Below are 62106 nucleotides of genomic sequence, written 5' to 3'. Positions count from 1 at the left end.
CTAATTATTATTATTATTATTTGAGACGGAGTTTAGCTCTTGTTTCCCAGGCTGGGGTGCAATGGCGCGATCTCGGTTCACTGCAACCTACACCTCCCGGGCTCAAGCAATTCCCCTGCCTCAGCCTCCTGAGTAGCTGAGATTACAGGCGTGCGCCACCACGCCCGGTGATTTTATATTTTTAGTAGAGATAGGGTTTCACCATGTTGGCAAGGCTGGTCTGGAACTCCCGACCTCAGATGATCTGCCTGCCTCAGCCTTCCAAAGTGCTGGGATTACAGGCGAGATGCCGCACCCGGCCTGTTTCTGAATTATTTTATTGTCTCTCTTCCCAAACCAGAACGTGAGCTCTGTGTGGGCAGGAAGGCGTATTCGCGACTGCTCTACCCAGCGTCTAGAATAGCACTTAGCACACATAGGTGCCCAATATCGCTTAAACAGAAGGGAGGCACGGAGGGAAGCAGGGAGGGAGGGAGGGGAGAGGGAAGTAGGGAGGGAGGGAGGGGGGAGGGAAGTAGGGAGGGATGGAGGGAAGGAGGGAGGAAGGCAGGGAGGGAGGAGGGAGGAAAGTAGGGAGGGACGGAGAGAAGGAGGGAGGAAGGAGGGAGGGAGGGAAGTAGGGAGGGAGGTGGGCAGAAAGGAGGGAGGAAGGCAGGGAGGGAGGGAAGGAGGGAGGGAGGGAAAGGGAGGAAGGCAGGGAGGGAGGGAAGGAGGGAGGGAGGGAAAGGGAGGAAGGCAGGGAGGGAGGGAGGGAAGTAGGGAGGGAGGAGGGAGGAAAGTAGGGAGGGAAGTAGGGAGGGAGGAGGGCAGGAAGGAGGGAGGAAGGCAGGGAGGGAGGGAAGGAGGGAGGGAGGGAAAGAGGGAGGAAGGCAGGGAGGGAGGGAGGGAGGAAGCTGACACGGTGCACACATAGACCTCAGTGTACATTTGCTGTTATTTTCAGTGTTGATGTTGTTGTAGACCTCATCCTCCCATCTGCCACCTTGGAGGGGTGGGGGATGGGGGGTGCACCTTTGAGTGCAAACTTTAAGAGGAAACCAAAACCAGTAAACAAAATAGTATTTTGAGGCAATTAAAAAAATCTAAATTAATGCAAAAAAGCCAGGATAAACCCAGACAGCTTCCAGAGCAGTGCCTTGGGGCTGATGCAAAAGGAGAACCAGGACTTCCGATGCTGTGTTTCTAATAAAAGTTTGATCTTTTTTTCATTCTGGATTTTTTTTCATGAATTTTGATTTGTAAGAACACTGCATGTACACAGTATGTATTCTGGTGATGGGGGTGCTTTGGCGCCGCTAAAATTTTGTGCCTGAGGTGATGCCTCACCCTCCTCACCCTCGTCGTGGACCGGGTGGCCACAGCCCTGCCCTGGAGTCATGTACAGCCTGGAAACCGCAGCCCAGGGCCCCGGAGCATCTGCTGGCAGGGCTGGGGCTGGGTCCTGGTGAAAAACACTTCTGATGAGGTGAGAGTAGCAGGAACCTACAGAGGGGAGGGGGGGAGGGAGGGAGGGAGGGGGGAGGGAGGGAGGGGGGAGGGAGGGAGGGAGGGAGGGGGAGAGAGAGAGAAAATGAGAATGTTGTGCATGTGTGCACATGTGCTCATGTGTGCATGTGTGTGTGTACCTGTGTGCCAGTGCTGGCACTAAGGGAGGGCCTGATGGCTGGGGGTAAGGGTTTAGGGGGCAGAATGAGAAGCTGGGGTGAAAAAGCTTAGGGAAGAGGTTAGACACAGTTAGGGCCACGTGCACAGAGGGCCAGGAGGGCTGGGGAGAGAGCCAGGACTGAGCTGGGTCTCTCCTTCCCCTCTTCTGCTTCCCTGGGTGACCTGTGCCCAGGACCCTGTGATCGGAGAGCCCAGAGTTTGGTTTAATGCTCTGCTGCCACTGCCTTAAAATTCTTAATTTTGAACACGAATGTCCTGAATTTCCATTTAGTACTAGGCCCCAAAATCTCATGATGCGTCCAGCCTGGGGCTGTACCCTGCATGAGGCTCGGTAGGTGGGAGCTGTCTGTGGGTTCAGCCCTGGCGGGCTGGGTAGGCTTTGACAAGGCATAGTCCCCTCAGCCTCAGTTTTAACCAAGGGAAATTGGCCCTGGTATTCCTTTCCTCCTGGGGCCCTCAGCAGCAGTGTCGCACAGGGTGGTGGGGGGGTGGCGGGGGGAGCAGGAAGCCCCTTGCTCTGAGCCTTGGCTCTTGTCCAGTGTCTAGCCCCACCACAGGTGTGCTGTGTGACCAGGGGTGGGAAGCTTCCCTCTCTGGGCTTCTGTTCCAGCTGTAGCCTTGTGATGAACAATCTCTCACACTCTGAATGTGCAGCTCCAACACACCAGGACCTAGACAGGGGTTTTGAACATGAGGGCAGGGAGCGGGGCCGCTGCGGCGGACGTACCTCTTGTCTGCACTGCATATTTCCCCGGCAGGAGCCTCTCGGTCTCCACTTCCCCATCCCACGGTGCCCAGTCTGCAGCTTCCAAGAGATTTTGGGTGTGTAAACTGAGGCAGAGAGAGACATGCACCCAGGATCAGAGACCCCCCCCCACCCTGGAGTGCACAACTCCTTAAGGCTGGGGCTTGAGAAGGCCTGAGGCTGTGGGTCTGGAGGGGAGACCCGGGAAGGAGGTGGGCTTCCCCGGACCCCGTCTCGTCTCCTGGGCTTGGCCTGGCCCTTCCTCCAAACCTGTCCTGCCCCTGCTGACCCTGACCTTGTTCTAGAATTTGAAAATTTGCTGATATGGAGAACTGTGGGGCGGGACGTGGACTTTCCTCCCTGCCGTCTTGTTTACCTGTTAGGTGATTATTGGAAACAGAATTGCTGAGTTGCTCCTGGAAAGTTTGACTAAGACAAAGACAGACACTGTTAAAGGCAGGCAAAAGGGCGATGGTTAGAAGGGCCACGGGGAGGGGAGGAGCCAAATGGGTCTTTGCAGGCTGACTTGAGGGGGCTGTCTTGGGGGCCAGTGGGTGCCCTGGTTCCCCTGGACCGGCCTTGTGCTTTGAGGCCATGAGTTCAAGTGGCTACTGAGAGCTTGCCACGTGATCCTCCAAATTCAGGTGTGCCCACAGGACGGTTTCCAGAGACAGCAAAAGAAAATAGAGGTTCCAGGGAAATTTGAAATTCAGATAAATAAGAAACAAACTTTTAGTATAGCTTCAATATTGCACGTGACATACTTATACTAAAAGTTTATTTCTTATTTACCTGAAAATTCAAATTTCCCTGGCAGCCTGTGTTTTATTTGTCAATTCTAGTTGTAAATGTAAAATACATACCAGAATTCAAAGAATTAGTACCAAAAAGGTAAAATATCTCATTCATAATTTTAATATGGATTACATGTTGCAATGAAAATAAGGAAAATATTTGACATACTGGGCTAGATAGAATATATTATTAAAATTAGGCAGGGTGCGGTAGCTCACTCCTGTAATCCCAGCACTTTGGAAGGCTGAGGCGGCTGATCACCTGAGGTCAGGAGTTCGAGACCAGTCTGGCCAATATGATGAAACCCCGTCTCTACTAAAAATACAAAAATTAGCCAGGCGTGGTGGCAGTCACCTGTAATCCCAGCTACTCGGGAAAGCTGAGGCAGGAGAATTGCTTGAACCCAGGAAGCAGAGGTTGCAGTGAGCTAAGATTGAGCCACTGTACTTCAGCCTGGGCGACAGAGCGAGATTCCATCTTAAAAAAAAAAGAGGCCGAGTGCGGTGGCTCACGCCTATAATCCCAGCACTTTGGGAGGCCGAGGTGGGCGGATCACAAGGTCAAGAGATCGAGACCATCCTGGTTAACACGGTGAAACCCCGTCTGTACTAAAAATACAAAAAAAATTAGCCAGGTGTGGTGGCGGGCACCTGTAGTCCCAGCTACTTGGGAGGCTGAGCCAGGAGAATGGCGGGAACCCAGGAGGCGGAGCTTGCAGCGAGCCGAGATCATGCCAGTACACTCCAGCCTGGGTGACAGAGTGAGACTCCGTCTCAAAAAAAAAAAAAAAAAAAAGAATATATTATTAAAATGAATTTCACTCATCTCTTTATTTTAACCTGGCTACTGGGATGTTGGAGGACACACATGGCTCTCGTTGGGTCTTTGTTGGACACTACTGGTGTGGACCTCGGCACTGTTGCTAACAAGAGCTGGGACATTCCAGGGTTCCTCACTGAAAGCCCCACTCTGTCCCAGGAACCCCCAGGCCTGGGTAAACCAGGACAGTTGGTCACCCTGCAGTGCCGCAAGTGCCCAGGTGGACAGTGTGGCCAGTAGAGGCGCTGTCCTTCTGAGCCTCAGTTTGCCCATCTGTGCACTGCTCCTGCCGACGTGGAGTGTTGGGGTGGTGGCGGCGGATCCGTGCAGGCTGAAGGAAGGGGCCTGGCACTGGGGAGCCCCTGGTGCTGGATGGCAGGCCCCTCCCCAGGCCTCCCCGGCCCCCATGCAGGCTGCCCAAGAGCTGAGCAGCCAGGGGAGGAGCGGGTAGGGGTGGCCTCAGGGTGCATCCCTGGTGGTCCTGGTATCGAAATGGATCCCCTGTGCCCCTATTGGAAAACCACCATTCCTCTCTGCCTAAGAAATCCCAGAGCCATTCAAAGGGGCCTCTCTTGACTCCTCCTCATCCCTTCCCACCTCTGTTTTTTGCCTCCCTCTTCCTCAACCAGTGGCTCCCGCAGCTCTACCACTGCTGGGCACCTGCAGGCATTGGGCACTGTGAACAGAGGGTTCTTCAGGCACAGCCGAGGCTCAGAGAGGCCGATCTCAAGCCTGAGGCCACACAACGTGAGTGGCAGAGCTGAGGCTCGAACCCAGCTGCAGAGTTGGGCACCTCCAGGAAAAGACAGAGCAAAGGAATGAAGGAGGCCTCCTTCTTGCCTCAGGTGCAAAGGCACGGGTCCAGAAACTCGGCCACGTTCACCACGCCACAGCCCACAGGCCCTGCCCATGTCCACGGCCGTCCACACTGTAGGTGCATTTCTTGGACCCATGCTTTAGACCTGCACACCGGTCCAGCGAGGAGGGCACAGTGCTATGATTCTCCCCACACTACAGGTGAGGAAACGGAGGCCCTGAGTGTAAGGTGTGGCCCAAGTCATGGTCAGTGGCAGAGCTGGGGCTGTCACCCCGTCCTGCCCAGAGCGGTGGCATGAAGAGATCAGGCCATTCCAGCTCATGAAACAGCTAATATTTGTTTGGTGCCACAAGGTGTACAGAGCCTTTTCACCCACACTGTGTCATCGATTCTCCCAGAGCACACAGATGGGCAGATATTTACAATACGGATTTCAGTTTACAGAGGAAGAAAGCCGGAGGAGCCTTCCCAAGGCCACAGGAAATGGAGTGGGGTAAAGGGATTGAGACTTCAGGCTGTCTGGAGGCCAAGCCACGGAGGGCACGGGTGTGAGCTGCCAGTGCCCTGCTCAGGGGAGGCAGCCTCAGCCAGCTCCTGGGGGGTGGGGGCGCGGGGCCACTGTTACCCCCGGGGGAAGAGGGCACCACAGCTGAGGACTCAGGGCCCAGGGAATGGGGTAGAGGGAGGTCAGGAGCCATAGGAGGAGGGCGGGGAAGGGTGGCCGCACAGGGGTGAGGCTGGGGAGGCTCCCGTGTCTTCAGGCAGCCACATCCTGTCTTCCCCGATTCCTCCCTCTTTTTCCTAAAACCCAAGAGCGAGTCTCGGCAGGAGAGTGAATGTGTCTGCCCCAGAGTTCAAGCGGTCAGGCGGTCCAGCCCAGCTGTGTAAAAGCCCTCCACTTTGGCGTCAGACAAGCTAGGACTGGGCTCCGTCGCTGTTGGCTGTGTGACTCCGGGCCTGTGGCTGAACCTCTCAGCGTTTCCATTTCTGTGTGTGAGATGGGGAGAGCGGCACCTGCGTTCTGGCGGAACCTCCGTCTCCGCTGCACACTGCGGATTGGCTGGGGAGATTTTAAAATACACTGATGCCCAGGTCCCGGCCAAGAGAGGTCTGACATCCCTGGGCTGGAGTGTGGCTGGACATGGGGAGTTTTGTCCCCGGCGATGGCCTGGGCTGAGAGCCTCTGTCCCTGTGGCCATTGGAGGATGAGCTGAGATGCAGCCTAGAAATTGCCTGGCCTGTGGAGGTGCTGCATACATCACTCCCCCCTCCACCCGGCAGCCCATCTGTTGTGTAAAATACATTCACTGCCCCGTTGAAGGAACAGCCACAGGTTCTAAAGGAAACGTTCATCTTCAGAAGAGCCAGGCCAGCAGGATGGCAGGGGCCCGCTGGTGACCCTGGTATGGGGGTGGCTCATGGGAAGCACAAAGGGCTACTGAATCGGCCACCTGGAAGAGAGAACCCCATCGGCACCTTGCTCATTCACCGTGTGCAGGATAAGCCCTTCCCTGACTCAGTTCCCATAGCACCGACTTTGAACTCAATGGACTTTGAACTCAATAGACTTTGAACTTGGTGTTTCCCCTTGGGTGTTTCATGTCACTCATCCTAAGCATGGCCATACTCTGAGCCCCAAATTACAATCTTCTTTTTGTATTATTATTTTTTTTTTTAGTAGAGATGGAGTTTCACCATGTTGGCCAGGCTGGTCTGGAACTCCTGACCTCAAGTGCCACCACAGCCTCCCAAAGTTTTGGGATTACAGGTGTGAGCCACCACACCGGGCCCAAATTATAATCTTAAAGTAAAAAGTCCCAAGGGAAAAACGCCCAAGCGAGAAATGGTTATAACAGACAAGGAGACATTAATTGCAGCATTAACATTAATATTAATAGTGAAAAACTGGGAACAACTTCGGTGTCCGACTATGAGAACCATTCAGCAAACGCTGGCAAATGCCCAGAGAGGAATATGATACAGCCTTAAGAAACAGAGTTAGAGAACCAGGCGGCAGAGCAGCAACAAGATAAGCAGATGATGAGACCGGGCTGATGCCGCGTCCGATGTGTAGGCCACTGGGCAGGAGCTGGAAAGGGATCAGGAAGAAAGAAAGAAGCTAGACTGATGGCTGGGGCCAAGGAATTTTGTGAGTTTTTAAAATGCTAATTTCCATTATATTTGTATAATGAACAATAATCATAAGGAAAGGCAATTCGGTGGGACAAGGACCCTCTGTGTTTTGCTGAGTTTACTCGGTATATCACAGATGGCTAGCACAGGGCCCAGGGCATAATAGTAGCTCCATAAATATTAATTGAATGAATGAATGAATCCTGTTGCTTTCAGACTTTGCTGATAGACTTTCTTTTTTCGAGATGGAGTCTCGCTCTGTCACCCAGGCTGGAGTGCAGTGGTATGATCTCTGCTCACTGCAACCTCTGCCTCCCAGGTTCAAGCAATTCTCCTGCCTCAGCCTCCCAAGTAGCTGGGATTACAGGCATGCCCCACCATGCCTGGCTAATTTTTGTAGTTTTAGTAGACACAGGGTTTCACCATGTTGGCCAGCTGGTCTCGAACTCCTGACCCCAGGTGATCTGCCCGCCTGGGCCTCCCAAAGTGCTGGGATTACAGGCATGAGCCACCACACCAAGCCAACTCTTAAAACATTTTTCAGCAGGCGTGGCTCCTCTTGGCTTTATACTGTACACATATGGATTGACACGCCTTTCATATACTTACTTTTTATTTTTTTGAGACAATCTTGCTCTGTCACCCAGGCTGGAGTGCAGCGGCGCGATCTCGGCTCACTGAAACCCCTGCCTCCTGGGTTCAAGCTATTCTTGTGCCTCAGCCTCTTGAGTAGCTGGGATTACAGGCATGTGCCACCATGCCTGGCTCAGTTTTGTATTTTTAGTAGAGATGGGGTTTCACCATGTTGCTCACGCTGGTGATCTCAAACTCCTGGACTCAAGTGATTCGCTTGCCTCAGCCTCCCAAAGTGCTGGGATTACAGGAGTGAGCCTGTCGATATGTTTACATTTTTGATGATAATTTTGAATTGGCCAAAGGTGAAGACAGAGCCCTGTGGCTCACCCTTAGAGATGCTTTCTCCAGTGGACACAGCTCTGTTACTGGAAGAGGGCTGAATGGAAAGGGTCCTGTCCATGCAGTCAGGAACTCTGGGTTGCATCTCAGCTCTGGAACTTCCCAGGGTGTTCTTGGGCAAGTTGCTTCTCTTCTCTGAGCCTCAATCTCCTCATCTATACAATAGGAATAGTAATGCCTGTTCTCCAAGGTGACTTGTTGCCTGACACCTCCTAGCTCCTCAGTAAATGGGGGGTACCCCCCACCTCTGTCCACCAAACCCTGTGGGTGTTAATCGTCCAGCTCTCTGCAGCCACTGGCTTTCCTGTCATGCAGCCTGCATTTCCCAACAACTGTCCTCCAGGGCAGTCATTCTCCAAGTGTGGGTCCCTGGCCAGCAGCGTCAGCAGCACCAGCAGCACCTGGAAATGCATCAGAAATGCAGATTCTCAGGCTCACCCGAGACCCAGTAGATCAGAAGTTCTGGGTGTGGGCCTGGCAGTCTGCGCTTTCACACGCCTTCTGGGTGGTCCTGATGCTTGCTTGAGTTTGAGAGCTGCTACTGCAGGACAGGATGAGAAACTCCACCAGGAGCCTCTCTGCCTACACCCTCCTTGGGAGCAGTCCATAGGCACAGCGAGAATGACAGGCATGTGGCATGGCCCTCTCGGGAAATCCAGGGTAGAGCCTCTGGGTGACAGCTTCTCCATTCCTACAGGCTCCTAACCCACAAGCCTGTGCTAGAATTCTGCCTGGAAGGGCTGTCAGTCCCCACGGCGGGGGTTCTTGCACATGCCTCCCTCGTTCCGCAGGAAACTGGAGCCCCACCTGCATGTCCCTGCCCTTAAGGGCCCTGACGGTTTCCTGTGACCCAGAAGTGACAGTGGCTCTAAGGGCGAGTGCCCGGGTCCCCTGCACACCAGGAGGTCACTTTGCAGCATGAGGAGGTCTGCAGACTCCAGTCCCTTGCCCAGACTTCCATTCCTTCCTAACGAGTGTGTGACCGTTCCAGCACGAGTCCCTGGCCCTCGACTGAGAGGTCACTGCCCCTCTGGAAGGGGAAGGACCATCACTTTCGTTTTCCCCACAGCGGCTTTAAACCAAACCAAACCAAACAAACCCTGTGTGCTGCTCTTATCAGACTCCACAAACACTCCAGGCCTTGACTTCTGGCACAGGTAGGGTCAGTGACATAACTGAGAGTCATGTGAGCCATGCCCCTCCCCAGACACAGGGCCAGCCCAGCCTGTGAGCACTCTGCCCCTTTCTTTCTTGTTGTTGTTGTGATGGAGTCTTGCTCTGTCGCCCAGGCTGCAGTACAATGGCACAATCTTGGCTCACTGCAACCTCCGCATCCCAGGTTCAAGTGATTCTCCTGCCTCAGCCTCCCAAGTAACTGGGATTACAGGTGTACGCCACCATGCCCAGCAAATGTTTTTATTTTTAGTAGAGACATGGTTTCACCATGTTGGCCAGGCTGTTCTTGAACTCCTGACCTTGTGATCCGCCCACCTCGGCCTCCCAAAGTGCTGGGATTATAGGCATGAGCTGCCATGCCCAGTCAACTCTGCATCTTTCTCTGCAGAGGAGCCATAGCGCCGGACCTCCTGGCATTCCGGGGAGTTTCCTGGCCTTGGGGCTCCTGTCACTAGGCAAAGCAGGATTCCAGAGTCCTGTCCTTTTCTACCAAGGTCCTGCACACCCCCGGAATCTGACATACTACAAATGAGACCCTGCCCTGCAGGGGTTCCTGCTGTCCCCAGGCCCACCCCAGACTGACGGCCCAGCACTGACAGGCCCCTGCAGGGACTGACCTGGGAGGACCTCCCCACCTGGTTTCTCTGCTCTGTCCTTCCAGGGCGTGGGCTGGCCCGTGGCCTGCCGCCCCCCACCTGCACTGCTCTGCTCTGCTTGGAGGCCCTTCTTTGCTTTACCCTGGTCTGGGCAACACTCTCTAGATTTGTCTCTAGTTTTCCACTGTCCAGAGAAGCGGCGGGAATGCAGCTTGCATCTCCGCGGCCCTGCTGTGGGCGGTGCTTGTACCAGGAACTTTGTAAGTGCACTCCTGGCTAGGAGGTTCTGAGGCTCCTGCTCTGAAAACCAGACCAGATGAGCCAAAAAGTGATTCCAGGCCAGGCATGGTGGGTCACACCTGTAGTCCCAGCACTTTGCGAGGCTAAGGCAGATGGATCACTTGAGGTCAGGAGTTGGGAGACCAGCCTGGCCAACATGGTGAAATCTCATCTCTACTAAAAATAGAAAAAATTAGCCGGGTGTAGTGATGTGTGCGTGTGATCCCAGTTGCTTGGGAGGCTAAGGCGGGAGAATACTTTGAACTCAGGAGGTGGAGATCACACCACTGCACTCCAGGCTGGGTGAGACCCAGTATTGCGTGCGTGCGGGGCAGGGGGGCGGCAAAAAAAAAGGCATTCCAGCCGGGTGCGGTGGCTCATGCCTCATGCCTGTAATCCCAGCACTTTGGGAGGCTGAGGCGGGTGGATCATGAGGTCAGGAGTTCAAGATCAGCCTGACCAATATGGTGAAACCCTGTCTCTACTAAAAATATAAAATTAGCTGGGCGTGGTGGCGCGTGCCTGTAATCCCAGCTACTCAGGAGGCTGAGGCAGGAGAATCACTTGATCCCGGGAGGTAGAGGCTGCAGTGAGCCGACATCGTGCCATTGCACTCCAGCCCGGGCGACACAGTGAGACTCCCTTTCACAAAAAAAAAAAAAAAAAAAAAAAAAAAAGGCACTCCTGCCCGTGTGTCCATGTCATATGGCCCAGGCTGGTCTCAAACTCCTGGGCTCAGGTGATCCTCCCGCTTTGGCCTCCCGTGCTGGGATTACAAGCGTGAGCCACCGGGCCCGGCTCAGCAGTCAACCCCTTTTCTGACTTCTGTCCCATACGTCAGTTTTGCCCGCTCTCAATGTTGGCATAGATGGAACCGCACAGGACGTTCTCTCTTGTGCCTGGCTTCTGTGGCTCAACATTGCGTCTCTGCTGGTCACCACACTGACGTGCAGACCAGCGGTTCCCCCTTCCCACTGCTGAACGGGTCCCCTGCTGAAGAGCCTGCAGCTCTGTTTCTCGGGGATGGAGGCTCACTGTTACCAGCTTGCTCTGGGGCCATTCCCGTGGGAGTCTTTGTGCGCCATCTGTTTGCATTCGGGCATTTGAGTGAAGACTGAGAAGCGGCACTGCTGGGCCACAGGGAAGGTGAGGGTGATGTGTATTAGAAACTGCACCCACTTTTCCAGAGGGCTGCCCCCACTGCACCAGGGTTTCCATGGCAGCCTTTCAGCATCCTACCCCCTGCTCCCTCCTATCAAGCGAGTTTTCTACCTGCAAAGCAGGCCACACCCCTCCCTTGCTTACAGCGCTTTGATGACTGCCCTGCCTTCAGAGGAAAAGTTTAGATTCTGCTGAGCCACAGACCTCCTACCCCCCAGCCCTGCGGGTCTCCCCACCCTGGACCTCATGTTCCGGCCGTATTAAAAGCCCACTCTCCTCTGAGCACACACCATTTCTGTCCTTTCTGCCTGGTGCACAGGTCCCTCCCTCGCCCTCCTGGGGAGAGCCTCCTTGTCTTCTAAGACGTCTAAAACATCTTCTCAACCTGCTAACTCCTCCGAGGCCCTGACTAGCATCCTCTGGCCGCCTCCACCTGCCTCCTCGAAGCCACCTTGGTTCGGGCTGTCTGAGCACACTGGGTTTGCGTTGTACAAACTGTCTGAGCGCACTGAGGATGCTGTACAGTCAGGGCAGGGTGGTGACTTTCTCCTCCCTAGCTGTGTCAACAGAGCCCAGCAGGACAAGGAGGCCTCAGTAAATCTGCACTCAAGCTGTGAAACCGAGTGTGGGTGGGCGCAGGCTGAGGGATGAGTTCCACACTGAAGGGGGCGGCAGGGTGAATCTCTGTAGATGCCTGTTCCTGTGACCATCACCCAGGACAAGACGGGGAGTATGCCCAGCCTCCTGGAAGGCTTCCTTGGGGCCCCTCAGTTTTTTTTTTTTTTTTTTTTTTTGAGATGGAGTCTCGCTCTGTCGCCCAGGCTGGAGTGCAGTGGCGCGATCTTGGCTCACTGCAAGCTCCGCCTCCCGGGTTCACGCCATTCTCCTTCCTCAGCCTCCCGAGTAGCTGGGACTACAGGTGCCTGCCACCACAGCCCGGTAATTTTTTGTATTTTTAGTAGACAGTGATAGACAGGATGGTCTCAATCTCTTTACCTTGTGATCCACCCGCCTCAGCCTCCCAAAGTGCTGGGATTACAGGCGTGAGCCACTGCACCCGGCCTGGGACCCCTCGGTTTTTTGACCCCTTTCTGCTTTTTGTCCCCATAGATTAGTTATGCCTGTTCTGGAACTTGACATAAATGGAATCGCACAGAATGCCCTCTCTTGCGTCTGGCTTCTTTTGATGTCGTGTCTCTGAGATTCAGCCACACTCCTGCTTTGAGAGGCAAATTCCTCTGCCTTGACATGTGGCATCTTCCTTAGCCTGGACGTGACTGTTTCTCTCCCTAGACTTCTCTTCCGATTTCCTGTCTCCTTCCTCTGCTGGGGTGGGGCTTGGTCTGTAAGTTCCTGGTTTCTGAGTAGACAAGGCCTCTTCTTCTTGTTCTTGGCAAATTATCCTTGAAATTCAGGACATTTGAATTTGAATATCCTTGAAATACATGGGCCATGGTACTACCTCGGCACCTCACAGAGGATTCCCAGGCAGGTTGCCCAGGGCTCCCCACGTCTGGTGCCCTCTTTGCAAACACCTGGCCTTTCATTCAAGGCAAACTCTGGTCCACGCATGCCACCTAGATCCACGAGGAGGAGGCTGGGCCCCTCCTCCATGCCTGCTGGTGTGGTAACACAGCCAGCCACTTTGTATTTTTCAGAGGAGGGGAGTATTACGGTTTAGTCTACACACAGCAGTGAATTCTGAAAGTGGGGTGCCAGGCCAGCAGCACCTAGGGATTTTGAAATCCAAGTTCGTGGGCACCCTTCATCCTTCTGACTCACAGAATCAGAAACACTGGTCTGACTCCGGGGATAAGCAATCATGTTTTTTTTTTCTTCGAGATGGAATTTTGCTCTTGTTGTCCAGGCTGGAGTGCAATGGCATGATCTCGGCTCACCGCAACCTCTGCCTCCTGGGTTCAAGTGATTCTCCTGCCTCAGCCTCCTGAGTAGCTGGGATTACAGGCATGCACCACCACACCCAGCTAATTTTGTACTTTTAGTAGAGATACAGTTTCTCCCTGTTGGTCAAGCTGGTCTTGAACTCCCGACCTCAGGTGATCCGCCTACGTCGGCCTCCCAAAGTGCTGGGATTGCAGGCCTGAGCCACTGTGCCTGGTTGCAACCATGTTCTTAACCTCCCCCCCGAACCCAGGGGTTCTGATGTATACTCAAGTGTGAGAGCTCCTGACTCCTGGCCCAGGAATGTGTTGGAGATAAATCAATCAAAATGGAGCATCGCTTTCGTTAAGTAGAAGTATGTTATCACTATTCCAAAAAATTAAAAAGAGGTTCTAGTACATGGGGCTGACATGGTCTATTACATAAGCAGGGCACCAGAGCCTCCTAGGTGGTCACCCAGCTCCCAGGTGGTCACCTGGCTCAGTGCTGGCATGCAGGTCTGCCTCACACGGAGGAACATGGTGACCCAGGTGCGTGTCTCCCTGAGAGCAGGTGTGGGCAGGATGATCATTTTCCATTGGCTTCCCCCATCCATTCTCTACCTCCTCTGTCCTGCTCTGAGCTCCAGGAGGCTGAGCCTCAGGCTCTGCACCCTTAGGCGCTCTGGCCCGCTGGCTTCTGGTTGGGTTTGATCAATGGGAGGCTGTGGCAGAGTCCAGAGCGGGAGAGGAGTGGGTGATCAGGGCAGTGTTGTGTTGTCAAATGTTTAACAACCAGTCTTGGGGCTGGCTCACACCTGTAATCCCAGCACTTTGGGAAGCTGAGGTGGGCAGATCACGAGGTCAGGAGTTCGAGACCAGCCTGGTCAACACGGTGAAACCCTGTCTCTGCTAAAAATACAAAAATTAGCCAGGTTAGGTGGCGGGCGCCTGTAATCCCAGCTACTCAGGAAGCTGAGGCAGGAGAATCACTTGAACACAGGAGGTGGAGTTCGCAGTGAGCCGAGATCGTGCCATTGCACTCCAGCCTGGGTGACAGAGTGAGACTCCATGTCAAGAAAAAAACAAACAAACAAAAAAAACCAAAAAAACCCCACCAGCCTTGTGGGGCACTGTGGAAAGCACTGTTTGGCAGTGTGCCAATATCTGTGGTGTGAACACCCCCACCATGATCAATTTCACGTTACCAGTGTAATATTTCTGAACAGTGGAGTTGGAAGGAGATGCACAGCTTTGCACTCTGTAGCACTAGTGCTCCCTGAAACACACTTTGGGAACCATGGTTAGCAGCTGGCATAAATACCGACCATCACCCTTAAAGGCCTGGGGACCAGGGACTTAAGGAGTTAGGGATGGTGGTTGGAGCTCAGAGGACTAGGAGGCCATGGGACACCAGCACCTCCATCTTTCGGCTCTGGCTACCCACTGTAATCACCTGAGACCATCTCCAGAGATGATAATACTGGATTTTTTAAATTCTCAAATGATTGCATTGTATAGGCTGGGGAGAACCACTGCCTTATAGCTAGGATCAGTGGGAGAGGCAAGAGGATGACGATCTTTCTATATTGCAATCTTGGGTCACATTAATAAGGGCACAGTCTACAGAATGTGGGAGGTGATGGTCCTGCTTGATTTGTCATTGATCGATGATACCAGGTTCTGAGCCCCACAGCTTAATGGAAACACCAAGTTGGAAAATGTTCAGAACAGAGAAACCAGTACAGTGAGGAGACTCAAAACTTGGTCTTGAGGGGCTCAAACTAGGCCTGTCCTCTACAGAACTCCACAGATAGCGGCCATTCTGGGAAGCACGGGAACCAGTTCAGGGCTTGCCATCTGCCACACCGGCCCTAAGCTCTGTCAGTTGAGGGCTCACCTTTGAAGCCACTCTGGTGTTTCTGCCTTCCCACCGAGGAACAGGAGGGATTTCCTGAGGGTGGAAATGGCAGATGCAGGGTGGGGAGAGCCCAAGATGAGGGGGACCTAGGGTAGGGCAACAAGGATTCACTTGGGTGATGAGGCAATCAATGATTCTCCAGGGTCATGCGGGAAGACCAGCTAATCTCAGGCACGATTCGATGAGCTCATGAATATTTAAGAAACAGGATGGAAAGGAGAAGGGTCAGATGACAGTGCGGGCCATGCTGGTAGTTCTGCCCAAGAACGCACACCCTGTGCCGGAGGTCAGGTCTGCCAAAGCTGGGACCGTGCTGTCCTCATTCTCTGTTGCATCCCTGGCCCAGACGGCACTCACAGCATGCTCAGTACAGCTGCATTCAATGAATGAATGAGCAGGAAAGCGAGACGGGGTCCCGATGCGGAGGGAAGATGGGCCACCAGGGCTGGCCTTTGTGAAGAGGGGGCTTTTCCACTGAGGCCTGAGGAGTGGGTGGGGAGCCAGCCACGGGAAGAGCACTCCAGGAGGAAAGAAGAGCACAGGCGGAGGCCCGGGGACTGGCAGGGCCCTGTGGGTCTGAGGTCAGCAGTAGGGCCTGGGGGCGTGGAGCTCTGGCGGTGAAGACGGTGATAGCGGAGACGGGGACAGAGGGTTGACCCCACAGGGCCGAGAGACAGTGGAGTCAGGAACTAGCCTCAGGGGCTGCTTCCCGGCTGTGTGGCCCGGGCCAGCGACTTAACCACTCTGGGTCTCAGTTTCCTCAGGGCAAAATCGAGAGGAAGACAGCAGCCATCTCTTGGGATTGAGAATGACGGGTGGCACTGGGAATGGTGCCTGGCACACAGTAACCTCTGCAGCAATGGTCGCTGCCATTGTTATTGTGATTAGCAGCGAAGGAGCTGGGGAGACAGAGCTGGGCCTGGACGCTGGGTCAGCCGGCCTGGGTTTGGGGTCTTTTCCCCGACTAGGAAGAGTCTGCAGCTGGCAGAGGTCCAGGGTTTCTGGGTGCTGCCCAGGCCCCTAACTGCGAGCTGTGTCTCTGACACTTCCACGTCCTGGAAGGAGGGCTTAGTGGGCCTGCCCATCCCTACAGGCTGGGTGCCCTGGCAGGCATGCTGCCTCTTGCTCTGGGTGGCAAGGAGCAGGGAAGTGGGCGGAGCGACGACAGGGTTGGGAGTCTTGCTGGGCTGTGACGGCAGTGGGGCTGTGTCCCAGGTGCTTAGGGACACGGTGTCCCTCTGTGTGAGCCACTCAGCTGTGGGTGGGCCGGGGGGGCTGGGTCCCACCTGGGTGGGTGGGTGAGGCCCTGCCTGCAGGCTCAGCAGAAGGGGCCTCTGGGTAAAGGGTGAACCCGGGGCAGGACATGCCCAGCCACCTCCTCTCTCTGGGAACTCGCACTTCTCCCCGCCTGGGCGCCAAAGCTGGCACTGCCCACGCCTCCTTCCTTCCCTCCCTAGCCCCGCTCTCTTGCTTCAGTGGCTCAGGCTGAACCCTGAGTCAACCTTGCCCCCTCTTTCGTTCACAGCCCAATCCTTTAGCAAACCCACCACCTCCACCTGCAAATAGATTCGGATTCTGACCCCTGGGCCCCTCCCTGTGACCCTGGGTTGCTGCAGAGCCTCCCAGTTGAACGGTGCCCCCACCGCACCCTCCACACAGCGGCCGGGACACCCACACCTGAACAGCGCCTTCTGCTGACCACCCCAGATATCGACAAGTCACTGCTGAGCTGCGTCCCGTGTCCCCGTCTCCATCTCCCTGGGCTCCTCCCTGCTCCTGATTCACTCTTACCCCAGGGCCTTTGGACTTGCTGTTCCCTGTGCCTGGAACACTGCTCCCTCAGACGTCCACATGACACTGCCTCAGTGAGTTCAGGTCTGTGCTCCAGCGTCTCCTCAGCCAGGCCAGCGCTCCCTGCATGAAACTGGAACTCCCTCCCCCTCACGCACCTGCATTTTTCTACACAGCTTCATTGGCACTTTAGGTGCTATACACTTCCTTGATCATTTGTCTGAATCCCCACCTTGGGATGCAGGTTCCCAGAGGGCAGGGTGTCCTCTGCTCTCTTCCCTGGTGTATCTCAACTGCCTGGCACATAGTAGGTGCTCCCTACGTACCCTTGCTTGAATTGGGCCGACATGCATTCCTTAAGCAAGAGACGAACAGGGTCACGGTCTCCTCCCTCTGGGCCTGGCCTTTCTGTCCCTGGAGACACAACACCAGAAGGCTCAGCCCTTGCAGGACACCTTTAAGCTCCTGGATCCCCAGGAGTGGCTGCTGGCTTTCCCTTTGCAGAGGCCACAACGAGCCCTGAACTGATGGCCAGCAGGCCAGAGGTAGCTTCTTGCTGGCCAGGGAATTGGGGCAGGACACATGTTATTTGTTCATCCGGCACGGGGCTAACTCTGGGGGGGCAAATGCCGGGGTCCGTCAGACAGAGGCGCTCACAGGCGGAGGAGGCGAGCAAGCGGGAGGCGAATGCCACACCCATGGCGCATGCTGCTGGGCGGGCTGAGAAGATTCCCCCCAACCCAGTCTAGGAGGCTTAAGAGACTTTCTGCAGGAGTAAGATTAAGGACCAAAGACCTTAGCCAGGAAAGCTGGGCCCAGTGATGTCCCCCAGCAGGGAAAGAAGCCGAGGCCAACACAGGAGGGGACGGGGCTCTGTGGGGTTCAGTGCCAAGGCTGAGCTTTGGGGTATGCGGGGCAGAGATGGAGGCTGCTGTCGCCTGAGGGGGCTGGGGCTGGGAGGAAGAGCAGGGCAGGAGCAGGCTCTCATGGGGGTTGCAGAAAGGCCACCATTGGCTGCTGGGAGAAGGACCTGTTGCTGCAAAAGTCGGGCCAGAGGCGAGGGTGGTGACGAGGGTGCAGACAATCAGATGGATTTGCGAGCTTGGTTCAAAAGCCACAATCTGGGCTTCAGGATTCTCATCCATAAATAAGGGGGCTGGTCTGGGTTCTCTCCAAGGGACTTTACGTCTTGAAGATCTGGGTGTTTATTCTTCCAACCCCCTCCGCTCCCAAAGGAACATGAAGTGGCGTGGGAGTGGGGAGTGTGTCATCCACTGTCGGTAAGAGCAGGAAGCTTACCCAAGTGAACAACCACAACAGAAACCCTGCATGGCTCCAAGTCGCTGCTGTGACGCCATCGCATCTGAGGGCAGAGGAGACGGGATGTTGAGAACCAAATGGTGGCTTCCCAGTGACGTGTCCAGAATCTGTAAATGCGACCTTGATTGGAAAAGGGGTCTCTGCAGAAGTCATTCAGTTAGGAATCTTCGAATGACATTATCTTGGATTTAGGGTGGGCCCCATATCCAATGACAAGCGTCCATGTATGAAAGGGGGAGATCTTTTTTTTTTTTTTTTTTTTTAATTTATTTATTATTATTATACTTTAAGTTGTAGGGTACATGTGCATAACGTGCAGGTTTGTTACATATGTATACTTCTGCCATGTTGCTGTGCTGCACCCATCAACTCGTCATTTACATCAGGTATAACTCCCAATGCAATCCCTCCCCCCTCCCCCCTCCCCATGATAGGCCCCGGTGTGTGATGTTCCCCTTCCTGAGTCCGAGTGATCTCATTGTTCAGTTCCCACCTATGAGTGAGAACATGCGGTGTTTGGTTTTCTGTTCTTGTGATAGTTTGCTAAGAATGATGGATTCCAGCTGCATCCAAGTCCCTACAAAGGACTCAAACTCATCCTTTTTTATGGCTGCATAGTATTCCATGGTGTATATGTGCCACATTTTCTTAATCCAATCTGTCACTGATGGACATTTGGGTTGATTCCAAGTCTTGAAAGGGGGAGATCTGAGGACCCAGGGAAGAAGGCCATGAGACCACAGAGGCAGCGGTTAGAACCAAGGGACGCCTGGAGCCCCCTGAAGCTGGAAGAGCCAATGAAGATCCTTCCCGGAAGCTCCAGAGGGCGGGTTTCCTGCTGATGCCTTGAAGTTTGACTTCTGGCCTCCGGAACGATGAGAGGGTACGTTTCTGTTGCTTTAAGCCACTTAGTTTGTGGTCACTGGTGATGTCAGGTACAGGAAACTCATTCAGGAGGAATTGCAGGGGGATTAGACGCCGACAGAAGGATTGTTGAGGAGTCTGTGGAGGATCATCTCTCCCTCAAGTTTCAGGTCTGGGCTCCAGCACAGCTGGGGGCCCTGCAGGGGTGGCGGAGGCGCATCGGAGACAAGGGGCAGGCACAGGACAGGGGCAGGCACAGGGCAGGGGCTGGGGGGGTCGCTCGGCGCCTCTTCCCTCCCCAAGCTGGGCACCTGCGGCTGCCCTGGCGGAACATTCTGGGCCTCGCGTTTGCCAGAAGCGAAGTTTCACAAAATGAAGGGAAGAAGGGGGGCGGTGTGGCTGTACTTGACCTCATCTGCCCTTGGCTGTAACCTTGGAGATGTTTAAAATGGGAAAGAGACGGCACGGGAGGAGAGTGACACTGCTCACACAGGGCGAGCGTGCGCCGAGGCCATGCTGCTCCTACAGAAGGCGCAGGAAACGGTGGCCCAAGTGCAGAGGGTCTGGCATACGGTGGAGCGTGGGGACCATTTCTGGAGCACTCATCGCCCCCACCCCACCAGCAGAGCTCAGCATCTTTCCTGTGTTACACCACGGGGCGTCTCAGCCTCCCCATGAGGAAGCTGCTGTTCCGGGCATTTTACAGATGAGGAAACTGAGGCAAAACAGCCTTCCCAAGGTCATCCTGCCAGGAAGTGGTAGGGCTGGGGTCAGAGCAGCTGAGCCTCCTGAGGTGAGGTCAGAACGGCTGAGGCCCTAGGTGCCTCCAACTAACAGGCTCTGTGGCCTTTGTGTATGCAAGGGACCAGGTGTCCCTCCAGGGAGGGGCCTGTCCAACTTCAAACCTGGCTGGACCTACCGTGCCAATAAGGTCTCAGCATGGGTTCCCACACTCAGAGCTGAGGGTTCCCCAGTGCCTGCCGCCGCAGGAAGGACCAGCACAGGTTTGGGGGTTCCTCCTGGGCAAAGACTCCAAAACCAAGTGTGAGTCTGGAGCACCGGGAGCCAGGGCTGAGGGGCTGGGAAGCAGGGCTGGAGCACCCTGATGGGGATGGCAGCGCACTGAGGCCCTGGACCCCCAGTCTGTGGCCTCTGCTGGTGGAGCCGGGATCACAGGCCTGGGTGGGTCCCCTGACCAGGGACTCCACTTGTGGTCTGGGGTTGGGAACTGGGTGTCCCAGTCCCAGTGTTGTCCAAAGCTTCCCAGGTGGTTCTCATGGGCAGCCATGGGTTGTAGCGGAACAGTCTGGAGAGGTCTAGGTTCAAACTGCAGCCCTGCCCTTCCCTGTGGGATCCGGATCTGGGAGGCCGTTCTCGCTCAGCCCTGAATGGAGCTCGCTGGACAGAGAAGGGGATGGTCTTGAACATTTGGGAACCGAAAGCCCAGTGAGGCCGCAGCATCTGCCATTCTGTAGTGGGAGAGACTGGGGGTGGCCATGGGCGTCCTTGGAGGGCCTGTAGTTTATTCTCTGAGTCACACCCTGTGGGGCACACAGAGTCCCCTGGGCAAGCTCGTTCACAGATGAGACTCAAGGTCAGAAAACCGAATGCTAGGCCTCTGCCAGGGACCCAAGCCTTCCCCCAGTTGAGTGCCACCCACAGCCAGGCGAGAATGACAGGATGTAGACGCAAAGAGGTACACGGGGCAGACCTGCTCTGGCCGTCCGCTCTCCCCCATCCACCAGGATGAAGGGGCCAGGCCCCAGCATGGCAGTAGGTGGGGAATCAACGAGCGGCTGGTGACCAGAGGACAGCGCCCAAGCCTGGCTGAGACAGGCATGAGTGGCGGTAGGTTCCGGGGCCTGATGACAAGGCTGATGTCTATCGAGCACGTTCTGCACACGGGGCAAGTGCCAGGGTCTCCCTCGGAGGGGCTCACTTCACCTCCCAGGATCCCTGTGAGGAAGGCACCCGAGTAGCCCATTTTACTGCCAGAGAGATTGCAGCTCACAAGTAATGACACTGCCCCTAGATCACATGACAGGTAAGCAACGGCACCGGGTTCCCACCCAGGCCACCTGCGCCCGAGTCTACAAGCTGGGCCTCCTTACTCCAGGGCCACCTCCTGGGAGCCCCTCCTCCTGTCTGGCCCGACCAGGCCCCCCCAGTACACACCACCCACTCCTGGAGCAGCCCGTGCCCCTCCTGCTCCAGGCCCTCCTTACCTGACGATGAAGGGGCCGGGTGCGACAGAGGTGACCAGTTGGCCGGGGAGGAGTGGACACAGTGGGGCTGGCCCTCCCCCAGGGGACCCCCCCCAACGTGGTAACAGGGGAGCTGGGGGAAAAGAGGCCAGGCTGAGCCATTTGTCGCATCACAAAGTCCTGCCCTGGGCTTGCTGGGGTGCCCGGTCAGTGGTGGGCAGCCTCAGGGTGGCTCTGTCAGAGGGCCCAGCCGGCCCCGCTCCCATCCTCTGCCACAGCTCCTCTGGAGCACCTGCAGCCTCGGTGGTGGCACCTGGAAAAGGGCCACATTTTGCCAAGGTGTGCCTAAGGGGCAGGTTGGGTTGCTGTGATGACGGGTACACAGGGCCCTGCACACAGTAGGTATACAGTAAACACCTGCTGAAGGATGTGTCTTTCCCACAGTCACACGCACGCAGGTGCTGACGCAGGGCTCAAACCCAGACCCACTTCGGGGCCCACCTGGTGCCCTCCTCCCAGGCGGCCCTGCCGGCTATGAGGGCGTGGGAGCCCTGGGGATGGAGGTTTGTACCAACCTCGGTGCCCACCCGGTGCCTCCTCCCGGGCGTCCCTGCTGGCTGTGAGGGTGTGGGAGCCCTGGGGACGGAGGTTTGTACCAACCTCGGTGCCCACCCGGTGCCTCCTCCCGGGCGTCCCTGCTGGCTGTGAGGGTGTGGGGGCCCTGGGGACGGAGGTCTCCACTTGTCCAGCCTCCATCCCACTCCCCGGGAGGAAATTCTCCGCGGAACTCCCTGCTGGGCTGACACTCCTCCACCGCTCGACACACCTAGAATCGGGCCAGGGCTTGGTCAGCTCGGAGCCTTCCTCCACGGGAATGAGGCTCAGGAGGCTGCTGGCCTTGGGGGGACTCTGGGCGGGACCCCCCTTGAGGACTGAGACCCCCTCACCACCACATTTCTGCCCACAATTCATTGTCTGCCCGTGGTTATTCTCCTAAGAGCTACCCTTGCAGGGGCAGCTGCTGCGAGGGGGGGGAAGCCCCTCTGTCTGTCCACCGCTTGCCCTTGGCAGCCATCTCCACCCGGCGCCGCTTCTGCACCCCCAGGGATGCCGCCTATCCTCCTCAGGTGGGCACCAGCACTTTGCCCCAGATCCCAGTGAACAGCACAGCCGCTTAAGGACAGCACAGATCCTAGGAAGACAAGGTGGATGACATCAGAAATGTTCAGAAGGTGGTCCGTGCCAGCTGTGGGAACGGCCCCAGGTCCCAGGCCTGTGGGCACCCGGGCCTCTCTGGGAGGCAGCCTTTGCAGATCAGAAGGAGCAAGTGTCCTTCTGGGTTGATGTGGGCTTTCTGGTCAGAGCTGCAAAAGGAGACACAAATCACAGCTCATTCCAAGAGCTGCCTGGAGCCAGTGGCACCGTCACCACTGCAGGCAGCCACCGAGAGCCGACCTGAGAATGCACATGAGGGCCAGGGAGGCGGCGGCTCGGCCTGCAGCGTCAGCAGTGCAGTTCGGCAGGGCCTGCTAATCGTCGTGCTCAAGTTTCAAACTGTTTACCAAACGACCACAGAAGCATTTTAATAACAAACATCTCACTTGAAGGCCAGTATGAAAAATTTTACATAAAAAGTTAATTTTACTGGTTTACATTGTTTTTATACATTAAAATGGATACATTTACTTATTTTTTTGAGACAGGGTCTCACGCTGTCACCCAGGTTGGAGTGCAGTGGTGTGAACATAGCTCACTGCAGCCTTGACCACCGGGACCCAAGCAATCCTCCCACTTCAGCCTCCCAAGCAGCTGGGACTACAGGTGCTCACTGCCACATCTGGCTAATATTATTTTTATTTTTTGTAGAGATGGGGGTCTCATTATGTTGCCCAGGCTCTCCAGCTCCTGGGCTCAAGGAATCCTCCTGCTTTGGCTTCTCAAAGTGCTGGGATTAAGGCATGAACGGCCATGCCCAGCCAAAATGAATACATTTACTTATTGTAAATTTAGTAATGGCCACACGGCTCATAAGTGACAATGCCAGCTCAGGGCCCATCTCTGGGTTCTAATAAAATATTTTCTAGCCTCTGTCCTGTGTAACAATACAGTTGAAAAAAACTGGGTACAGCTGTGTTTTTATGTGCCTAAAGGTCAGCAAGATGTCAGAGATGACTGTGCGTCATATGGATGCGCTGGCACCATCTGGATGGGTAACTGAATGCAGTCAACTGTGATTCATAAATTACACCTGCTCCATGGGAAGCTGGACTTTGTCAGGCAAGAGGCTCCTGGACTCCTGCTATCAGAGAGCAAGGACCAGACAACTCAATGACTGCACCTCTTCTCTCACCTCAGCTCTCCCACCCCTCAGACCCTGCCTCGGCTACAGTACAATGTCTGTCTCTGTTGGTGATGCACAACCTACCTGCCTTCACGCATTTAGACACAGTGGCCTTTGTTTCAATGTTGTCAAGCGGGAGACGCAGACAACGTTTCTTCGAGGCTTGGGCAGTGGTTGTGCGAGAGTGGACGCTAAGTCCAGGCCAGCACTGAGTGCTGTATTTCAGGGACACAGGAACCCGTCCTGTGTGTGGGTCTGTGACATGTAAGGGCCTCTCAAGTGGGGTCCGTGGCAGGTGCCCTCCTGCCTGGGTCTAAGGCCAGTGCCGATTACTGTTGTGAAAGCCTCACATTCGTTTCAGAAGAGGTTTGGCAATCTACTGCTTTACCATTGGGTGGTGCCTTCATGATCCTGAGGTCGTGGGTAAAAATCTCCACTTTCAACCACAAAGCTGCTTTGAGGATTGCAACACTTGGGCAGCAGAGGTTTGTGTCTGCTGCTGGTTTCTAAGCCAGCGTGTGTCTGTGCTTGCACCGGAATGAGCGGGAACTCTGATTCACACAGATAAAAAGCTGCAAATTACAAGAGTTTCAGACTGTTCTCTGTGTGTGTGCTCCAACTCACAGATTTTGGGAGAAGCCTGGGTATGCTGAGGGCTTACAGAGTCGAGATGACCTCATACCACACGGTGACAGGTTGGTGGTTCCAACGTGCTAATATCTGATGCATCACATTTGTGAATCGACCACTTCCAGTGCAGTTACAAATGAGATTTTAAGTGAAAGCTTAATAAGTAAAGTATTTCGGAGCTCTGGAAGGCCTGCAGGATTTGGCTGGTCCCCAACGCCCCTGTGCCAAGCAGAGGCCAAGTTCTGCTGGGGTACCCCAACTCCTGGTCACGTAGGGAAGCTCCTCCTCCCAGGACGCCAAGCTCTGGCTTCCACCTGCACGTAGCTTCTCCCTCTGGTCCCAGTGCTTACCACTGGTTGCCCAGGGTGTGAGATGTGTGATGACCTGGTGGCTCCTGGACGAAGCAATAACCTCATTTAAGTCTTTTCCAATTCTTGCTCCTTCACAAGTCTTTTGAGGACTTTCTGAGTCCTCAAAGAGAAAGTCTGTTTGGTTCTTAATATATGTTTAAAAAACCTTAACATGGCCGGGCGCGGTGGCTCAAGCCTGTAATCCCAGCACTTTGGGAGGCCGAGACGGGCGGATCACGAGGTCAGGAGATCGAGACCATCCTGGCGAACATGGTGAAACCCCGTCTCTACTAAAAAAATACAAAAAACTAGCCGCGCGAGGTGGCGGGCGCCTGTAGTCCCAGCTACACAGGAGGCTGAGGCAGGAGAATGGCGTAAACCCGGGAGGCGGAGCTTGCAGTGAGCTGAGATCCGGCCACTGCGCTCCAGCCCCGGCGACAGAGCGAGACTCCGTCTCAAAAAAAAAATAAATAAATAAAAAACCTTAACATTTATTAATCCTCCCACGCCCAAATTTTTTTTGAGAGAGAAAGCAACTATATCTAACTGAAGTTTAAATTTTTTTTTTTGAGACGGAGTCTCGCTCTGTCGCCCGGGCTGGAGTGCAGTGGCCGGATCTCTGCTCACTGCAAGCTCCGCCTCCCGGGTTTACGCCATTCTTCTGCCTCAGCCTCCCAAGTAGCTGGGACTACAGGCGCCCGCCACCTCGCCTGGCTAGTTTTTTTTTTTTTTTTTTTTTGTAGTTTTTTAAAGTAGAGATGGGGTTTCACCATGTTAGCCAGGATGGTCTCGGCCTCCCAAAGTGCTGGGATTACAGGCTTGAGCCACCGCGCCCGGCCGCTGTTTTGTTTTTGTATTACTTTTTACTTTCAACTTCTACTTCATGAAAACAATCCAGCTTTTATTGATGGGAGTGATATTAAAAAATTGTGACAGTGGTCAGCAAATGACTGGTGTTTGGGACCCATGGCCTCTAGATTTAGCGGGGTTTGGATTTGTGATCTGGGCTCCGTTCCTGAAGCAGAAAGTCATGTCCTCAGTCAGCCTGAGTTGAGACCCATGTGAAGTGGCTGGAGGGGGCCCTCTGGGACATTTGCAAATGATCACGCCCCTGCTCTACCGCAAACGACGACTGGGCAAGGAGGACTGACCACGGGGCTGGGCAAGGAGGAGCTGACCACAGGAGGCTCGGACTGGGAGCCGGAAGAGCCCCGGGGAAGCTTCGGCGAAGAAAGCAGGAAGAGCAGCTGGTTGGGGCAGCCCCAAATGCCTGCTCTGGTTCTGAGTATCGTTACTGAATCCCTGCAAGGGAGCAGTGAGCGGCTGTGCAGGCTCTGAGTGCAGGTTTAACGCCTGGCTTGGTTTGCTACCTGTGAGGATTTTTTTTTTTTTTTTTTTTGAGACGTAGTCTCGCTCTGTCGCCAGGCTGGAGTGCAGTGGCGCCATCTCCGCTAACTGCAAGCTCCGCCTCCCGGATTCAAGCGATTCACCTGTTAGGATTGTTAACATTCAGCGCTCAAGTGCAGAGTCGAGGAGGCTGGAGGGGCGCAACACCGCCATCTCGCGGCGACTGGGTGCACAGCGCCTGTGAGGACCCAGACTGGGATCCACCTGTCCCAGAGAATCATTTTCAGCATCAAAGCGCATCCCTGCGCTGTCCGTAAAGAGCTTGCCATGCGGCACGTACCGCGCAGGACTCCAAACCTGCCTCATCTTTTGAGATCCCCATAGCCCCTGAAGGAAGGGACCACTAATATCAACATTCACAGGACGGAATCGGAGGTGTCCTTGTGTTCACAGCCGGGCAGCCCACCCAGCTCGAGGAGGGCCTTTGGGGAACGCTGTCTAGCTCGTGAGAGGTGGCAGTGGTTTCCCGAGAAGGGCAGCCGCGTGTGGCTTCACCGTTCCCTTTTGTGTTTAAAGGGAACTTCCCCGGATGGATTAGGTGTCATGGCAGCAGTGTGAGAACAGAAGTGCCCAAGCCCGTCCCCTGGGTCAGCCCCTTCAGCTCTCTGGGCCTCAGTGTCTTCACCTGTCAAACGGGGACAGCGACACTCCTTCCCAGTGCAGGGTGGGGTCCGAGTGAGTTAGGGCAAGCCAGCATTCAGTGCAGGGCAGCTGGGGTCTGACTCCTGGGGGAGTTGGGCTTGGAGAAAGTGAGATCTCGTGGGCTCTGGGAAGGAGGGCCTGTGCCCTGTTCCCACACAGCACCCCCAGCGGCAGGGCTCCTTAGGGAGGCCAGGCCAGGGCCAGGCATGGCCAGAAAGACCCTGCCTTTAAGGTGCTGTGGAGCTCTGGGCAAGGAGTGTACCCAAGTAACCAGCGTGGCCCAAGGCCAGGGGTCCCCTCTGCAAGTGTCAGATTGGAGGGGGCCCTGATGATCTTGCAGACCCTGCAGCCACCTTGGGCCAGAAGTCAAGCAGGGCTCTTGCCCTCAGAGAGCTTCTAGTCTAGTGGAGATACACCCATGAAACTGCCTTGCTGAGAAGCTACCAGGAAGGAGAGGCCCCAGAGAGGACAGCAAATAATGGGGGAATGTGACCTGGTCAGGCCATCAGGGAAAGCTTCCTGAGGAGAGGATGATGGATGAAATTTGGAGGCAGAGTGGGCATTGCCTGGGAGGCAGGGAGGGGAAAGCATTTCAGGAGAAGGGAGCAGCATGCACCAGGCAGGAAGGAGGGAGGACAAGGAGTCCCAAACTGAGGGAGGAGAGTGCTAGGAGGGCCTGGAAAAGTATAGAGGGGAGGGTCAGGCCACAGCAGGCTTGGGAGGTCATGGAGGGGGCTGTGTGTGAGAGGGAGGGTGATAGGGATGGCGGAAGGGAGGAAAGGAGAGGAGAGATGGAACCTGATTTGCATTTCACAATGACAACTCTGCCTGCTGGGGTGGAGAAGGATCTGGAAGGGTGTGGCATAGGCAGATGGGCAGAGCAGCTGCGAGGTTAGTTATTGCACGTGATCAGGAAGGAGACTTTGTAACCTGGGCCAGGGAAATGAAGGGAACAAGGCCAGTGATCCGTGCAGGGGCCCAGGAAGGGGTGGGAGGTGGGGGTGAGGGGAGCCCCAGGGATGGCACTCAGGCTTCTGTGTTACACAGTCGGACGGCTGGAGGTGGCCTCGCCAGGAAGGCACAGCTGGAGAAGGCCAGGTTTTGGAGGGAGGGCATCTGCATTCAGCCTTGGCCGTGCTGAGCCTGAGCTGCTGCTGAGCTATCCAGGGGAAACACACAGGTATGGGGTGTCTGCGTCGCCAGTGAGGGGACCGTGCAAGTAACTGTCCTGACTGAACACTTCAGAGTGAAGAGCAGCTCTGTTAACAATGATGCCACAACAGTGCCCCAGACAGGTCCTGTCCCCGGCAAACAGGGGCACTGGTGCCCTTGCTATTGGTAGTTAGGAGACGGCAGAGACATAGATGAGGGTGAGATCCTTAGAGAAGGAGTGGACTCCAGGAAGCCGAGAGGAATGGCTGACCAAGAGTGGCGGAGGACAGGTGGGGACGGCCAAGAGGGTGTGCATCTGTGCCAGTGCCGGGAGCATTTGGGAAGTGCAGAGTGGCCCACGGTGGCCCCTGGCCATTGCTGAGGGGGCACCTGGCTGGATGTACCCCCTAGGAGGTCACTGAGGGCCTCGGTGAGAGCTGGCAAGGAGAGGTGGCATCGTGAGTCACACTGGGGTGGAGACTGAAATGGCCAGTTCTCTCTGGAGCAGCGCTGCTTAGATAAAAATGGTTTCTGGCATCTTTGAAGGCAGCTCTCTGGTCTCCTGCCCTCCTGCAAAAGCTCTCAAGGAGGCAGTAACTCATGTTCAGGGGGTGCTGTCTGAGCAGCAGGAGTGAGGGCTGCCTTTCCTCAGTGAACCAAAAATATTTGCCGCGCCTCTCCTATGTGCCAGGCGATGCAGACAGATTTATGGCAACAGACTTGAGAGAACAGGCCGGGGGTTCAAGCCTCTGTCACAGACGCACAGGAGCTTCAGAAGCAAGCTCTCCTGCTGGGTGGGATGTGGCCCACTCCATCTCCCCCGTTCTAGGAACTGCCTGGGCCACTCATCTCCCCTTATCAACATGAAGAGGGGACACCAGTTGTTCCACTCAACTGCCCCGGAGAGATACGTGCTCTGGCTGCTCTCCCCACAGGGCCAGATCCCCATCTCCAAACCGGGCCAACCATCATTCCCGCCACGGCCCGGGCTGAGTCTGGGGTCATGAGAGGAGGCTGTCTCCGTGGCGGTGGAGCTGTGCACAGCCTGCTTCCGGCAGGAGAGCCAGGTCCGGGTTCCTGTCTTCCCGTGGTCTGGCTGCTCCTCGCTGGCCGGGATTTTATGCTTTGGCGGGAGCTCAGCTTCCGTCCCTGGCAGCCGAGGGCTCGGACTGACATGGCCAGCACTGTGCATGCTCGGGTTTTAGAGAAGGCACCCCAGCCTGGGGTGGTCTTCCACAGACCCCCACCCCCGTGCCAGAATGTCAGCACCCTAACACGCCCTGTCCTCAGTCTCTCTGCCCAGCCAGGCTACCTTTCTGACCTATTCCCCTCCAGGCTTGCCAAAACCTGGGGCCCACTCTGTTCTACCCACTGCTGGCCTTCTCCTCTCTGGGCCTTCGTGTGGGTCTCCCCACGTATGGTCAGGAGGTGGACCAGCGGGGTGGAAGGAGAGCTGGACGGTGGTCGGGCCTCGGTTTGAGTCCTAGCTCTGCCCTCACCAGCTGCTCAGCCCTCTCCCAGCTCACCGCCTCATCTCTAAGTGAGAAACACTCGCTCCAGCTTCAGGGTTGGACGTGGTGATCCTCTAGGGAAGGAGGGAGGCTGGGACCAGGAACGTGTACAGAGAATGCCTGGCCCAGAACAGAGAACCTCGTTTCTCTCTCCCTTCCTCAATGATCAAGAACTAGCCGGGAGGGAAACGCAAATGCAGTTTGGAAATGCCCAGAGCAGAGAATCTTGTTTCTCTCTCCCTTCCTCAATGATCAAGAACTAGCCGGGAGGGAAACGCACATGCAATCTGGAAATAAACCAAACAAAGGCGAGAAAGAGATCTAGGGTGATCTCTTGTCAAGTCTGCTAAACCGCAAAGGAAGCAGACTTCCTGTGGTGAAATCACTGGCAGCTTTTGTTTCTAATAGATCGAAACGGACTTCGTATTTCAGTAAGTGCCTCAGAATCCAACTGGAAACCACAGAGGTGTTTGCTCGATTTAAATCTTCAGTATACCTCATGTTTAATTTCAAACAGAGCTCAGAATAAGCAAATGCCTGCACAAAGCCCTGAGATTCCCCCATTTCTGAGGTCACACGGAATGGACGGGGAGGAGGGAAGCCCTCTTGGGAGCGACTCTTGGTCGTTCCTGACCTGGAGGTCAGTGAAGGTCAAACCCTCAGAGGGCTGGAGGGGTAGAAAGAGAAAGAGAGACAGAGAGGCCTCAGAGTGACCACAGCAAGTTCAGATTGTGAGGCCCTGCAGAGCCAGTCTAGAGCTAACCGGGTGGCCTGGGCTCTCCCTGAGGACTACGACAGGGGTGCTCAGCCATCAGGGGTCGGGAGGCCCCCAAGCCTCTGTGCAATGCAGTGTACAGAGAAGCCATTCCCACCTCCCCCGGGAACGAAGGATCCACTTAGTCACCTCTTAGAAACTGAGTAGAAGCCAGAAAACCAGCAAATACTCAAATATCCAAATAAGGCTGAAAGATCCCAGAACCCGCATTCAGGCGAGCATGATGGTGGCGCCCAAGTCCAGATGTAGAAACGCCTGTCATGACAGGGACGGGTCTGCTTCCCAGCGCAGGCATCAGTTAACTGCTTTATATACATCGTCTCCTTTGAGCCTCTCAGCAGGCTGTGGGGTCGGTACTATGGTTACTGCCACTTAAAGATGGGGAAACTGAGGCAAAGCAAGGGTAGGTGGCTTGCCCTGGGCCACCCGGCTGGAAGCGGTGGGGCCAGGATTTGAACTGGGCACTGGCCGGAGCCAAAGTCTACAGCTTCCTCCATTGTGCCTCACACTGCATTTCAGAAGAAAAAGGAGCCCATGAACAGGTCAGAGCAGGTGCACCCCAACTCCAGTGCACCCTTCAAGTCTGAACCCTAGCAAGGTGCAGGGTTGGGCCTCTTGTGAAACCCTGTGGGTGGGATGGAGGGAGCTGGGGAGCACCTGACCCACAGATGACAGGGCTCCAGTAGATAAGGAGAGCTGGAACTTAGGTCTGGGATGGGGGAGAACGGAGCAAGGCAGCCCCTGAGATGGGATGGGACCTGGGCTCCAGAAACACAGGTTGGGCCTCAGACTGAGACGGGGAGCTCTCAGGGGAGCAGGCTTTGTGGCAGGGGTGAGGTTGTGACTTCAGCCTTGAACTTGGGACACAGTGGAAAGTACTCATGACAATTTATTGTGCACGTACTGTGAGCCCAGCACTGCTGGACGCTTTCCAGAGGAAGACACTGTCGTCAGAGTGGTTGCCCAGGGTTCCTGAGAGCAAGTGGGACGGAAACCAGGTCTGTCAGACTGAGCCCCTGCCCTCTTGGCACTGTGTTCCTCTTGTGATGATGTCACCTGGGCATTGAGAGCACTTTCCTGTAGGATGTAGTTCAGAACACTAGGACCTAGTGAGTAGCCTTTTATCACCCTCAGACCCGGCTGCTGTCTGCTTTTGTTCTGCACTGCCACTGTGTGAAAGATGACATAGGGAAGACTGGGTGGTCAGATCATCCCTCAGGAAAAGTGAGGAGCTAGAAGCCACCTGACTTCCTAGAGGTTCTACAGTAAGAGTGAGAGGTAAACAGATGATGAGAGGTTTGTAACACCCATGAAGTGAGGGGAATTTTGGTTCAGTGCAGTATCATAGAGGGACCACAGGCTCTTTCTGCTTATGATGGGGACTGAGGCATGGAGAAGGGATGTTAATACATCCATCCACCCATCCTAACATCCTCCACCATCAATTCATCTGCCCACCCATCCATCCATCTTCCATCATCCATCCTCTTCCTTCCATATACCCTCCACCATCCATCCATCCATCCATCCATCCATCCATCCATCCATCCATCCATCCTATCCTTTCCACCTACCCTCTACCCTCCATCCATCCATTCATCTTCCTTCCATTAACACTCTGCCCTCCACCATCCATCCATCCATCCATCCATCCATCCATCCATCCATCCACCCACCCACCCGTCTTCCATTCACCCAGCCATCTATTCATCCATCCATCTTCCTTCCTTCTATCCACCCTCTACCATCCATCCATCATTCCATCCAACCATCTTCCTTCCATCCATCTATTCATCCATCCATCTTCCTTCCATTAAAACTCTGCCCTGGCTGGGCACAGTGGCTCAAGCCTGTAATCCCAGCACTTTGGGAGGCTGAGATGGGCGGATCACAAGGTCAGGAGATTGAGACCATCCTGGCTAACATGGTGAAACCCCGTCTCTACTAAAAAGTACAAAAAAACTAGCTGGGCGAGGTGGCGGGTGCCTGTAGTCCCAGCTACTCGGGAGGCTACGGCAGGAGAATGGCATAAACGCGGGAGGTGGAGCTTGCAGTGAGCCGAGATCCAGCCACTGCACTCCAGTCTGGACAACAGAGTGAGACTCCATCTCAAAACAAAAACAAAAACAAAAACAAAAACAAAACAAACAAAAAAAACCCACTTTACCCTCCACCATCCATCCATCCACCTTCCTTCCATCCTTCCATCCACCCAGCCATCTATTCATATATCCATCTTCCTTCTATCCACCCTCCACCATCCATCCATCCACTCATCTTCCTTCCTTCCATTAATGCTCCACTATTAATGTCTGTCCGTCCGTCCATCTGTCCATCCATCCATCCATCCATCCATCCATCCATCCATCCATCCATCCATCTTCCTTTCATCCATCCATCCAATCTTCACTGAGGACCTGCTAAATGTGAAGCATTATAAGAAGTACCAAGATAAAGTCTGGTAAAAACAGAAAACCACTGATGACTGTGGAAGCTGGGTGATAGGTCTGTAGGTTTGTTATACAATTTCTCCCTGCTTTTACATATGTTTGAAATTTTCCATAAGAGGTTAAAGAGATGAGGTGTGAAAGGTGGGAACTAGGAGTTGCAGCCTTGGACACGCCTGCCACACAGAGGCAGTGGATGTGCAGCTCTTCCTGGGCTCCCCGAAGGCAGTGATCTTGGAGCCTGGGAGGCCCGGGCAGAACACAGCCACCCGGAGAGGCCTTGCAGATTCGAGGGCAGGAGGGAGGAAGGGGAAAGGGAAGGGGGAGAGAATGAGAATGAACCTCAGGCCTGAGAACAGGTATGGGCTGGGGGTCTTCCTGGGTGTCTCCCAGCTCTGCCCGTTAGACAAGGCTCTCTGACACAGAACATTCTGGCTGCCTTTGGGTCTGTCAACTGTTCACAGGCAGCAGCCTCAACCTGGTGAGATGAGCTGCTAGCTGCCCAAAAATGTTTTGAGGAACTGGTGCCTAGCCTCACGTGAGCTGGCGGAGATCTGTTTTTATCCCAAACAGAATGGGTTCTATGAATGGCTGTGGGGGGCCAGGGAGCTCCCTGCAATTGCAAAAGCAAAACAAAACAAAACTGTGCACGGGGTGTGTGCTCTGTGCACTAGGTTCTCCTGTGCACCGCGTGTGTTCCGTGCACTGCGGGTGTTCTGTGCACTGCGTGTGGTCTGCTGTGTACTGTGTGTTCTGCTGTGTACTGTGTGCTCTGTGCACTAGGTTCTCCTGTGCACTGTGTGTGTCCTGTGCACTGCGGGTATTCCGTGCACTGCGTGTTCTGTGCACCGCGTGTGTTCCGTGCATGGCAGGTGTTCTGTGCACTGCGTGTGTCCTGCTGTGTACTGTGTGCTCTCCTATGGACTCTGTGTGTTCTGTGCAGTGTGTTCTCCTGTGCACTGTACGTGTTCTCCTGTGCAGTGTGTGTTCTCCTGTGCAGTGTGTGTGTTCTGTGCACTGTGTGTGTTCTGTGCACTGTGTTCTCCTGTGCAGTGTTTTCCTGTGCACTGTGTGTGTTCTCCTGTGCGCTATGTGTGCATGTTCTCCTGTGCACTGTGTGTGCATGTTCTCTTGTGCACTCTGTATGTGTTCTCCTGTGCACTGCATATGTGTTCTCCTGTGACAAGGCCCACCTGGCTTTCACCAGAGTTTCAGTGATCTGTAACTCACAAACAGTTAAGAAACTGTGCCTTAGTGATAAATAAAACCCAGGGGCGGGGGTCACATTTGGCCTAAAGAGTAACGTGATGTGATGAGCGGCCTTGCTGGAGGGAGGGCTCCTTGGCCACAATAGTGAAATGGATTTGAACACTATTCCGAGACCCACCTCAGGAGTGCTAGTTCCTAGTGACTTGGGGATGACTGACATCTACAAACTCCTCTGGTGAGCCAAAGCCTCCTCGGATGTCACCTGAGCCGGTCCTCCCAGCAGCCTGTGTGGCAGGAATTCCTATCACCCCCTCTCCACACAAGAGAGAACCAGACAGCACAGGTGAGGGACACAGCCGGGAAGGGTGCCACCGGATCTGAAAGGCTGCCGGAGTGATCCGGAACGGGTGATCCTAGCTTTTTAGGCCAAAAGCTAAGCAAAGACGGTAAGGCCCAGCAGGTTTCCGCAGGCCTGAGGGTCTGGGGATGCTTGTGGTAAAGAACTCTGCCCGCAGGAAGGGCCGGCAGGCTGCCAAGATTGCAGTGATTGGCTTGCAAGCCACTCTGATGCTTTCAGAATCAGCCCGGAGAACAAGAGGCATGAGACAGCTTCCACCATCCCACCGTCTGTCATGAGGCAACATGCCGTACGCAGAAGACAGAGAAGGGGCCTGGCACCAGTCTGGGAGACGAAAGGCAAGGAAGGCGAGGGATCTGTCTGCCAATCCGAGGACAGGGCAAATGCGGACACGCGCACACAGACACACAAAGATGTGTGAGCACATGCAGACGTGCCCTGATACACACAGAGATGCTCATGCACACGCACACAGATGTGCCCTGATACAGACGCTCGTGCACACATAGACGTGCCCTGATACACAGACGCTCGTGCACATGCACTCACACGTGCACTGATAGACACTTGTGCACACGCACACAGATGTGCCGATACACACAGAGATGCTCGTGCACATGCGCACAGACGTGCCCTGATAGACGCTCGTGCACACGCACACAGACGTGCCCTGATACACACACACACACACACAAACACACTCGCCTTCCTCCCACAAGCACAGTGATTGCCCCTTCCTTCATCTTTGTTCTCGTCCCACACACCCCAGACTCCTTCATCCCAAACTCCCCACAGGCTGGCTGGCTGATTCCAGCCTTCCCAGGTCTCTAATCTTAAAGATGACCACCACTACATAACCAGATGTTTAATGCTTTACAGAACAAACATGTTCTATACTGTGAAGTTCATTATGAACCTGAATCCCTGATCTTTAAAGCCTATCATTCAACTTATGCCTCAAGCAGCAGCATTTTTGTGTTCCACGATTTAACTTACTACACACACGTTGTGCAAAGTCACAAACCTTTGCATACATTTATGAGCTTCAGAATTTAACTGGGAAGTGTAGCACAGTCCTTTATCCCTTTGCATTGCATGGTGAGAAATGGCTAAAGCAACCATCGCCGCATTCTGTTTTGTGAGCGCAAAGGAACACCTACTTTTATCTGGGCCCCTCGCCCTGGTCCTCAGGAGGATGCCGGATCCCCCTGGGACGATAATGGCAGAGGCTGCACAGCTTCCTGAAGATGTAAGTACCACAGCACCAGCCCCGGGCAGGGAGCCAGGTCAAGGGCAACGAGAAATCTTCTGGAGACAGCACAGCAACCCACCTATCCGTGTGCACCCGCACCCACAACCGTCTTGCGCTGGGCGCGTCTCGCCCAAGGCAAGGGAAGCTGAGGCCTGGCCTCACAGCGTGGCCTGGCTGTGGGCCAAGAACACAGTGAACTTTGGCTTTGCTTGGAAAACTCCTTCAGATATAAAACTCCCGGCCCCTCCTGAAAACGATCATTTTCTTAGCTGGGGCCCTGTGCTTTAGGAAAGGTTTACTGTCAGAGCTTGCTGTTCTTCTGAAACTGGGCCACTAGGCTGAGCACCTGCTCAGAGGCTTTGATGTTCTTGGAGCTGAGGTAGGAGGTGCTGTTGGGGCCCGTCTCCTCCAGGAAGTAGCGGTAGTTGGCCATGAGGCCGCAGGAGCCGGTGATGCCTTTGAGGCTCACATCCGCCATCCAGTTGATGCGCCACAGCACTGCCCCGTTCTGCAGGTGGAAGTTGGCCACGGGGTTCAGCGCGTAGCCGCGGTGCTTCTCTCCATACAGGTACCAGGCGCACAGCCTCATGAGCGGAGTCTGCAGCGCCCGCACCAGGGTCTCCGACTGCACCCACTCGCTGCTGCTGAGGAGGAGCTTGAGGGTCTCGTTAGTGGGGCCACCTGTGATCTCCGAGATTTCCTTACACTCCGAATCTGTGAAGAGTTCATTCCTCCCGTGATCCTTCACTTGCGAGTTCAGAAGCCCCAGAAGCCATTTGGTGAATCCAGGTATAGGTGACAGACTCGAAAACACTCCAAGGTGAGGAAACTCTCGCTGTAAAGCATGGTTGGGGTGGAAGGGAAGGCGGAGAAAACACACAAATTCAGCAGGTACACTACCAACAGATGAGCACCTCTCAACCTACGGCTTATATGCTGCTGTGTAGTGGTCACAGTGACATTTGGTACGTTATTTATCTTCTTTCAAGGAACTGTTGTTTTTTGTTTCTTAGAGTCAGGGTCTTGCTCTATTTCCCTGGCTGGAGTGCAGTGGCGTCATCATGGCTCACTGCAGCCTCCATCTCCCGAGTCCAAGCCATCTCCTGCCTCGGCCTGCTGAGTAGCTGGGACCACAGGCGCGCGCCACCAGGCCCAGCAGGAAATATTTATCAGGAACCTGATGTGTGCCAGACCCTGGAGGCATCCTGACTCCCCGAGGCAGGGCGTCTCCGTCTCCACATCCCTTCTCATGTCGGCAAAACCGAGACTAGAGTGCTGGGGGACTTGCCTAAAACCAGACAGCTGGCCAGTGGGGAGTGGGGCTTGGTGCACCGCAGCTACTCACTGCAGACCTTGTCTTTCTCGTACACCGTGCTCCTCCCATGGCCACCTGTCAGGCCCCAGAAGCTGCTCTGTTGCTGGGCACACGAGTGGCCAGGGACTGATGAGTGAGCGACGAGCTGCCCAGCCACACCACAGTGGGTGCAGAACGGGGTAGAGGAGGAGGAGGGGGACGCTGCAGGTATCTCTCCATATCACATGACACGGTTCAATCGTTATTGTTCCAACTAGGTAGAGATCTCATGATCATTTCCAACAACCCACTACTTTCGGATTATAAACCTAATACATGCTCACTATAGCTTTTTTTAAAAAAAATTAATGACAGAAGAAAATAAAACCATCATACTCCACTACATTGAGAAAACTACTCTCAATAGTCTGCTAAAGCAAACTCCTGGTGTTTCCTGATGTGATTTTTGTATGGGTGAGACACTTATTTTATATTTTGTATTATGAATTTATATCGTGAGCATTTTCTCATTATCATTTAAAATTCAAAAACACAGAATTTTAACCACAGAGTAATATGAAAAGAGAAGACTATTAGGATTTTCCTCACCATGTTCCTCTCATTGGGCATTCGTGGTAGCTCTCGGATTTTTTGCCTTTTATTATTATTTTTTTTTGAGACAGTCTTGCTCCCAGGCTGGAGTGCAATGGTGCAATCTTGGCTCACTGCAACCTCCGCCTCCTGGGTTCAAGTGATTTTCCTGCCTCAGCCTCCCGAGTAGCTGGGACTACAGGCATGCGCCACCATGCCTAATTTTTGTACTTTTAGTAGAGACGGGGTTTTACCACATTGGCCAGGCTGGTCTCGAACTCCTGACCCCAAGTGATCCGCCTGCCTCAGCTGGGATTGCAGGCGTGAGCCACTGCGCCCACCTGTGTTTGCTTTTGTAAACCCTGACGAGCGCCTCCATGCAGAGAGGCCATTCGTTCCCTTCTAGACCCCCTTTGAGGACTTCTAGGCAGCTGCCCAGGGGCAGGTAACTGGCACCCTCAGGACAGCGGCTGGGCTAAGGCCTAACTCCCCTGAATCCTGGGATATGCTCCTCCTCTTCCTGCCTTCCTTACCCTGCTACATTTCCCCACCCCACCCTGCTCATCACCACCCTCAGCGAAGACAGAGGAACGAGGAAACTGGGAAGGAGCTGTGGCTTATTGTTACCCGGGGGGAAACATGGCAGTGTGGTAATGAAGCCCATACGCAGCTGAATCCTGAGGGCTTCAATTTGAAACTGATTATGAATTTACTAGGAGCATGTAAACGTTCCCACTCCACACTGTCGTCCTCGAAGGGCTCTGCTGCAGCCAACTGCAGCCCCCAACGCAGAGAACACCCTGCTCAGAGCCACTCACTAGCAAACATCTAGCTACTGCACCTAATCATTAGATTCTACTCATTGGAATTTATCCAAGCCCCTGATGAGGTTGGTGGTTTTTGAAAGCCTAGGCCCAGAGTGAACATCAATATTTCTGATGTAGGATGGTGCATGTGTTTTTCACAGGGCAGCCAAGAAAGGGGAGTTAGATCAAAACTAAGCTGATGCATTTACCTTCGAGCTGTCTGGTCTCACCTCAGCACTCCCTCGCAGGCCATGAGAAGGCCCATGCTAACAGCATGTCACGTGTCAGAGGCCCTGAGAGTGGGGGCAGGGGCAGGGGGGAGGACAGGCATGGCAGGATGACCATCAGCTATGCCATCTGGCTGGGACACTTCAGAGTGACACTTACACCAGGACGACACATGAAATCAAGAGTATCCTGGGCAGGTCAGAATGAGGTCGCCCTAGAGAGCTGATGACCTCAGAACACAAGTGCATCTTGCAGGAGGCTGGGCCGGAGGCCTCTCTCAGCATCATTCTCATCTCTCTGGGAGACTCATGGCTCCTAGGAGTTGCTGAGGGGCCTCTGGCACTTCTTCTACTCCCTGATGCTCCCTTTAGCTTCTGTCTTCATCCATGTCCTTCGTGGCAGCTGACACCCCACGAGTTCACGGACCTGACCACACGGAAGCCAAGCGTGACCGGGACTCCCCGCGCGGCGCTTACCTGCAACTCCTTGACGACTCGCTTTATGAGGAATGTTCCCAGCTCCACCCCTTGGAGTCCCTGCTGGGTCAAACTGATGGAATAAAAGATCGCAGCAGCAATTGTGTTCTTCTCTTCCGTTTCTGATGGAGGACATTCCTTCACGATTGCCTGGAAAACACCAACGATGGTTCTAAGGTTGGCCTGGCCACTCTGCAGCCCACATGGCAACCCTGTCGCTGGGACCAGAAGACAATTCTCAGAGCACTGGAAGAGCCGGAAGAGACCTCGGCTCCCCGACTGGGGTGTAGGCTATGGAGCCTAAAAGCTGCCCTGTTTCGAAAACTCTCTGGAGGAGGCAACTCCACAGCTTCCCTGGGGGTCCTCGGTGCTGCATCGTTTCTACCATTTTGAAATTTTCATGCGAACTTTGCTGAAGAGCAATGGATGCCCCTTTCTGTCTCTTTTAGGCCTCTGTGCAAACAAAAACTTGCTCCGTAACTGTCCCGCCAACACTCAGCGGTAACGCACGGATCCTCGAGACCAAACAGCTCCAGTTCCTTCGGCTTCTCCTAAAGGGCTGATGTTTCCCACCACGGAATTGCTTTTCTTCCTTTTCTCTGAACCCTAGGTTTTTCAAATTGCTCAAGAGGCCATATGCAGTCCTATATACTTTTCTTTTAGGAAATATACCTTTGTTTGACTTTCTCGTGTACCTTTTGGGTTTCATGCCATCTTTGTTTTTCCTAAACAGTAACACAGACATCCCGGCGAGGCATTCTAAGAAACGAGCTAGACTGGGAAGTCGCTTAGCTGAAATCTGAGTTTACTGCCTCTCATTCTGATGGCAGCGTTTTCTAACCCCTAATACTCTGAAGCATTATCCTTAATACCCCAAAGCTCACTGGATAACAGTGGAATAGCAGGGGGCTACTTTTTCATTTGCTTTGAAGCAGGTTACACCAGCTTACTTTTGAAGAACCCATGTAAACTATTTTAACTTCTACCAGCTACCTTCGATTCTGGAAGTGGGAGTGTTTAGCTCAGACCACATAGATGAGGTCTGGTAGTCAGTCCAGGAACTTTCTGAAATAGTGTATGGAATGTGTGAGTCTATGCATATCTGTCCTGAGGAAAACGCCCTCAGTGTTTTTCCCTTCAGATTCTTCATAGGGTCAGTGACTCCTACAAAGTGAAGAAACACTGCTGTGAGGAAATGGGGAGAGCTCATGACAAGAAGGACACATCCTCTAAGGACCGAGAGGGGCCCGCTGTCCCGCACCGTGCTCTATGGAAGAGCTCTGTGGTTCACAGAACAGAACTCCCTTCACATCACTCCCAGGCTTATCTCCTGTCTTTTTTTTTTTTTTTTTTTTGAGACGGAGTCTTGCTCTGTCGCCCTGGCTGGAGTACAGCAGCACGATCTCGGCTCACTGCAACCTCTGCCTACTGACAAGTGATTCTCGTTTGTGCCTCAGACACCCAAGTAGCTGGGACTATAGGCGCACACCACTACACCGGCTAATTTTTGTATTTTTAGTAGAGACGGGGTTTCACTATGTTGGCCAGGCTGGTCTGGAACTCCTGACCTCAGGTGATCCGGCTGCCTTGGCCTCCTGGAGTGCTGGGATTCCAGGCCTGAGCCGCCGTGCCCGGTTCTCCTTTGTTTTTTAAGAAGTCTGTAAGTTATCTTGTGATTCCTTATGCAAAAATCCCAGCAATCTTTTTTTAAAGTTTTCAAAATAAAAACAAAACTTTCTTCAGTTATACGAGTGAGGTATATGTAATGTCAAAGAGGCAAAAAGAATTGTAAGGCAAAGTGAATAAAACAAAAAGAGGCCAAAAAAAAAAAAAAAAAAAAAAACCATGCATGAAGAAAAAATAACAAATTACTCCAAAATCTAATCCCCATGCCTGTTGCTGCTGCCCTTTTGATGAACACCTTTCCAGGCTGTCTCAGAGGCTCTCGGTATGCACACAAATGTACACAGGACTGCGCACCCATACACATTCTCACGTGCCCAAATGCATATGCTCAATTTACACATAAGGAAGGCATCTCCCCTCAGAGTCAGGACGTGAGCTGGGTCTGAATTCCAGTTCCACCCTTACTTGCTCTATGATCATAGGTAAGTTACAGATGTTCCCCTAAGCCTCAGTTTTCTCATAGTAATACCTAAATCAGCCAGGCGCAGTGGCTCACGCCTATAATCCCAGCACTTTCGGAGGCCAAGGACGGCAGATCACCTGAGGTCAGGAGTTCGAGACCAGCCTGGCCAACATGGTGAAACCCTGTCTCTGCTAAAAATACAAAAACATTAGTCAGGCATGGTGGCACATGCCTGTAATCCCAGCTACTCAGGAGGCTAAGGCAGGAGAATCGCTTGTACCTGGGAGGCAGAGGTTGCAGTGAGCCGAGATAGCACCATTGCACTCCAGCCTGGGCAAGAAGAGAGAAACTCTGTTTAAAACAAACAAACAAACAAACAAAAAAACACCTAAATCACAGGATGCTCTGAACAGTAACACACAAAATGTGCTTCACAGACTGACAAGCACAGAGCATATACTCAACAGATTTTATTAATATTATTCATAAGACCACACCACACACAAGCTACTGTGTAAACCTGAACTTCTACTCGACAATAGGTCAAGGCTGGTTTTCCATGTCAAAATATAAACCCACATCAATATTTAAACACATGTACAGATATCCGATGTACGTGAGGCCGCGCCATGTGTCTACACCGCCTTCCTGGAGCCCATTCTCTCCTGATGGGCCCTCGGATATCATCTCCAGCCTTTCAAACTGTCAGCAATGCTGCAAGAACAGCCATCTGACTCTCAGGGCTGAGAATCTCCCCAGGAGAAGTTCCTAAGAGTGGACTTTTTAGGCCAGGAGGAATGCACATTCTGAATTTTCATCCATGTTGCCAAACTGCCCTCAGAGAAGTCAGAATGGCCCCTAGTCGCACCAACAGGACGTTGGAGTGTGACTCTTTCACACACAAACATTGTAAGGGAATGCGTTTCTCCTTGGTGATCAGGAACATCTGCTCATATGCCCTACTCAACTTCTCTAACTTCTCAGCGGGACACCTGCTTAGGGCACTCACCTTGTGATGGGCCATCATCCACTTAGCTTCCTAACAGGCCCTCCTGTCCTCCTGGCCTAAGCAAACCTGCACTGCCCCAGAGGTCTCGTGCTCCCTGCCACCTGTCTTTAGCACTCCCATTTCCAGACCCTGCAATGTGGTCCCTGGTTCTTCTGCCCCTGTGGGCCTGCAGGAGCATTTCAGACATTGTTGCCAAACTCATCCAGGAGCAGAGCAGCTTGCCACAGGACGGGGCTATCAACCCCAAGTCCCATAATCTCCACTCGCCGGGGAGTGTCCTGGGCCCACATCAGGCATGAGAGATGTGTCTCTTTCAATTTTCTAATCAAGTATCTTTCAAAACTCCCCACAGGCACTTAACAAAAGCTGTAAAGGTGAACCATGTATGAACCAGGTATCCCGTCTCTTCTCCCTTCACAATTATTTTCTGCCTCACAAACACGTTCTGTGATAGACTTTAACTGTATCTCAACCTAAGATCAATGCAGCCAGATGAATGCTCTCCTTGCTCCATAACTGTCTTCCCGCTACACTTCTACACTCTACACCTACAAATCTGGAGATTTTATGTAACCAATTAAAAAGCCCAAAACCATTTATTTGGAAAAAAAAAAAAAAAAAGAGGATAAAATCAAGTAAAAACAAAACAAAACAAAACAAAAACACGAGGGGCTCTGTGCTCTGTGGGGTGCCTATCTTGTCCCTGATTGACCATCGCAGGTACCTGGATGTTGCTGGAGATGTCACCAGTCAGTGCCACATGCAAAACGACCAGGGGCTCCCCAGGAGTTGAACAGTGAGAAAAGAAGTAACATCTTCTGTAGGGCCCAACGCGGCGCTTCATGTCCATCCAGTTTTTTACAGGATGCACAGCCTCAGCCCTGGGGCGAAATTTATAAAGAGATAAGACAAATGCATAATTCACAACTTAAGTAATGGTTGCTGACTCCTATTCATACTATTCATCTAAGTCAAACAAGTTCTTTAAATAGAGCTTTAATGGACTCTTCTGGAAGAGTCAAGGAAAGTCATTTTCATGAGAAACAGCACCCACTGAGAGGAACTACAGTGAATGACCATTTTACACACAAAACGGTGCTCCAATTTTAACCCCAGTTTTAAGAGGAGTTTGTGAGGCTCCGGGGAAGGATTCATGCAGATTTTCAGGTGAAACCTAATCAAATGCTTGGTGTCGAACACTGTGTCTTCTCTTTCCTCGGGATCTCCGTGAAGCCCTGTCAGCGCTGCAAACACGGGGCTCATCTGGTGTCTTCTAGCAACCTCACCCCACTGCTATTTTGTTTTCAGCACGTGAAATGGCAGCAGGCACTGTCAGTCCTTTGAATTGGTTACATTTCAAATAGGACACTTTTCAAACCTTGGATTCCATGGGACAACTTGTAATGTGAAGACACCTACGTGCAAAGAGTCCCGGGTTGTGAGGCCACCATGACATGCTAGCCTGTGTGATACTGGGTCCTGGAGGTAACGCATGATATAGCTTGTTTAGAGATTTTAACCCAGGGAAAAATCTTAACCACCAGGTGGGCCAAATGCTGTTTTGATTACGAATGCATATGCTTGGTCCAGTGAGTTTCTGCAACTCTGATCATGGGGTCTTGGGAAGAGAGAAAATGGGCGTGTTTGCTTTAAGTAAGAGGACATAAATAAGAACCCACGCAGGTCCCTGACACACACATCGGTTTCTCTTGGTGCCCCTTCCTCTTCCTCCATGATCTTAGTATCATGTGTGGTGACGGCGGCAGCATTTGCAAATACTGTGTTTGGATTTTATTAGACTTGAAATAAACTGTACATGTGAATGAAGATAGATTGGCTTTTAGCCAATATAAAACATACATAAATATACATGAAACATATATGTACAAAGCAAATGAAAACCTTAATACTTACTCACTAATTTTCTGAAGCACTTCACACGGTGAATGCCAGGTGACCCGTTCTAGGTTCAGGAACCCGGAGGAAAACCATTCTGAGAGCATTCCTTTCAGCACGCCATTCATTTCCTGAAAAGAAGATAAAGCCCAGGCCTTCAATGGGCAACAGATCAAGCCCATCTCTGTGTTGTGGCCAGCACAGGGAATGAAAATGCTCAAGCAGACAACTGCGCAAGACGATTCTCCAAACAGCTTTTCCCGAGATTCCTCTGTGAGACTCTTATCTCAAACCGAGTCAGGCTTTCATTCAACACTCTATTTAGACTTAACTACTTCAGTCCGTAAGACCCCTGAATGGAAACAATTCAATTTGAACTAAGTTGCCTAAATCAAATAATATGTTCCAATGTGTTCACCATAGTGAGGATACTAATTATATCGAATTAACATAACAACGAAAGATGCTCTGTAAGGGAAAACTAAGACAGCAAGGGTGTCAGCAGCACTATCCTCATCCTCTTGGGAACCCTCTTTGATACGTCAAAACATTACTCCTACGTTTCCTAAAAAAAACAAATACTTGGTCCAGGAGCCCTATTTTATCAACTGAGAGATGTACATTTTCATATTTTAACATCTCTCAAGTCAGGATGCAGCTTTTGAATGACGGCAGGTCACAGTCTAATTGGCAGCATTATTTTTTTTGAGAGATGGGGTCTCACTCTGTCACCCAGGCTGCAGTGCAATGGCATGAACACAGCTCACTACAGCCTTGACCTCCTGGGCTCACGTGATCCTCCTGTCTCAGCCCTCCAAGTAGCTGGGACTACAGGTGAGTTCCACCACGCCCGGGTAAATTTTTTTTGTATTCTTTTGTAGAAATGGGGTTTTGCCATATTGCCCGGGCTGATCTCGAGCTCCCGAGGTCAGGCAATCCACCTGCCTCGGCCTCTCAAAGTGCTGGGATTACAGGCACGAGCCACTGCGCCTCGCCATAACTGGCAGCATTTTAAATCTACCTTAGAGGGACATAATAGTATATGTGGCAACCAATGCACTTCAGAGGTGATGAAATTATCTTAATTTTGCTTCAATTATTTATATCTTTATTATCTCTTATCTACTTCTAAAAATGATGTGAATTGACTCGACCACCCAAGATACATTTGCACTGAAGCTTTTCCAGCAAGACCAGAACAGAAGGCCCTGAGCAGAAGCAGCGTCGTCTCGGTGTCGCCTGCACAGCCACAGCTTGTTGTTCTCCAATGGCTGTATCCTTTTCTTCCAAATTAACAGAAGCCTCGCTTTTCAGCTAGGGACACAGCTGTCCAGAATAAAGACTGCCCTGTGGCTGGGGGTAGCCATGTGACAGAGTTCTGGCCAATGAGGGGTAAGCAGAGGTCTCCTGCAGCCACTTTGGGGAACTTGGAAAGACAGCAGGAGCAAGCCCTTGGCCCATCTTTCTCTTTGTCCTTTCCACTGCAGACTGGAAGGCGGTGTGATGGCTGGCACTGGAGCAGCCATCTTGGGCTGCTTTGGAGATGAAGGTTTTTCTGGGCAGAGCGACAAGATTCAAGTCTGGATCCACCAAGAGCACCAAAGAGCAGAATCAGCTCTGGGCTGCCGACCTCCAGACTTTCACACGAGAGACAAACTTCTGTCATATTCAAATCACTGCTATTTTGGGTCTTTGTTACTCATATATTATGTATCAACAGATCCACTGAACATTATTGTTAAATAACAGTAAACATCTCAGGACATCTGATAAAAGAATGACCTTCTGAATCTCTCTATAAGGGTCATGAAGAACACAATGGGCAACACCTATAAAGAGTGGCTTTATAACCGCTATTTTCTTTTCTTTTCTTTTTTTTTTTTTTAGAGACGGAGTCTTGCTCTGTCACCCAGGCTGGAGTGCAGTGGTGCAATCTCAGCTCACTGCAACCTCTGTCTCCCAGGTTCAAGTGATTCTCCTGCCTCAGCTTCCAAATTTTATAAAATCATTTTACTTTTTAATTCCTGCTAAAGGGTGAAAGGACTCAGCACTCTGTCACCTGGGGAAGACTCGCAGGTTTTGGAATGGTGGCTCAGAGACGTTTTCGGAAGGAGGTGAGATCTCCCTTTACATGTTTAAGCACTAGGGCAGGAAGGAGGCCACAAATTTGTTCTGTGTGACCCCATGGGGACTGGGAAAGTAAATCTAGACCGACTGGTGTAAGTGATGGACAGTCAGACATGGACTCAATTTAGTGTAAAGAGGAACTTTTGAATAGCGGGAGCTGTCCACAGAAGTCATCCTGGGAGACAGTGACCCTCAGCACTGGAAGTCACCAAGCACAGGTGGACAGAACTCAGCAGAGCTGTTTGAAAACAGACTTAAGCATTGGATAGGTGGCTGAACCAGACGATCTCTGCAATTCCTTTTAACTTTACATTCCATCACTGAATCTCCTTTACTTGGTTGTAAACTCCATAAAGGCAGGGTCCACTTCTGATTCATTTCTACGGTTCGCAAAGCGTTTACCAATAGATTGATATCAAATGAGAAAGATGGAAAAATGGAACGAACGGTGATTAGTACGTAGCGGGAGGGGAGGATGAGAGAGACTGTTTGCTAGGTGTCACGGAATGGCCCTTTATAAAACTGTATTTTCTGCATTTGACTACAGCGGCTCTTAATCTTCCTGGGATCCTCTCACACTCTTGAGTATGTGTTAAAAACCACAGGCCCTGTCCCCAGAACATTGCAAACACATTAATAAAATTGGGCACCTGTTTTCCTGGGGTTCATGGACTCCTCTGATACTTACCTATGGACTATCCCAGGGGCCAGAGGACTTCTGTACCCCAGGTTAGGAACAGATGAGCTGAGCTCTGTGTAAGAGGTACCGGCATCTCTCTTACATTCATGATAGGAAAAAAGCTGAAAATACCTAGTTTTACTATCAGTTCAATATTAATTATGAAAGAAATGGTTTGGCTGATGAAAGCTCCTCCCCTACAAATCTCTTCATTCTATTTTGGGCTCCTGACAGCTACAAAATGTGACACTGGGACACGAGAACTGGGAATCTGGGCTAAAGGTCAGAAGTCTCCGTTGCTCAGTTCTAACACCGGCAGCAGCTGCTCAGGCACGCCGCAAGGTTGCCGGGATACAAACACCACCAGGGAAAGAAGCCTCCGCGACTGTGTGTGCATTAATTCAGCCACCATTTATCACCAATACAAGACTGAGAAACACAACTGCTGGGAATATCCTGGTGATGCTAAGGGTAGCGACAGTTCTCAGTGTATTCTGCTGGAGTGCTTCTTATTTTTTTTTTTCAGAGGCAGGTCTTGCTATGTTGGCCAGGCTGAACTCCCGTGCTCAGCTGAACCTCGCAAGTAGCAGGGACTACAGGTGCGTGCCACTGCATCCAGCTCTGTGTATTCTGTATTGTTAATTCCATTGACTTGTATGACACTGTTTAGACCAGCCAACTTTTCCTTTTAAAAGATAAAATGGTTCCCTCTCTTTTGAAGCTCTATCAAGATCTGCTTATTTTGGTATGGAAGAAAAGTCACCTTCCCTTGCCCAGAAGCCCTGGGTTGGGGAAGGGAGTGGAAAGCCATGGATGAGGGTAGCACTGCAGAGGCTGAGAAACTTGGGGACAATTCCCACTCACATAAGCTTCCACTCCGCAGGTGTACACTTTATACTATGGATATACTTTCCTATCTCAAAATAAGTACCATTTAGCACAGCTAAGCACAGAATTTACTAGACCCAACAAAGAGTACTCTATTAACTAAAAGGCAGAGGATACACAAGGGTCTAGCATGGCCGGGTGGCTGTGGCAGTGGGAACCAGGTCCCTCTCTAGTGTCTGTGCCTCTGTTAAGGTTCGAACACCTCTCATTCCACCGAGGTCCAAACTGCCCATCAGGAACCCTTTCCACGAATTAAAGGCCAACCTCCCTTGAGTGCCCATAAACTGCTGAACCATGCTCAGACCTTCCCCTCTACTGGGGATTCGACTCGGTTTCACTGGGATTTCACCTCCAAGAAACTGAAGTCATCAACCAAGTGGGCCTCTGGAGAAAAACAAAAAGCCTATAAACCACCACTCCCTAGACACATCACATCCTCATTCCCACACCTACCACACAACCACAGGGACACACACACCTACAAACTCCTCCACGTTTTGTGGCCACAAATCCAGGCACGGTAACAAACCTCCAAACTCACTTGGACCAGAGGAAAAGAACATTTTAAAAAGAAAGCACACAGCCGGGCACAGTGGTTCACACCTGTAATTCCAGCACTTTGGAAGGCCAAGACGGGCAGATCATCTGAGGTCAGGAGTTCGAGACCAGCCTGGCCAACATAGCAAAACTCCGTCTCTACTAAAAATACAAAAATTAGCCAGTAGTGTTGGCAAGTGCCTGTAATCCCAGCTACTCGGGAGACTGAGGTGGGAGAATCACTTGAACCCAGGAGGCGGAAGTTGAAGTGAGCCGAGATTGTGCTGCTGCACTACAGCCTGGGCAACAGAGCAAGACTCTGTCTCAAAAAAAAAAAAAAATCAGATAAAAAAATAGATCACATAGGTTACAATATCAGATTCCAGTTGACAGTTTATATGTAAAGAAAAATGTAACTCTATTCTCAGACTGATTTAAATGTTTAAATGACAGGGATTTAAAAAAAATTACACTTGGGCTCACACTGATCTATAATCCCAGCACTTGGGACTGGAGGGTTGCTTGCTTGAGGCCAGAAGTTCAAGACCAGCCTGGGAAACACAACAAGATCCCATCTCTAAAAAAAAAAACATAAACAACAAAACAAAAACCCATCTATATATATACATACACACACACACACACACACACACACACATACATATATATGTGTATATATGAGAAAACTACGCAGAGCAAGGGAAGGGGAAGGGAATTAACAGGTTCGGCTACTAACAGTTATATGCACTGAATGTAAGGTTGGGGTTTCTAGGTAAAGAAATGGAAGGGGCACAATAAAGCAATCACAAAAAGGCTCCTGCAGCCATTATGTCCTAACCATATGCAGAGGCAAAGATCAGGCTGCCATTATTCATTCTGTTTGATATCTCTGGTCCACGGGACTTCTGGCCTAATATTACAGAATGCAATGTATTTTTTTTCCCCTTATGTATATAGACAGCCTTGGTCAAAAAGCAAGGAAATGTGTGAATGTCTGAGGACTCAGCAGCCTCTGTATTTCCCAGGGGCCAGCTCCTTTCTTTCAACAGTCAAGTCTGGATGTGAGTGTGTTCAGTCGTGTTCCTTCCCAACGATGTGATAACCAAGAGTTTTCCTGAGTGGGGAAGAACAAAAGGATGTATTCCACAACATCTCACAGAACCAGGGAATTCAGAATTGGACCGGATGTGAGAAATCAACGAGGGACAAAGCTGGCCAGTGTCTGATAGGAGGACCCTCCCAGCTGGGAAGAAACCTTTCCAGCCCTTCGTGGCTTCCTTCCAGGCTCAAAAATCTACGACAGAGTGTGGGGCAGTCTCACCTCCACATAAATGCTGAATGATTAGTGTGTCAAGTATGTCTCATGCCAGGGCACCCAGGAATCTATTGCAATGACTCATTCATCACTCTGCTATGCAAGAAATTTAAGATAAGTTTCCCAGTTTTCGAGGAGCTGATCACTTACTTGGGGGGATGATATATTGCCAAGTACTATGTGCAAGTGTGGATCAGAAAAGCTCAGCTATTCAGACCGGGCTTGAGACTAGAACATGACGATTCAACACGGTAAGAATTCTTGAGTGATTTCATGTCATGCAATTAGCAACTGTGGGCTTTCTGTCTGAGAATCTTATGGCCAAAGATGCCTGGCCCTCAGTAACAGCACTGTAAATTAACCAGCTATCATGGGGAATCAAATCATGGCCACTGTTGTCACTCTTGACATTAATCTCATACTTAATTATGCCTGATTTTATGCATCTAAGTAGCCAAAAAAGGTAAGAAAGTTTCTAATAAACATCTGATTAACTCACACAGTAAGACAGTGATACAGCATAGGGCAAAGAACCCTGGATTTGGGTGGGTGATCAGCAAGAGTTTTTTGCTCTGAATTTAAGGACAAGTCACACAACCTGAGCATCTTCTCCTTTACTGTAAAAGGGATACGTGTTATCACCCACGTAAGACTGAAGGAATGAAAATGAAACTATTAAACCAGTATTAGAGTTCTTAAATGGGTCAGGTCATAACCACTCAATCGTTCAATTTTTTTTTTTTTTTTAACTCCAACTGTACCTAACAAACTTCTGAATGTCCAAAACTTCCTGAAACATTTACATCATTTTTCATTAATTAAAAGGGCAGGTTAAGCCTGGGCAAAATGGTGAAACGCACCCTCTACAAAAAAATAACAAAAATTAGCCGGGCATGTGGCCTGCGCCTGTAGTTCCAGCTACTCAGGAGGCTGAAGTGGGAAGACTGCTTGAGCCTGGGGAAGTCGAGGCTGCAGTGAGCCGTGAAAGCACCACTGTGCTAATGCCTGATTACCTCAAGTCAACTCAGAATCATCACAGTAAGTACCGAACTCAGGGTGTTAAATGTCCTCCCAAAAGTCACGGAGCACAGAGAAGGCCAGAAGCCATGGAGACTCCGGAGTGTTGCTGGTGGTGACCTTGAGTCCTATTTACCTTTGTGTATTTCACAGGACTTCTCAGGACAATGTCTCACACATAGCGGGTGCCCAATTAACCTCTGAAACACTATCTCAGAAGGCTGCCTGATGCTCAGCCTGATGCTCAAGTTCAGGTATACCATATAGATGAAACACTTTAATCAGCTACAACAATTAAAAAAGAGACTGTAGAGCACACACTAATCAGGTACGGGAGGCGACAGTTACCTTCAAGGCCACCAAATGCTGAGTATTTAGTAAACACTATACAAGTGAGGACTTCAAGGACAGACTGGAGGGAGGCGGGGGTGTGCTCTGACGAGGCCAGGACTCAGCGTGGGAAGGGGAGAGTTGGTGAGCTGTAACTGCGGGCGAAGTGAGCGTGGTTTCAGGCAGGGAAGGTGGGGTGTGTGGGGCTTGGAGGGGGCAAATGAGGACTACTCGAGGAGGGCGGCCAGTCCGCGCTGCCGGGGGGTCGAGTGCAGGCCCCTTACCCGGACGTCCGGCCCCTCCACCAGCTTGAGGGCCTGAGCCTCGAGCAGGTCGGCCCGCAGCTGCACCAGGAAGCGCACGCCGCCGTCCAGCTTGCTGATGTGGTGGAAGAGGCCGCGGTAGCGCGGCACCAGCGCGTAGCGCAGCCGGTCCTCGGCCTGCAGCAGCACCGCCGCCTCCCGCTGCTGCTGGCGCAGCTGGAGCACGCCGGCGCTCTGCTCCGCCACCTGGCCGTGGTCCACGCCGAAGCCCCGCGCCAGGCGGCCCAGCAGCTCGGCCCGCTCGGCTGTCTCGGCCAGTCCGCCGTAGAAGCTCACGAAGTCCGCGCACTGACCCTCGGCGGGCGCCGGTGTTTTCTCGCGCAGCTCGTAGGCCGGTGTCGGCGGCACCGCGCGGCGCAGCAGCTCGTCCATGGCCCGCTCCAGGGCGCCAGTCGCCTGCCCGCTAGCCAGCCGGGGCCCGGGCGGCCGCGGGGTAAACCGCAGCGGGAGGAGACGCCTGGCCGTCAAGCCTGGCCCGAGGCCTCGCATGGTGCCGAAAACAGCTGCCGAAGGGGAGCGCAGCCGCCGCTGCCGCGCTTCCGGCTTCCGGCTTCCGGCGCACGCTGGCCCCATTGGCCGAGGCCGGGGGCCGGGATGGGGAGGCGGCCAATTGGAGGGCGGGGCGGCGGGGCGAGGCGGCGGGGGCGGAGCGGCTCTGGCGGAGGCCCTAGGCCAAGTGTGGCTAAAGGTTACCGGCCCGCGGCGGGGGTGCTTCGGTGCCTCCTCCGGCTCAGCTGGCGGCTTGTCCTCTGGTCCTAACACCTGGCCGCCTAAAGGCACCGGCCCAGCCCCTCCTCTCTTCCCCGACCGCACTGCACAAGTGCCGCCTCCTCTCTAGATCTGAGCGCCTCCAGCCTCCAGGTGCATCAGAGTCACCTGGGAACTCCTGTACTCAAGGATTCCTGGGCTCTGAAATCAGAATCCTAGAGATTCAGATTCAGTGTCTGGCAGGAGCCAAAGAATCTGCGTGCTTAAAGGTGTTTGTGGCAATCCTGTAGCCTTTGTTTGACCCCTGCCTAGGCACTCAGCATTCGCGTCAGGGTCTTCTTACACAGATGACTCCCAGAGCCACAGAGGTTGGAGGGGTGTGTGTGTGTGGAAAGAGAGAGAATATGTCTATATGTAGGCATGTATATACACATACGTATGCATATACACATACATACGTATGTAAGAGAGACATAGAGACAGAGAGACTGATGGAAAGCCATGCCCTTGAGCAAATGCCAGGATGACACAGAGTTTTCTTTGAAATAGTTTTCAGATAATTGCAATTACCAAGAGAGATTTATTTTGTCCTCTAGAAAGTTAGGCCTGAACTCTATTTCTCCCTCCTTCCCCAATCCATTACAATTTGTAGACGAGAATGTCACATACCAACCATGTCTCCCACATGCAAAATTGCCGGAGGCATTATGAAACAGTGGGATTTTGTTCCACTCAGATGGAAATATAGCATCTTTGGTTGGAGGGTGAGGGAGCCATGTACTTGGTTGACTACATCTAGGTGCTAGGATTTCTATAGGTAGAACCCTCTGGTGCAGGTCTTGCAGGATGAAGACACCGGGAGGTAGTTCTGTATGAGGACAGCTTTTGCTAGGTGTGTCTCATCTTATGGGCCACGAAGAAACTATGTTTGGTTCATTCTGCCAAGACACACACACACAAAACAATCTGAAGGGCTAGTGGTGGCTTTTGAGCACACATCTCCGTTCCTCTTTTCTAAGAAGTGGTGAAACCATATTGCCAGCTGGCTAAGGGAGTCGGTCTGGTCAAAACTCTGGTGTTTGTTTTCCTTGTTGAGTGAGCTCTTGTCTATCATAGGATACTGCTGCCTTGCTTTAGGAATCTTGTCTTGAAAGCTTGACTTTGCTTAAGCATTTGCTAAGTGTTGTACCCCCACAACCCTGTTTCTTTCTCAACTTTCCCAGTGCCTTCCTTTTAATGTAATTTCTGGCTTCTGTTTTTTTTTCTCTGTGTTTATACTTGTTTTTCTCTAGGTGTCAACAGCCATCTTCTGCTTTTTCCCCACTCAGGTCCTTATTTCAAAAGACTGCTCTAATCCAAAAATGAAATTAAGAAAGCAGTTCTATTTACAAGAACATCTAAAAGGGTAAAAGAAATGTGTTTAACCAAGGAAGTGTGAGACTGGTAGATGGAAAACCGTAGAACATTATTGAAGGAAATTAAACAAGACCTGAACAAATGGAATGGTCCATGCATGGTTCATGGACTGGAAGATGTACTATTGTTAATATAGCTAATATGGTTTGGATCTGTGTCCCAACCAAATCTCACGTTTGATTGTAAGCCCAGTGTTGGAAGTGGGGCCTGGTAAGAAGTGACTGGATCATAGGGGTAGAGCTCTCATAAATGGGTTAGCACCATCCCCCCTTGGTACTGTATAGTGAGTTTTCAGGAGATCCGGTTGTTTAAAAGTGTGCATCACCACCCCCTCTCTTTCTCCTGCTCTGGCCATGTGAAGCTCCTCACTTCCCCTTTGCCTTCCACCATGAATGGAAGCCTCCTAAGGCCTCCCCAGAAGCAGAAACCACTATGTCTCCTGTACAACTTGTGGAACCATGATCCAATTAAAGCTCTTTTCTTTCTGAATTACCCAGTCTCAAGTATTTCTTTACAGCAGCGTGAGAACAGATTAATACAATGGCAATACTCCCCAAATTAACCTACAGATCTAATACAATCCCTATTAAAATTTTTCAACTGCCCTTTTTTTTTTTTTTTTTTTTGCAGAAATAGAAAAACGTATTCTAATATTTATATAGAAATGCTGGGGGCCCTGAGTGGCCAAAACAATCTTTAAAAAGAAGAACAAACTTACTACAAAGCCACAGTAATCAAAATAATGTGGTACTGGCAGAAAGATAAAACACAAAAATCAATAGAATAAAACTGAACATCCAGAAATAAATCCATACATCTATGGTCAATTGATTTTTTTTTTTTTTTTTTTTGAGACAGAGGCTCACTCTGTCACTCAGGCTGGAGTGCAATGGCATGGTCTTGGCTCACTGCAACCTCCTCCTCCCCGGTTCAAGTGATTCTCCTGCCTCAGCCTCCTGAGTAGCTGGGACTACAGGTGCGTGCCACCACACCCAGCTAATTTTTGTATTTTTAGGAGAGACAGGGTTTCATATGTTGGCTAGGCTGGTCTTGAACTCCTAACCTTGTGATCTGCCTGCCTTGGCCTCCCAAAGTGCTGGGATTACAGGCGTGAGCCACTGTGCCGGCTTGGTCAATTGATTTTTGACAAAGGTTTTAAGACCATTCAGTGGGTAAAAGAGAGTCTTTTCAACAAATGGGATGGGGACAACTAGACATCTACAAGCAAAATAACAAACATAGACCCCTACTTACCTCACAGCATATATAAGAATTAACTCAAAATGGATCAAAGACCTAAATGTCACAGCTAAGACTATAAAATCCTTAGAAGGGAAAATAGGTGTAAATCTTCATGACTTTGCAATATGATTATTTCTTAAATATGACATCACAAGCGCAAACAACAAAAGAAAAACAGATAACTTGGACCTCATCAAAATGAGAAACTTTTATGCATTGAAGGACACCATCAATAAAGTAAAAAGATGAGCGACAGAGTGGGAGAAATATTTGCAAATCATATCTCTGATAAGGGTCTGTATCTGGATTATATAAAGAATTCTGGCCAGGTGTGGTGGCTCATGCCTGTAATCCCAGAACTTTGGTAGGCTGAGGCAGGTGAATCACGAGGTCAGGAGATCGAGACCATCCTGGCTAACATGGTGAAACCCCATCTCCACTAAAAATACGAAAAATTAGCCAGGCGCGGTGACTCACGGCTGTTATCTCAGCAGTTTGGGAGGCCAAGGTGGGCAGATCACGAAGTCAGGAGTTGAAGACCAGCCCGGCCAAGATGGTGAAATCCCGTCTTTACTAAAAATACAAAAATTAGCCGGGCGTGGTGGCAGGTGCCTGTGATCCCAGGTACTCAGGAGGCTGAGGCAGAGAATTACTTGAACCCGGGAGGTGAAGGTTGCAGTGAGCTGAGATTGTGCCACTGCACTCCAGTCTGGGCAACAGAGGGAGACTCTATCTCAAAAGAAAACAAACAAACAAAACAAAACAGAACTACCTCAGAGGCATTAGCATTTCTCTACCAGTTTTAAAGACTCAGTAGAGAGAATCTGATTGGTTCAGTTTGGATCAGGGCTAGACTGGGATACAGGGTAGCGTGGAGCCCTCAGAGGTGTTAGGGATTTAGCCTTTTGGGTGGGGACACAGTGTTCAGATAAGAAGGGTGTGGGCTAGGCAGTTGTCCCAAAAGATGTCTACTTTAAGTATAAAAAAAAATTAGGCTGGGTGCAGTGGCTCACGTCTAAAATCCCAGCACTTTGGGAGGCTGAGATGGGTGGATCACCTGAGGAGTTTGAGACCAGCCTGGCCAATATGGTGAAACTCCATCTCTACTAAAAATACAAAAAATTAGCTGGGCGTGGTGGCGCAAGCCTGTAATCCCAGCTACTCGGGAGGCTGAGGCAGGAGAATCACTTGACCCTGGGAGGTGAAGGCTAGAGTGAGCCCAGATTGCACTATTGCACTCCAGCCTGGGGAACAAGAGTGAAACTCTGCCTCAAAAAAAAATAAAAAATAAAAATAAAAATAAATAATAAATAAAAATAAAGAACATCTTGGAAAAAAGAAAAAATAAATAATCACCCATAATCCTAGCATCTTAATCACTAGAGCTTTTATTTCTGCAAATCCTTTCAGTATTTGTCCACAGGCCAACATATTTTTTAGAGTTGTAATCACTGTGTTTGTGCTGTTGATTTTGGTTTTTTTCACTTGCCATCATGTTACAAACACTTCCCACGTTTCTAAATCACCTTCATAATTATCCTTTTTAATGGCTGCATAACATTCAATTGAGTGTATGTACCATAATTGTTGTAATCACTTTCCCATTTCTGGATATTTACATAATTTCTAATTATTTTTTTTGCTATTATATATATACATCTCGTACTGTAGGAAATACTTTCGTGCATACTAATGTTTTTTTCTTTACTTGAATTGCCCACATTACTTAAAAAGAGGATAAATAGGATAAAATTTCCCATGAAATGTCAAGCTAACCAAGCAGCCTAGAAAGAAGAGAGACTCATAAACTCACCAGGGATCGGAAATGCAGCCACAATTCCAGGAGACCCCCTTCCCACCAGGGAAGCCCCTATTCTCTCACCCGTGCTGTTTCAGCCTCTTTCCCTCACCGACAGTGCACTGACATTGTCTGCAGTATGAATGTGCTGCTGTAGATTTCTATTTTCATTGGTGTGGCATCTGGGTTGGTTTGCCTATGCTGTTGCAATGCTACTATGAACATCCATGGACATGACTCCTGGTCCTGAGGCACATGTGTAACGGTCTTTCTAGACCAGTTTCTCAACCTTGACGTGATATTTGGGGTTGGATCCTTCTTTGTTATGGGGGCTGTCTGTGCATTGTGGATGCTCAGCAGCACTTCTGACCTTGACCCTCTAGAAGCCAGGAGGAGTTCCTGGTAAGAAGACATGTATCAAACATGTCTTCCTGCTATTGAGAATCGCTGCTCTGGACTAATGCCCCTCCTGCTATTAAGAATCACTGCTCTGGATAATGGTTTTCAAACCTTGCTACACTTTAGAATCACATGAGGAGATAAAAAAAAATTTTCACTAGCCTGGGCAACATGGCAAAACCCCATCTCTACAAAAAATACAAACATTAGCCAGGTGCGATTGTACACGCCTAGGGAGGCTGAGGTGGGAGGATCACTTGAGTCCAGGGAGAGTGAGGCTGCAGTGAGCTGAGATTATGCCACTGCACTCCAGCTTGAGTGACAGAGTGAGACCCTGTCTCAAGAAAATTAAAAAAAATTAGGCCCAGCACAGTGGCTCACACCTATAATCCCAGCACTTTGGGAGGCTAAGGTGGGTGGATCATTTGAAGCCAGGATCATTTGAGGCCAACCTGGCCAACATGGTGAAACCCTGTCTCTACTAAAAATACAAAAATTGGCCAGGCATGGTGGCTCGCACCTGTAGTCTTAGCTACTTGGGAAGATGAAGCATGAGAATCGCTTGAACCTGGGACACAGAGGTTGCAGTGAGTTGAGGTGGCACCACCGCATTCCAGCCCAGGAACAGAGTGAGACTCTGTCTCAAAAAAAAAAAAAAAAATTAATTAAAAAAATAAAAATGTTAATGCCAAGACTGTATCCCAGACCAATTAAATCAACATCCCTAGGGGCACAGTGCTAGACACATTGCCTGCACACTGGAATCATGTGAGAGCTTTAAAAAAACTGATGCCTGAGCCAGGCACCCAGAGGTTCTCATTTAATTAATTGGTCTGGAGGGGGACATGAAGATTTTAAAAAGTGAAGCCTTAGGTGAGTCTAATGTGGAGTCACGTTTAAAACCACAGGGGCAAATGCCTATGAGCGGAATTGCTGGATTGCAGGCCTGTGCTTTACTAAGCAACGATAAGCTGTTTTCCAGGGACTTTTTTTATAAACACACGTCTGCCTTCCACCCTCTATGTCCCCAAACTGAACTCCCCAAAGCCAAGATCTATGTCTCCCTTATCTTTAGACACCTGCCACCTAACCAAGTAGCTGGTATGTAGTAGCTGCTTAATGTATATTTGTTGTTGAATGATTAGAAGTAGGTTATCATTTTGCTGCCATCAGATAAGATTTTGTTGTTGTTGGAACCTATAAGAGAGAAGCAGGATTATAAACAGAGATGGAGATGGAATCTTTTTTTTTTTTTTTGCAACAGAGTCTTGCTCTGTTCCCAGGCTGAAGTACAATGGTGCAATCTCGGCTCACTGCAACCTCCACCTCCCAGGTTCAAGCAATTCTCCTGCCTCAGCCTCCCAAGTAGCTGCTGGGATTACAGGCACAAACCACCATGCCTGGCTAATTTTTGTATTTTTAGTAGAGACGGGGTTTCTTCATCGTGGCCAGGCTGGTCTCAAACTCATGACCTCAGGTGATCTGCCCACCTTGGCCTCCCAAAGTACTGGAATTACAGGCATGAGCCATCACGCCTAGCCAAGATGGAGTCTTTTAACACAACACCTCAGACTCAAGCTGAGAAAGGTGGTGCCTATCAGCAAGTTTGAGAACTTGTAGATGCTTCATTTTCTTAACTCTGAAAGACGGAAGTCCAGGCCTTAGAGAATGGTAAGCGGCCATGAGGGACCTCCATGCTATCTGAAGAGGATGCCAGGAGGCAGAGGCTCCAACCTTGACCACAGGGAGTCAGGGTTGAGGTGGGGAGGCCTGAGTAAAGAGAAGTGAAATGGGGATCAGACTGACAGGGATCCTAGTCACTGGTCTGTGGTTGGCAGAAGATGTACCCCCCGATATGTCCATGTCCCCATCCCTGGAATCTATGAACACGTTAGTTTACATGGCAAAAGGGAATTAAGGCAGCAGATGGAATTAAGGTTGCTACTCAGCTGACATGAAGATGGGGAGAATATCTTTGATGATCTGGGAGTAAGAAGGTGGTGGAAAAGTCAGATTCAGAGAAAAATGTGAAGATTATATGCTGCTGAGGAAGATGTGGGGGGGGAAGGGTGGTGGGGTAGGTGCTGGAAGCTGCTGCAGGTGGTCTCTAGAAGCCGGGAAAGGCAGGGAAACAGAGGCTCCCTTACAGCCCCCGGAAGGAATGAAGCCCTGCTGACACCTAGATTTCAGCCCAGTGAGACCTGTGTTGGACTTCTGACCTCCAGGACTGTAAGAAAATAAATCTGTGTTGTTTGAAGCCGCTGAACTTGTGGTCATATGTTACAGCAGCCACAGGAAACTCATACATCTTTCAAGGCTGGCTTTGTTTGCTCCAAAAGGAAATGCAAAGAGGAAAGTAATACTTTGTATCAAGCTCTGGACTCTATGAATAGTAATCATAACTAATGCTTGGTATTGCTCCTACTATACGCATGGCCCTAAGTGCTTCACATAAACCCATTCATTGAACTTTCGCAATTCTGTAAGGTAGGTACTATTTTTATCTACATTTTTCACTGATAGGGTAACTGAGGCACAAAGAGGTTGCGTAACTTGTTCGAGGCTGCCCAGGCAGTCTGGCTGTAGTGTCCCTGCCACGCACTGCCATGCTTGTGTTTGGTGACTTGAAAGATTGGTTTCTTTCAAGTAAGACATGCAGTGCTTCTAGATACGGTAGAGCAAAACTGTGGGGGCAAATCCATTGGGAGAGCAAGCTCACAATTTCTGATTTAATAACTATAATAAATACAAGTCAATCTCTTCTTGATAACTCAGTGTCCTCACCAAACCCAAGTTGGTGGGAAATTATTGGCGAAAAATCCATGTTGTATGGGATGCACTTTGTCATGCTCCTGGGGGCTCCTGCACTGACACGGAAGCTCACTTGTTACCGTGGAGTAAGTCAGCTTCTGCGCCGGCCAGTGTGGGTTAAAATCCTGGTTTGTTGGTTTATTAGCTGTGAAACTCCAAGCAATCTACTTTACCTCTCTGAGCTTAAGTTTCCTCTTCAACAAAACAAAACAAAACAACAAAAAAAACAAAACACTCTTCCTTCAAGGCTTGGCACTTCAGTGACAGGAGGAAAAGTATGAGTGTTATAGGAGGCAGAAAGAAATTATTTAGGTAGACAGGGTAAAGAGAGTCCCCGGCAGAAAACTTTCCTTCTAACAGAAAGTAACTCAGAAATCGCTCCCTTTCAGGCCAGGTGCAGTGGCTCACGCCTGTAATCCCAGCACTTTGGGAAGCCAATGTGGGCGGATTACCTGAGGTCAGGAGTTCAAGACCAGCCTGGCCAACATGATGAAACCCTGTCTCTAAAAAAAAAAACTCATGAAAATTAGCTGGGCATAATGGCAGGTGCCTGTAGTCCCAGCTACTTGGCAGGCTGAGGGAGGTGGATCACTTGAACCTGGGGGGTGGAGGTTGCAGTGAGCCAAGATCACACCATGGCACTCCAGCCTGGGCGACAAAGCAAGACTCTGTCTCAGAAGAAGAAGAAGAAGAAGAAAAAAAAGGGCTGGGTACAGTGGCTCATGCCTGTAATCTCAGCACTCTGTGAGGCCAAGGCAGGTGGATCGCTTGAGGTCAGGAGTTCGAGACCAACTTGGCCAACATGGTGAAAACCTATCTCTACAAAAAATACAAAAATTAGCCGGCTGTGGTGGTGGGCGCCTATAATTCCAGCTACTCAGGAGGCTAAAAATTGCTTGAACCTGGGTGGCAGAGGTTGCAGTGAGCCAAGATCGTGCCACTGCATTCCAGCCTGAGTGGTAGAGTGAGACTCAGTCTCAAAAAAGAAAAAAAGGAAAAAGAACAAAAAAACCCAGCTCCCTTTCTAACCTCATGCAGTTCAAATAAATCACTTCTCTTCTAATAACAAGTGGCCTGAATGATCAAGCTGTAAAACACAGATAAGACAGCTCAAGCATAGAAGGGGGCAGTCTCCTGGGTAATCCCCAAACTTCACACTCATACAATGGGCCTCAGTGAAACAGTGGGCCTTGATGAGCACATTCCTTTCCTTTAGGCACACTCAGTAAGAAATGGAGCTAAAAGTGCACTGGGGTTGGGGGGGATGTCTACCGCTGCAAGAAGCTCTCTGGGAACAGACACAGAAACTCTCCCTCCCAGATAAGCAACACAGACTAAGAGCTGGCCTGGGTGGTCAGGGAATGGGGTGAGAGCCGATTAAAAATCTCTGGTCTATACAGATAGCACATGTGGTCCCAACTAAACCATCGGGCTCTAGGAGTAGAAGGCATCCCCTCCTCACTAGCCCATTTATAAAAACCCTGACATTTTTACTACCACCTGGCAAGCCGCTCGGGACCCCTCTCCATGATGGAGAGCGGTTCTTTCCTTTTGCCTGTTAAACTCCAGCTCCAAACTCACTGTGTGTGTGTGTGTGTGTGTGTGTGTCCGCAACCTGGATCTCCTTGGCTCTGAGACCAAGAATGTTGATACTTACCCCAGACAACGAGGCTGCTTCATGAGGAAGCACTCGCTAAATGTATTTCCACCTCTTGTCTGGTGCTGTAATTCAGGACAGTGGTTAAGTGGTCAGGGGAGAGATACCGAGTCTCCTTTCCTTCGTGTGTTCATTCTGTGTCCGTTCCTAGATCCATCACTTGCTTGCTATAACAGTAGGCGAGGTACTTAACCTCTCTAGTCTCAACTTCCTAATCTGTAAAATGGGCATGCTGGTGACAGCATCTCCCTCTAACTTCCTTAGAGCAGTTGTGGAGAATTAATTGGGATGTTTTATGTAAACTGCTTGGAACAGTGCTGGGGACCCGGGGACCCAAGGACCCAGTGGAGTTAGTCCTTCTGCTTGTCAGAGACGAGAGGAAGGGAAGGGAGTCGAACACCCTTCAGCTGAGGCGGGGAGAAGAGTATGTGATGCTGCGGTCAGGGACGACCAGTAAGAGACCTTGCGGGAGACAATGGCTCACAAGACTGAGGGGAGAGCTGAGCTGGACAGGGATGGGCTTCCGGGTCAGAGATCCAGGCATCTCCAGGCACAGACAGTGGGTGGCTGCAGCGTCAGCTGAGCCTGCAGTGACAGCTAGCAGCCCACACAATGGTGGTCATGCAAAGGGCGAGAGAACGGTAAAGCAGATTCCTTGTCTTCCTGCCCCCTTGTGAATTCCCAGCCGATGTCTGTGTCAGCTTTCACTCATCTGGTGGCTGTATGTTGCCACATGAAAAATATCCAGTTACAAGACGTTATGATGCTATTCTTAGTTTTTTAGAAAAGCACTCTGAAAGAAAGTTCACCAAAATGTGAATAGAAGTTATTTCTGGGCGATGGGTTTTTTAAAACTGTCTTTTAAATGTATTTTTGAGTTGCATGGGTTTTTTAAAATCACAACGAGCATGCGTGACTTTTAATAATAAGAACGAGTCATATTTTTTCCCATTTCCATTCTGGATAGAAAAAAGAACCTATATTTATCTAGCATCATAAGATGTTACGAATCTACGCATCTTCCAGCAAGCTAAGTTTTATCTTTATTAGATGCAATTCAATGCCATGAACATTTGGGGAGCATTGACTCCGTGCCAGCTATTGGCCCTGGTGTTACAAGAACAAATAAAGCACAATTCCTGCTTTTAGAGAGCTCGGAGTGCCAAGCAATGACTTCTGTTCTGTGTTTATAAAAGCTCGCAATTTCTGATTTAATATCTGTAATAAATACAAGTCAATCTCTTCTTAATAACTC

General features: G+C 51.4%; 1 protein-coding gene and 1 long non-coding RNA gene across 6 annotated transcripts; one reads left to right on the top strand and one right to left on the bottom strand.

The window, feature by feature from the left end:
• Window positions 1-3314: 3314 nt before the first annotated feature.
• On the bottom strand, window positions 3315-51321 carry MLYCD (malonyl-CoA decarboxylase). Of its 2 annotated transcripts, none has more exons than XM_074027667.1 (5): window positions 50782-51321; window positions 43623-43735; window positions 42433-42589; window positions 38611-38760; window positions 3315-8350 (listed from the first exon to the last, which is right to left on the bottom strand). In XM_074027667.1, the coding sequence occupies exons 1-5, from the start codon at window positions 51307-51309 to the stop codon at window positions 8162-8164; spliced, it is 1137 nt and encodes a 378-aa protein (XP_073883768.1). In that variant the 5' UTR covers window positions 51310-51321; the 3' UTR covers window positions 3315-8161. The 2 variants fall into 2 exon arrangements, with proteins under 2 accessions (XP_073883768.1, XP_005592710.2); XM_005592653.4 differs by lacking the exon at window positions 3315-8350 and adding an exon at window positions 34814-36050.
• LOC135968829 (uncharacterized) lies at window positions 35728-50147 on the top strand. 4 transcript variants are annotated; one of them, XR_012429181.1, is made up of 3 exons: window positions 35728-36035; window positions 44767-44996; window positions 45092-50147. It is a non-coding gene; the product is annotated as an uncharacterized lncRNA (long non-coding RNA). The 4 variants fall into 4 exon arrangements; XR_012429182.1 differs by lacking the exon at window positions 35728-36035 and adding an exon at window positions 43670-44438; XR_012429179.1 differs by having other exon boundaries at window positions 44767-50147.
• Window positions 51322-62106: the final 10785 nt, after the last annotated feature.

Source organism: Macaca fascicularis, chromosome 20 (genome assembly GCF_037993035.2).
Source record: "Macaca fascicularis isolate 582-1 chromosome 20, T2T-MFA8v1.1".
NCBI classification, from domain to species: domain Eukaryota; kingdom Metazoa; phylum Chordata; class Mammalia; order Primates; family Cercopithecidae; genus Macaca; species Macaca fascicularis.
This window is presented reverse-complemented; position numbering and strand designations above follow the sequence as displayed.

Coding starts and splice junctions, on each gene's coding strand:
- MLYCD (XM_005592653.4), bottom strand. CDS start 51,309: ATGCGAGGCCTCGGGCCAGGCTTGACGGCCAGGCGTCTCCTCCCGCTG. Junction 43,736..50,781: donor TGGAGGGGCCGGACGTCCGG/GTAAGGGGCCTG, acceptor TCTTCTTTTCAG/GAAATGAATGGCGTGCTGAA. Junction 38,761..42,432: donor ACATCTCCAGCAACATCCAG/GTACCTGCGATG, acceptor GGTGTTTTCCAG/GCAATCGTGAAGGAATGTCC.